The 72,089-nt window shown below is 37.8% G+C and overlaps 1 long non-coding RNA gene and 2 pseudogenes across 2 annotated transcripts; 1 reads left to right on the forward strand and 2 right to left on the reverse strand.

Moving 5' to 3' along the window:
- The first annotated feature begins 4,063 nt into the window (after nucleotides 1-4,063).
- Nucleotides 4,064-5,292, forward strand: LOC114401530. The gene is made up of 2 exons (XR_003664292.1): nucleotides 4,064-4,931; nucleotides 5,027-5,292. It is a non-coding gene; the product is annotated as an uncharacterized LOC114401530 (long non-coding RNA).
- Nucleotides 5,293-12,654: 7,362 nt separating this feature from the next.
- LOC114402850 lies at nucleotides 12,655-14,743 on the reverse strand (annotated as a pseudogene).
- A 373-nt stretch (nucleotides 14,744-15,116) lies between these two features.
- Nucleotides 15,117-35,975, reverse strand: LOC114402849 (annotated as a pseudogene). The gene is made up of 20 exons (XR_003664536.1): nucleotides 35,760-35,975; nucleotides 34,524-34,830; nucleotides 33,555-33,689; nucleotides 32,838-32,969; nucleotides 25,088-25,171; nucleotides 24,909-25,007; nucleotides 24,698-24,789; nucleotides 21,191-21,263; nucleotides 20,953-21,105; nucleotides 20,691-20,810; nucleotides 20,520-20,573; nucleotides 18,917-19,000; nucleotides 18,709-18,783; nucleotides 18,494-18,625; nucleotides 18,288-18,413; nucleotides 18,103-18,210; nucleotides 17,734-17,796; nucleotides 16,992-17,066; nucleotides 15,666-15,856; nucleotides 15,117-15,569 (listed from the first exon to the last, which is right to left on the reverse strand). The product of XR_003664536.1 is annotated as a gamma-tubulin complex component 2-like (transcript).
- Nucleotides 35,976-72,089: the final 36,114 nt, after the last annotated feature.

Genomic DNA, 72,089 nt, shown 5'->3' on the forward strand with positions numbered 1-72,089 from the left:
GCGGATGCTCGCTAAGCCAACAGATTGGCTTAGCGAGAATGTGAAAACAACCTTTTCCAAAGCTTGCCTAATTAACCTGAAATTGAGAGAAAATGATTATTAAACACACAAAATGAAAATACTGAGTATTTATTACCTATACTTAACAGAAAATACTTATAACATTACAAAATAACCATAAATTGGGAGAGTTTGATACAATTTATACAAGTTTTATACACAAAAGTTAGTCGTTTTCACCAACTAACATCATGCTGCCCCAACACACACCCCATTGACTCATCTAACACAGTCATATACAGGATAAAGGGTCTTCCAGGCATCGGTGGCACGAGTACAGGAGGATTCATGAGGCACCGTTTAATCCTTTCGAACGCCACTTGACAACCATCGTCCCATTGGATGGACTGATTCTTACGCCATAACTTGAAGAGAGGCTCACAAGTGGCGGTCAGTTGTGATATGAACCTCGTTATGTAGTTCAAACGTCCCAGGAAGCCTCGGACCTGCTTCTCGGTGTGCGGCTCGGGCATTTCGAGGATGGCCTTTACCTTGTCTGGGTCTACCTCTATTCCTTTCTAACTCACGATAAAACCGAGCAGCTTTCTGGATTTGACCCTGAAAGTGCACTTTGCGGGATTCAACCTCAATCGGTATTTACGCAGCCACTTGAACAACTTTCGCAAATTGAGAAGGTGTTCCTCCTCGGTCTTTGATTTAGCGATCATGTCATCCACATAGACTTCGATCTCTTTATGCATCATGTCATGGAATAACGCCACCATAGCCCGCTGGTAGGTTTCCCTAGCATTCTTGAGCCTAAAGGACATCACCTTGTAGCAGAAAGTTTCCCATATGGTGACGAAGGTTGTCTTTTCCAGATCCTCCGATGCCATCTTTATTTGATTATAGCCCGAGAAACCATCCATAAAAGAAAATAGGGCAAAATTGGTCGTGCTATCTATAAGGATATCGATGTGCGGCAAGGGAAAGTTATCCCTTGGACTGGCTCGATTTAGATCCTGATAGTCCACTCACATTCGCACCTTTCCTTCCTTCTTAGGGACTGGCACGATGTTGGCAACCCATTCCGGGTATCGAGATACGACCAAGAAGCCAGCGTCGAATTGCTTCTTCACTTATTCTTTTATCTTCAGGGACATCTCGGGCTTCATCCTCCTCAACTTCTACTTTATCGGGGAGCACTCGGGATTTAGAGGTAATCTGTGTTGTACGATGTCGAAACTTAAATCAGGCATATCTTGGTAGGACCAAGCAAAGATGTCTTGGTAGTCTCGTAATAAAGCTACCAATTCATCTCGGACGTCTGAGGACATACCAGTGCCAACCGTGACTTCCTTTCTTTCTTCGCCAACACCTAAGTTTACAACTTTTGTTTCCTCTTGGTGTGGCTTCACTTCCCTTTCTTCTTACTCGACCATTCTTTTCAACTTGGGAGGAAGCCGATTACGGTCGTAATTTGGTAGCGTCTAGACCTCGTTTTTCTCTTCTTTCTTCTTCTTCTCTTCAAATTTCACTAGAAACTCTCAATGTTTGAAAGTTGAACCCTTTCTTCAACCCCCCTCGCGCCTATTTATAGGAAATGAGGGGACTTGGTTGATCTACAGCTCGCCTAGGCGAGCTGTTGCTTCAACCTGAAGTAACCTTGCTCGCCCAGGAGAGCCCAGCTCGCCCAAGCGAGCTGGTTACTTCACCCCTAAGCTATTTGGGGGCCTAGGCGAGCCAGGGGTCAAAAAAAGCCTTAAAATGACCCTTTTGCCCTACCATTTGGGTATTTTCTACATTCCTTACCGAAATGTCGAATAATCTTTCATCTTGCGTCGCAATTGGTGTCGAACAGCTCAATTCGACTAGCAAGAATCAAAACATTATCGAATGATAGTCGCCGGACAAAATTAGGATCTAACAACTATCACATGGTGAAACCTACTATATAATCAATCTAAAATATTCAAAAGTAAAACCATATTATTAATAAACAAATTACAAAGCAACAAATGTTATAAATTTCAAATGACTAACTCTTATTTGTACTAGTTAAATCCAAATTTGAGTAGCAACTTTCGATTAACAGGTATAAAACAATAATGTAATATGTTAAATAGTTGGCTCTAAACATCATCGGAAGTGATCAAAAGATAGAACCACTCCGACCTCAAAGATGATTTTTTAAGTAAGATAAGGAGAATGATAATATAAGAGTTATGTGTGTGTGTGTGTGTGTGCGCGTGCGCACGCGCGCGCACTCGCGCGTGTGTGTGTGTGTGTGTGTTGATCCATGATCAATTCTATGTAAGTAGCATGCATTACAATTTTAATTGACTTTAGAGTATAGGATTTGGATTTGGGGTTAGGATATAGGGTATAGAAGAGTAATAGGATTTATATATATTGATCCATGATCAATTTTATAGAAGTAACATGGCATTACAATTTTTAATTGACTTCACTATAAGATGTAGGATATAAAAGAGTAATAGGATTTATATATGTTGATCCATGATGAATTTTATAAAAGTAGTATGACATTATAATTTTTAATTGACTTCACTATAAGTTATAGAGTTTATGGTTTAGATTTAGGGTATATGTTTACTAGTATTTATGATTTAGATATAATATTCAATATTATCAACCAATAATATCTTATAAAAAAATATCAAGCCTAAAAGAGAGTATGGAGTGTATCTATTTGATCCTATTAAAATATATAAAAAAAAATCGTGATGGAAAAGCTAAAAGAAAGTATGGGGTGTATCTATTAAAAGACTTGATCCTTCCTATGCTCATGTCAAGTCTATCATCAATATTTTGCCATTATCAATGTCTTATTCACTTTCCCAGTTCAACTCTTCTTCATCTCCAGGTAGAAAATTCTCCTCCTCGTTAAAATCTTCCTCAATTCCTATCCCTAATACAGTTTTCCAGCATTTACTCTACCAAAATCCGACTCTTGCTCTCCCCATTAATTGTGTTCATCCAATCAAAACTGGTTTGCATTAGCTCAGTGTCCTTGCTCTTTACTCCTCTTCAATATTTTCTTCACTATATAACTTTGTCAATCTTTTCCCAAATTCTCACATCTCAATCAGATTATTCTTTTCATATTCTCAGTGTAATTTTCCAAACAAAACAATGGCTTCTCCAAACCCAAAATATGTTCAATCTTTAAAGAAACACAACACCGCCTACCCGACCAAATGCAACACAATCTAAAAGCCATAGAGTCTTATGAGGCTAAAAGGAAACTGGATTATGTTTCCTTAACTTCTGGTTCTGATTTACTACAACAAAAGAGGAAAAAAGGGACAGTGGAAATCTGTTTCAATGTCGTTGATAGAGACGAGGTAGACAAAGAAATTGCCCGGATGTTCTATGCCTCTCCACTTCCATTTTCACTGGTCAAAAATCCATATTTTCGCCAGTTTGTGCATAAATTGGCAAATAGTTAGTTGGCAGGATATGTTCCTCCAACATGCAACAGGCTGGGAACTACTTTACTTGAGCAAGAGAAAATGCATGTGAATACTCTACTCCAGCCTTTTCAGGATTCTTGGAAAAAGAAGGGAGTGTCCCTGTGCTCGGATGGATGAACGAACAGCAGAAGAGGCCTCTTATCAACGTCATGGCTGCATCTGCTGGAGGATCTATGTTTCTCAAATCTTTTGACACTAGTGGAATCATAAAAGATGCAGACTATGTTTCTAGTCTTTTTCAAGATGTTATTGATAATGAAGGGGCTCACAATGTGGTTCAAATCATCACTGATAATGTGGGGAACTTCAAAGCTGCGGATTTGAGCATTAAGGCCAAATATCCCCACATTTTCTGGATGCCTTATGTGGTGCACACAGTGAACTTGGCACTCAAAGCAATATGCGAACCACCCAACAATTCAAGCCAATACAACGAGTGTAAGTGGATCTCTGTCTTAATGTCGACTTGTGATGTCATTATTAATTTTGTTTTTCATCATGGCAAAGCTCTTGCGATTTTTCAAAAATATTCAACTCACATGTTGTTAAGGTAGCGGAAACACGCTTTGCCTCTCATGTTATAATTGCAGAAAGATTCTTACAAGTGAAAAATGCTCTAGAAAAATATGGTTTTAGATGTTCAATGGAAAATTTTTAGGAAGACAAATTTAGAGAGTAAGGATGACAAAGTTAAAGAATATGTAATTCTTGATAGATGGTGGGATAAATTAGAATACTTCTTGAGTTTTACAACCCCCATTTATGATATGATAGGGAAAGATGATATTGATACTCCTTGTTTGCATTTGATATATGATATGTGGGACTCTATGATTGAAGAAGTGAGGGAGAAAGTTTTTGAGCATGAGGGTCAAGATGTAGTTACAGGTCAGTCCGCTTTTTTTTTTTATGTTCTTCAAGGTGTTTTGGAAGCAAGGTGGAACAAAAGCAATACTCCCCTTCACTGTATGGCACATGCACTAGTTCTGAAGTGGAATGGTTCCCAGGGTTGCACCTAATGAAGATCAAGAAGTATCTCTCAATAGAGATGAATGTTTCACAAAGATGTTCACAAATTCTGATGATCTTAAAAAAGTGTATGCTGAATATGGACAGTTCTCGGGGCTTTGGGCTTTTTTAGTGAAACACATGTAATGGAAGCTAGGGCGCATGAAGAGCCCTTGAGTTGGTGGGCCAATTATGGTTCATTGACACCAACATTGCAAGCTCTAGCATATAAGTTTCTTTCATAGCCTGCATCTTCCTCCTGGTGTGAAAGAAACTGGAGTTCTTTCCCTAGTATCCAAAGTCTCAAGAGAAATAAACTAGCTTCAAGTAGGACTGAGGACCTCGTCTATGTTCACACCAACCTACACATGCTGTCTAGAAAGAAGGAAGAGTACAAGGTTGGTCCATCAAGCTATTGGGATTTTGGTAAGTTTTTAATATTTCAAACTTATTTTCTATGAATTAATTTCAATTTTTTATTCAATTTTTGGCTAATTGATTTTCTGTCATTGTTTTTTTAGGTGGAGATGTACTTCTTGTGGATGATGACTATGCTGACACTTTTATGAATCTATTTGTTGATTACCCGGATATTGAAGGTGTGCTTTTCAAGGATAAAGAAGAGCAAGTGAACTGACGTGGTGGCTGGTGCTGGTTGATAAATCTGCTAGTTGAAGATGCTGCTGACCTAAAGATTATGTTTTTGCTTTTTTGTTAGTTCAGTTTATGTTAGTCAATATTTGGAATTGGCAACTCTAATTTATAAAGGTTTCAAATTGTGTTGGAATTTGGGATACAGAAAAGTCCGTGCTTTTCTGATTCAGAAACAACTATAAAGCTGGTAACGAAGGAGATGGCTTGGTCTCACCATTATGGGAATGAGGTGCTTCTTATTCGAAAGTTGCTGGAAAAATGATTGGGATAGTTCATTGGAGCACATTCTGCGAGGGGGGAATCAAAGTGCAGATGCACTTGTGAAGTTGGGAGCTGATTCTGATGTTGGCATGGTCACCTTCAACGAGCCTCCGGAGAGTTTGATCAGTGTTCTATTGGGATCATGTTTCCCCGAGTTTAATAGTCTTTTATTTCCGCTTTACCTGCCTTTTGTTTCTTCTTTGGTATGTAAGAAAAAAAAACTAAATAAGTCAAGTGACGGCAAAAAAATTGATACCAAAATTACGACTAAAAAAAAAATTGAAAGAATTAAATTAAAACATACATATATTACAAAAACTAAACATATTTAAGCATTTCCTTTATATGCAAATGGTGAGAACTGAATCAACTTTGAAAACACAGCTCAAATATCGCTTAGAATGTGTTTGGATAAAAAAATTTAACTGAGAAAAGTAATTTATCAGAGAATTTAAATTTTTTTAATCTAAAATTCATTGTTTGAATATTTTTTTATGAAGAATTTAAATTTTTGAAATTTTAAAACAGAATTTTAAACAACTAAAAATGTGAAATTTTAATTTCCTTCTAAAAGTTGAGAAATTGAAATTCTCTTCTTGATAGAAGAACCTTCCAAAATGTTGGTATATTTTCCTTTATAACCTTCGTTCTCTATTCCACCTGAAAGTTTCCGAAATTTTGTTCTCGAACTCATAACTCTTCCCTCACACCGATGATCCTCTTTTTCAAACAATACCAGCTCGCAGAGCGTTGATTGGGTGCAAGCGTAGGGAGACACGTAAAACTGCACCTGCCAGTTAAGGGAGCAACTGTCGCTCCCTATCATGCGGTGGAGGTGCTCACCAGCACGAAGGATCTGGGCTATGCCTTGCGCCATTGACAGAATGTTGTGATCAGGTATGGTGGTGTACATCGTCGTGTCCTGATTTCCCAATATTCTTCTCTTTGGAAGCAAACAAACCATATCTTCTCCTCTCTTTACATTCATGTTCTTTCACCCTCACAATTTTAATTTTTTTTATCCAAATACAAAATTTTAAAAATAAAATTTCAATTGAAGTATTTAAAATTCTTAGAATTTAAAATTTCTCAAAATTTTAAATTTCCTTATCCAAACACACTCTTAATTTCTTATAAATTATAACATTTATTTCATTATTTACATTATTTTTTTATTAAAAAGGGGGAATAAAGCCCAAAATTACATAACTTGTAGAGTTCTGCTAGGTGCACCTAGCACTTGAGGTGAAAAGCCCGTAATACCCCTGGGTTAATTTTTTAAAAAAACACATGACTCTCTCTCTCCCACGACTCTGTCTCTCCATTTCAGTTTCTTCTTCCTCACACACACAATTACCTTCTTCTTCTTCCTCAGAGCGTTTCATTCTTCTTCTTCCTCAAAGCCATTTTCGTATTTTGTTGGTGACCTCTCGGACCTCTCTCTCTCTCCCGCTAACTCTAGTTTACCATTTTCGTATTCAGCCACGAACCATTGTTGCCGTGAAGAGGAGCTTGTTGTGAAGAGGTTGTGAGGTGCATTGAGGAGGTTTCCGTGAAGAGCTACGCCACCGTCCACCGTCGAGGGAGCGTCGTCAGCGTCGACCGTCGAGGTAAGCACCACTGTCCTCTATTTTCGCCATTGTTGTCGGAGTAGGGAAGCTTCGAGTAGGGTACAGATCAAGTGATCTGGAAGATGCTTACGGATCAGTTGATCTGTAAACTACTCAGACATAGTTTACGGATCAAGTGATCCGTAAGCATGTTCCGGATCAAGTTGATCCGGAAAATGCTTATGGATCACTTGATCCGTAAATAGTCACAGCTTCATTTTAAAAATTGCCAAATATTTGATACATTGTGAGTTCTTTTTGAAATTAGGAATTTTGGTTATTAGGATGACCTCTGAATGTATGGTAAATATTTGATAAATAGTGTCATTTAGGAGAATATGAATTGTTTCAATTTGATTTAATGCAAATATGTAATTTCCTTTTATGTATTACTTTGGTAGAAGATTAAATATTGCCTATAATTTGGATCATTCTTATTAGATTGTTGTCACAATTTGTTTTGACCTTAGTCACAATTTGGTTGTAAAAAATGAGATGTTGACATATAGATAAATAGTATAGATTGATTAGCATGAATTATGATTATATATAGATGTATCCTCTTTCAGGGAATTATCCAAATAGTATATATTGATTAGCATGAATTATGATTATATTGAGATGTTGACAATTTTCTTTATTTAAAAAATTCCAAAAGATACCTAGTGCTTGTCAGAAATTATCCAAATATTTCAAACCATATATTGCTACTAAAACTAGTCTCATTATTACAAAGATAAAAATCACAACTAGAGAGAGCTGAAGTCAAGTAGGGCAACTTCTTAGCAGATGTTATACCAAACTCAAGCCTTGTTTGATTCTGCAACTGTCTGCAGCAAGACATGGCAAACTTCAATTCGTGAGAAAGTTCCAGAGTGTGAGAAGCAGCCCAAAAATTCATACCAAACATTTTCCTATAGATGTTAACTTATGTACCTCTTCATTGTTGCCCTTGCCTCTAGTGAAGAACGTATAACCGCTATAGAAGAGTACACCCTATCCAGTCAAGGAAACAATCACGAACTGCAACAACAGAAGGCTTGGTAAAATTTCAATGTTTTAGCATGACCAAATATCAGAGAAACATGTACAAGAAGCCATGACGTGACCAAAATATTCACAAATGGCAGTGGCATCATTCAACTCAACCATCTACCTGCTTAGCTAGTAGTTTCAATAGTAGATCAACTTTCTGACCCTGACTTGATATATACTAGTTTCTGTGAGTGTGTCAGTATGACGAATTATATCACAAGTGCGTGTGCTTGCGTGCATGTTGTTCTTCAAGAGTTACTAAGGTAAATTCCCTTGGATTTCAATGTCAACATAAACTTGTACAGGGCTATAATGTTGCCAATGCGATAATGACTCGGTAGTCAGCATCAAACTTCATTATCTCCCTCAAAAACCCTTTCATCTCCAACTTCAGCATCGTCCCCATCCATCTCTCTGACTAGTAACTCATTACATTCATCAATATCACAGAGGTTAATTGCATCAACTTCATCCTTATGGTTTGCTTAAGGGTTGGTTACCAAGTCATGCAATCTTTTATGTTCAAACCTATTCCTTTTCTCAATATAATCTTTAACATTGAGATAAATAACTAAGAAATAATTATAAGAAAGATTTGGAATTGATTATTGACTTTAAAAAAAGCAAATTACTTCCTCATAGACACTTCATTTACATTCACAATTGAATGCACTACAAATAAAGCTTTAGATATTTATAGCTAGCTTTTGCAAATTGGGAATTGAGCTACAAAGCCAAAGAAAATGTATTAAACAGTATTTAAGCAAGTGACTTAAAAAATAAAAGTTTAAAAGCTGTATAAGCTTTGTTTGTTACTCGGTGAAATAGTTTTCCTCATTAATATGGCAATATCACTCCCCAAACATATCATCCACAATTTTAATATTGTGCAACATCAACATGATCTTCTGCTCCACCTAGATATCCCACCAACTTATTGATGCATGTACATAATTCCCTTATAACCTCACTATCAAATTGCATCTGAGGATTGTCATTGAACTCTGCATTCAAAAATTGGACAACCACATGTAATGGGTGATGAAGTTGGATATTCCATCTTCGTTCAATGATTTCAAACACACAAGTGTGTATGCTTATTGATTTCGTCAACATATGAGAGTTTTTAAAATCCTAAAGTGACTTAACCATGCTTTCAATGATTTTAATCAGTCACTCAACCATGCTTTCAATGATTTTAATCATTCTCATTTGTCATTTGGCTTTGGTGGGTTTGTGAGACTCACGCATGAAATTTGAGAGAATGAAATCAGTGATGGATTTTGCAGTACTCATTTGCAGATCATGGTTAGGACTAGAGGATTAGGTCGTGCCTTAGGTCACGTTACTGGCAGAGGTGTGGGTCGAGGAGATCGTGATGATTCCGGTGATGCTCCACAGCGTCAAAGGCCTACCGCATCCGCACGAAGGCAGCGAGTTCCTGTGACTACGGCGCACGATGAGCCAGTGGTCCCTGCACCAGATGTAGAGGCTGACATATTTTCGGATGACCCGATGACACCAGCTGATGTAGAGGACACTGGGGCAAACATTCCTGCAGACACAGGCGTGCAGGCTGCGGAGGATGAGCATGAGGGATTTCCGGGTGGTCCGAGTGACCTATCCGTGTTGACCCAGTATGCAGATCACGTTGCTTGCAGCATATGGATGGGAGAGGTATTTATAATATTTATTTTTAGTTACTTGTTAATTATACTTTATGATTGAAATTAGTTTTCCTTTAAATGATGATTTTAACGAATATTGCGTTCCTTTATACTTCAATCCAGGAGCATCCTGAGTTGAAGTTATCCTATCACGAGAGGAAGGTGCATAGTTTAGGTAGGCCTGTCCCTGCCATTGAGGGACTAGTTTTTGGGACAGGACTAAGTCCTCTGATCGCGTGTTCGGTAGACACCGGCGATCGGGGACTGTTGTCCTCGTTTGTCGAGCGGTGGCACCGGGAGACGTCTAGTTTCCATCTCCCTGTGGGAGAGCTCACGATCACGCTGGACGACGTCTCCTCGATTCTACATCTGCCCGTGGATGATGCGGTTCAGATGCTAGTGGACTTATTGATGGTCTTTGCAGAGGCTGCCAGAGTTGAGACAAGGCAGTGTCGTGGGCCGTACGTACACCTGCAATGAGTATGTGATATATACGAGCGCCGATGCCAGGCAGGTCATTGGACAGCTGCGGCTCGCGCATATCTTCTTCATCTTCTGGGTTGCACTCCGTTTGCTAACAAGAGTGCAACCAATGTGCATGTTGTGTATTTGGAGGCCCTTCGTGACCTCAGTCAGACCGGGAGGTACGCCTGGGGAGTGGTTGCTCTGGTGCATATGTACGACCAGCTAAACGATGCCTCTATCAACAGCAGCCGACAACTTGGCGGTTACATCACATTGTTGCAAGTAACAAACATGTTTTTCTTTCGTTGAGGTTCAACAATTTTCAACTTTAAATTTTGTTAGACTTTCATTATTAATGTTTATCATTTTGATGTTACCTCTGTAGTGCTGGATTTACGAGCACTTTCCCTCAGTCGCGGAGTCCACTACTGATCAGGACTACGACGAGGATTCCTCGCGTGCATGTAGGTGGATTGTGACAAAGAAGACCGTGAAGAGCATACGTACAATGGTGTACAGAGAGCGCCTGGACCGACTCCGAATTCCGGATGTCTTTTGGATCCCGTATGGGGAGCACCGACCGGTCCGGGACTTCCATTTGATTTCATGCTATTTCGGTCTCCTGTGCTGGGGGCTTGTTGCTGTTTATTACCGACCAGAGAGGGTCGTTCGACAGTTTGGATACACATAGGCCATTCTGGCTCCGCCTGTCGATTCATGGGTGTCGTATGATGATATACACGACAGGTGGATGCACTACTCGGATCATATCGTTCCAGCAGGTGAGGTGTACGTTGTGCCAGGTCAGTGTGCCAGTGACTACATGGACTGGTTCTTCCGCATCTCGCATCCTTTCATGACACTAGGCCACGCATCAGATCCTCCGCATCTCCCAATTCAAAACGATCAGTCATTATAAATTACATGTTCAATCATCATTTATCTCAGCATAGTCTCTCTTGAACATCACAAAGCTCTTGTAATGTTGCATTCTGCTAATATATGGATTTGACCACGACTTCGCCTACGGATGACAATTGCTAGACCATAACAATGCTACAGGCGGTAAGGGACAACGTTCTTTTAAATAAACCTGTTGTACATGCGAAAAAAGTGTTAACTCAATCCTACAAAACTCATTGCATAAATATATATAAAAAAAAAACACTTCATATCTACAATGTACCTCAACAAAATGATTGTCATACACATGACCGATACAAATTATACGATGCAATGAAGAATTTGTCAGCGGTTGACTTCTATGAGGAAAGAATGTCATGTTTTGTTGTTTAGACAATGATACAACGATTACGTTATACCTTGATGCAATGACATGTCTCATGTCGGTTATATCCATTCACTTATCCGTTGTCACCTGAATGAAACAAATATACACGTCAAACTTAATTTCAAAGTAAAGTCTTAAAAATCAAATACATAAATTACATACCTTAGTTAACCCATCAACAAGTAGTGACATCCTTAATTCCTCAAATCTCTTTGTGCCACCAAAGAGCTTGATATAGTCTTCTGAGAATTTGGCAAGTTCTTTAAGCAGATGGTTGCGGACCACCCACCAAGAGTCTTGACCCATACCTAATAAACTGGCAACCGACCGATATCCACAATTACCGTCAGCTTTGACATCAACAATCTTATCAATGAAGTCGTGCATAAATGGCTGAAACTGGTCCAACATGGGCATCATTGTTCTTCGATTCGATTGCTCAGAGGATGATGCACTACGCCTCACCGACGAATTGCTATTTTGCATAGATTCAAAGGCATCTACATACTCCAAGTAAGATGGATCGCGCTTTGTTGACCTTGGGTTCCTGCTCATAGCTTTCTTCGATGCCCCCTTTGTGTTAACCTTTGTTGGAGGAGGACACATCGAATTCTAATCAGGGTATGCAATTTCCCAAAGTTTAGTCCTTAGAGTAAACTTTCCACAAACATCAAGTTCTTCAAATCTTTTGGATATTGTTTCCATTACGTCCTTGATGTCCACCTCAGGCTCATATAGCCCTTGGTCTGAATAACTAAGTCTCCTCCATAACATATGGATTGAATCCAATGGGATGCAACCACCAACATATTTGGATAACTCACAAGCACAAGGAAGACCAAGCGTGGTTCTCACCACGCAACCACAACTTGAGGGATTCTTGCCAGCATAGTCAACACGTTCTAATTCAGCAGCAATCTGATTTAAAGCATACCTTGAAACCATTCCAAGCAGCCTCCTGTATAAGGTTTTTTTGAACACATGTCCAACGACATGTGTACTTGTTTCAAATGATGCTTTAATCTCCGTGTGCTGCAACATAATCATGTTGTTCATGGCATCCCACACACTGCATAAGTCTCCAATGCTATTTTGTAACAGTCTTTTTAAAGACGAGTGAGCATATTCAACCCTACATTTCAAATACACAAAAAAAAATAAACATATACAATAATACAATTCCATAAATTCGTCAATGTTAATAGAAATAGTTTAGTTTCATATCTGTTTGTTGTTGTGTTTCCTAAGTGCATCACCTTATTAGTCCAGGCGGAAACAAATTTTTCCTTGTGTGGTATTATCCATGTTTCATTGACATAGTCAACAAACATTGGCCAAGGTGCGCAAGCCATTTCGAACTTCTTCAGGCATTCATCAAACTGTTGTTCTAAAGAACAATCAGTCAGAGATCCCCAACAATCCATGACATAATCCCAAGCATTTTTTGCGCAATTAGTAATTTACATTTGACCTTCACATTATTGTTTATGTGAAAGCTGCACAACAAATTTGTGCATTCAGGGAATACATCCTTCACTGCATTCATCAATGTTTGGTCTCTGTCAGTGAAAATAACTCCAGGGAGGGCATCATAATTTAAAAAAAAGTCTCAGAAGCATTGTAAAGCCCTGACCAAATTATTAACACGTTCACCCTCCACATATGCAAAACCGGCAGAGAATGTCATCCCAGTCGGTGTCACCCCAACAAAATCGAGCAGTGGGAGTCTATACCGATTTGTTTTGTAGGTGTTGTCTATCAAAAACACCAAATTACATGCGTTGACTAACTTCACTGAATCAGGGTGACACCAAAAGATATCACGAACCACGTCTTCATCCTTTATTTTGTGCCAATGAATATACTGATCACGTTCAAGAAGCTTCATCAGATGTTGCATTTCAAGATCGCTTTAGCTCAAGAAAGAACGGAATGCACTTCTTGCATTGTATATCTGTTTAATCGTCGTACAACTATTGACATTGTGTTCCTTCAGAGTTAGCAGAATGTTTCTTGACTTCACCATGGATTTCGTCATATCAACAATAAGTGTTTTTTCAGCTTTAGTCAATCTCTCCGCATATGGATGTCCAACTAATGATTTGGCCAATTCATGATTATGTACTCTACAAATCAACTTTACCATCCAGCCTTCTCCTCCAACCACTGGCTTGCAACGAAGCTTGAAGGGACACCCACATTTCCTAGTCCTAGTGTCTCTTCTGATAAATTCTTTTTTCCTACACATATATTCGCCACTCTTTTCACAGTCAATTAACACAAACGTAGTCCTTCCTCTACTACCTGTGTTTGTGTCCGACCTTAAAATCACCGCCACAAATCCATTTTCATGAGCCACGGATCGAACCCACCGTAAAACATCCTCTCGGCACTTAAACACCTACAAAGAAATCCACATAATTTAAGTTTTCTACCAGTATTCATTTTATTAAATTTGTGACAAACATTAACATTATAACCTGAGAAGTGTTGAACGCATCCGAACAATCAACATGTGGTTCATTCGCACCACATGCTTCTGCATTTTCATAATCCACATCCACTCGTTCAGACATTATTTCATACATCCACTCATCTTCGTTCATCTAACCAAATCAAACAAAAAATGATCATACAAAAAAATTAGTAATTTAAAAGAAAAAAAAGAAACTAAATTCAAAAAACTGCAAATCCCAAAAATAAGTCTCTTACGGATCAACTTGATCCAGAAGTTGGTGTGCCAATGTTACGGATCAAGTTGATCCGTAAGCCTCTTACATATCAACTTGATCCAGAAGTGATCCGTATGTCCGCGACAAACGCACCACCTTCTGCATACCTCGTTTGCCACCGCCAACCACTGCAATGCCCAACGTTGGTACCTTCACCTTCACCGCACCTAACCGTTCTCAACAAACCCATGAACCAGAGACAATGTCGCACGAAAAAGAGAAAACGAGAGAAGCACAACCAACAAAAATGGAGTAAACTGTATTTCTAAAAAAAATCACATTTTTAAGGAAGAAAGAAGCTAGGGGCATTTTGACCATTTAAAAACATTGTTGAGTGCATCAACAAAAATGTTGGATGCACCTAGCAACACTCTAACTTGTATTAGTCTACTAACAAGCCCCGTACTAATAATCTTTCAAAAGCAAGAACCAACAATTAGAGGGAGGCAAATTCAGAATTTACAAATCCAGAGGATAAAATAATGTTATATCTTCTAAAATCCTATTATAAATCTTATTTTATTAAAATTAAATGAGAAATTAAAATGTTTAAACGTTTGATATTTTTACAATTATTTTTTTAATTTAAACTATTCAAATCACAAAAATATTGTAAATAATTTCAACAAATTCTTGAAAACCTTTATATAGTTTCTTTTGTAACACTTATTTTACAACACAATTATAGTTCTTGTCACCATATTTTCGGCATTATTGGCTTATTACTTCTTTTTGTGTGTAATAACAATATTTCCCAACCAACAGCAAAAACCTAATTTCTTTCTAAACATAATTATAAAAAATGAATTGTCTTCTAACTAAGACCTTTTCATAGCACAAATTCAACCCTAGACCTAATTTCTTTCTAAACATAATTATAAAAAATGAATTGTGTTTACTGAAAGTATATTTTTATCTTAGAATGTTACCTTTGCCGGTACAGTATTTACAATAAATAACTAATGACTCCTAGTTATCTACCAAGCTGAAAACCACAGGACACGACTATATCATCAAATAATTGTTTCCTTCGAAGGCCAAATAATTGCTAAGCAAATTTTAGCAAAAACGTACCAGAAAACACTCAAGAAAAAAAAAATAACATTATTCTCAAACATCGGTACAAACGCAACCTTTTGAGAACGTCAATAACACCTATACTTGAAAATCACAATACCTTGTACACAATTGCTTAAATCCAAGTTAAAACCCATCATAAACCATTTTTTTCATTTTTAACACCAAGAAGCCATTGTGCTAGATGAGACAGATATGGCTCTGCCTGGGAGTTACTACTCAAGATTGATCCAAGACTCTGAAGCTCGGTATTAAACTCTTTCTCAAATTTGCTGCAATTATTTTGATCAGAATGTTCACATGACATAAAATAATTAGTATAAAATAAATAATACGTTCAACAAATGTAATATTGTTTTTGGACTTACAGAACAGAATCAGTGACTGCCACATTTCTGGTGGTTGACTTCAGGACCTGACCTGATTTCCCTTTGGCTTTATTCAAGCCAATTGATTCATCAATAGGTTCTTCTGGGTTATGTAATTCAATAGAAGAAGAAATAAGCCATTGAGTTGCTGCTGCATATTGTAGGCACATGGATTTAAGCCTCTCCACCTTCTGCATTTGAGAAACATCAATCATGAAAAGTCACAAACCTTTCCAATTAACAAAAAACACATCAACCTTCACTTACTTTGACCATAAAATGAAGAGTCACCTCATCAAGTGAATAAAATAAGCAGAAACCATTTCTGATTTATCAAACTCCACATTCATAAAATAGTAAATTTATTATTAGTGTATTATACACACGTATCACAAGGTAAATAGCCAATGAAAAATTTGATGTTAATGGACATCCATCATTTGCCATCTACATTCCCAGACATGCTAGTAATAGTATATGAAGCGCTAAATATAGCTTGTATTATTGTATACAACGTGAAAAAGGATGGATTAGAAGTTTAGGTTTTTTTGGTAAACAAAGTATCCTGGAATTTAAAAATTGTAGCGTAGTAAGATTACTAACATATTAATGCAAACCCCTTTCCTTTAGTTTTTACTACAAATTAAAATTATAATTGCTTTTCATAATCTTGATTCTTGTGTTTGATTCAAAAACCAAAGATATTAAGGTTTCATAGCCTGAACCAGACAATGAGCTGAAAATCTTGTTCAGTCACCTGGTTGAATCAGTTTAGTTATTCATTGAACCATATGGCATTATATTGATATTTTTTTCTCCAACCCAAACAAAAAATTTACTATAGCAATCATCCACGACATGTTTCTCCAATATATGTGCTAACCAAGTACAGTTTTATTGTATTACCTATTACAAACTTGAGAAACAAATGTTGCATGATAAAGGGAATTTTGGTAGATGCCCACCAAAATATGAGCTAACCAAACAAAAAATGTGGGTTTCATCTCTCATGTTTCAATTTTTTTATTTACAACTTAATTATGGCTTCTGACCACCAAAATATATTTGGGTTACGCTTTTGGTTATAAACTGAATTTTAGTTGATCAAGGCCCTCCTCCCATGTTGGCAATCAAAATATGTAAGTGGATATGCTTTTCCTATATACATGTAGTTTTCTATTAAGATGCTTTTAGTTAAGATATATTTTTCACTTCAAAATCTCCTTGGGGAAAAGTGATACGTTTTAACAGTAATTGGATAACCATTAGAGTGAAAAACAGAAAATAATATGAAAACGGTAAAACAAACAACAAACAGAAACTAACCTTCAGCAACTCAGGTAAAAGAAGTAAACACTCTCTCAAACATTTATCAAGGAAAAAATCATGTTGTTGTATAACCTGTTTCAGACAGAAAATATCAGACTTTATCGAGCATCCACCACCCCACCCAGCTGAAAAAAAAAAGACAAAGAAATACACATTATTTTTATATGCATAGCATATAATTTCTAACTGTGTAATAATTAATAACTTTGCATCAGACAGGAACCTTGGAATAACTACATCACCAAAGTTAGCAACTGTAGTTGGAGAGCTCAAGGCCTTACAAACTCCACACCAGAATTCAATAATTCCATACTTTGCCAATTGGATCCTAACATTCCACCACACTTCACAGCCCTAGTAGACAGGGATGGCTATGCTGTATGCACTAGCTCATTGACTACTCCTAGATGAGCACTGCAATATCGGGACCACCACTCATGCCACTGATTTACAACATAAGTGATATGCTGGCCATTGTAATTGAAGACCCCTAGGTCTTATGAACTCCACCAAAATCCCATACTTCCAATGTGGGACTGAAAGCCCATAACCCAATTTGATCTTAACTATGTAAATGGGCAAAGATACATACTTCATTTTAACAAAATCTTAGACTTATATATAAAAAAAAAAAAAGCCAACAACTTGATAGTGCAAAAGGCTATTAATAAATTCAAGCACCAGTTTTGTACATAAATGATATTCATCAGCTTTGAAATGTAAGACCACAATAACTTACCTCATCTATGCTATTTGCCGACTGAAGTCTGTTATACATCAGATGCCAATTGGGTTCAATAACCTAAAAAACAAGGTATAAATAGTCACAAACCAAAAAACTGCCTAACTGCTTTAGACACCGAATTAACAATAAGAAGAGAAGACCACAACACACTTGTACCCAATTCTATAAATGTCAACAACCCAGCTAAAAGTTATTCTTTTGCAATTCAAAATCATGATTTGAATACAAATATAGATTCCATAACTTCAATTTAAAAGCATGCAGACTTATGTTAATTACATACAATGGAAAAAGGAAAGTTTCTGTCAAATTGAAAGATGCCCAAAAGAGTAGCATAAAAGTAGAAAGAAAAATTAAGCTTGCCTCAAATGTCAGATAGTGCAAAAGGCTATTAATAAATTTAAGCATGCTCCGGCAAAGGAGAGATGATCTGGATATAGCAGTTTCACGTGTATTGAGAGCACGAACTCCCTACAATATAGAACCAAAATGATACGAAAGGAGATGAATACAACCGACAAGTCAAGTAAGGGCAGTCATAGCCATACTTGATGCACTTGCCAAGCTCCACATAACTGACGGTCAACATGTTTACAATGGAAAAGAAATCGAAAAAGTAATTGGTACTTTGTAAGGGCTTTACGTGATAACACTATAGACAGTGGCCAGTGAACCTGAAACCAGAACCAAAAATAGAAGAATGAATGATGCAAACACAAGGAAGACTCAGAAAAACTTATAGAGAAGAAAAGACCTTGTAACTAAGTGAAAATGTTTCGAGGCCAGTGATGCTAACAGGCTCCTCCAGAACATTGTTGCCAGAATTTCTCTGAGTAACTTCAAGATCATTAAATGTGCCCAACCTTCTAATCAGAGAAGATCTTTCCTGAAAGTGAAATGTTTGCCAAATGTGTGAACTGAATTTTACAGCTCTAAAAGAGTTTCTTACAAGCTGAATTAGTTACTTGCCACAACACAGGTTAAGCCTTCATGAAAAGGATCTGCTGCAGCTGCTGTAGTACGCAATGCAAGGTCTAGAAGAGACTAAAAAACAGAGAGGAAAAGCACATAATTAGAATCCAGGTCCCTTTCAAAATTAAAATAGGCAATTGTCAATTTAAATTTACTACGAGAATAAAAATTTTATGGTAAATTCAAGGATATTTCATTACTATACCTGCAGCTTCTCAACTGAGACTTCATCAGGCTTTTTAGCCAGTTCATCTCGTGCAATATCCATAAAATGTACTAAGAAATCACCCTGTGTAATCATGTATTATATTATAATACTATGAGAATAAGCCAAGAAAAAGGGTGTTTCTTAAGTGTACATATTATCATTGTGAATTGATTTCAGCAAGGAAGAAGAAAACCAGTCTCTGATCTGTACAATTACAGGTAAGCCCCTAAATTAGTCTTTGGAGTAAGTCACTTTAGCCCGACTTTTAAGATTCTTATTTAGTGAAAAATGAGATACAAAAGGACTAAGGAGAGTGCCCTTTTAAAAAATTAGGGAATAAATTTTAACAAGGGACAAAAGTGGCTAAAGTGATTGACAGATACAATCTTAGGGACTAATTTGCGGGTTTACTCACACAATTACATTGCCTATGTATGTCAAATCAGCTGAACATTTTCTTCCAATGAATAAATCATCTAACACCCAAAACTCAGAAAGTTCAAAACAAAGACTCCTATTTTGCAAAAGCTTTTTTTTCAGCATACAAGCACTTGCATAGAATACAAATACATAAGGGGGAGTTTAATTTCAGAAAATGTTTCCTGTTTTCATTTTAATTAAAAAAATGTTACATCATAACATATAACTGCCTAATTCCAATTTAATATAAAAAGATTGTGCAACAACTTCCCAATTCAAAACTTGGCCTATCATGTGCTCATGCAACAAATGGTCTTATGATCATTGGAAATCATAGTAACTTTTCTTGGAACGATTTCCAAAATAGACAAGCATTATAATGCTTCTGAATGCTTTTCCACTGTATTTTTCCTTCTTTTCAATTGACTTGTTAGTTACAAGAAACCACTTTTATAAATGGCAGTGCCTACAGTAGTTATTATTAACATAATTATAATGTCATCTTCAATTGTTCCATAAAGCCCTAAGAATATTTAACCTGATAACTTTAGGTACTGTCAAGTGTGTGTGTGTGTGTGCACGCTTGATTCTTGATTATCCCGGTTAGTTTGTTCCTAGTTTCCTACAGTCCTCCTTTTCCATCTTGTAACTTCTAGCCAACAAAAATTATCAAATAATAATGGCATCCCCTCAAAAGTTCAAATCCATCTAATTACTGAATTTCATGAGGGGATGTCATTATTAATCTCATGAAGCACGAGGAACAAACATTTGAGGGGATGCCATTATTATTGTTTGTTTAGGAAAATTAAGTACAAGGAACAAACATTACATCTGGCATTTAGAACTGTGGTTATCATTCTGTTGTATTCAAAACTTATGCATTCAAAGTACAAATAGCCCAGTTATGCTTAGGGTGCATTTGGTTTGTTTTTTTTTTTTTTCCATTTTCAATTAATACTTCGTGTTTATAATTGCAATTTTGCAAAAATGGCACTTTATTTTATACTTTCAAGAATTTGTGAAGGAAAATAAGTTAAAACAAAGTATCATGTTTATAATTATTTGTGGAAATATATCAACTGAAAATAAAATTGAAAGAACACTTAATATCCCCTGTTGTTTTGCCAGGATAGCTAATTAGTGTCTTTGAAATTAACAAAGATGATCATGATCATACCTGATCAAGAAGAAGGTAGTGTTTTATAGAACGCAGCCTTCCTGTAAGATCATACTAAACAAAAACATAATTTACCATCAGAACTTGGATGTTCTAACAATAACTATAGCTATAGCAAAAGTATTAGAATATAAGCTGAGAAACTTATCACCTTATTTATATTAAACTCACCTTTTCCTTAATGAGATTCAAGAGTTCACTGCTTGCAAAGTTATAAGCAGCCTTAATACATTCAAGATAATGATGATTTGAGCCAAAACTCATTAGTTTTGAATTTTCTGATGGAGGGGCCTAAAGTAAAAAATAATTAATTTAGTGAAGCAATCACTTTTAAAACAATAATATATTTAATAAGCAACATACTTGACGGCTGAGGAAAAAAGAAATTTATTTTGCATAGTACATGCAAAGTACAAACATAACAGTGACAAACCCGAACAGTATGCCCACATTCTCTCATGACATTTAGATATTTTCTTGTTGTCAAAATTGCTCCTGCAATATTTGCAAGGAAACTAGGAATTCCATCTTTGAGGCTGTAACGTTGTTGCCAATACTTAGCTTCATAATCTTGAGTGAGACTCTCCTATAGAGAAATTTAAATTGAGACAGTATGAAAAAACAAGTTTTGATATTTTGGGCTGTTCTAAGTGATAAAGATTTTGATCTACCTTTTGAAGAGATTTGTCCTCTGCGATGAAAAATTCACCATAAGGATCATCTATTACACCTTCGTAAACCCATCTTCAGTATTGTTCAATTCCCAAATGAACAAGAAAGTGAAATGGAAAACAGAGTAAAATAAAGCTTAATAACAAGAGCACACAAGACAATGGTAATTTTTTGCGAAGCCCGGATAAAAGGAGAGGGTTGTGTTAGGCTTTCGACAGCCAACGTAAAACTTTGTCGAATCTCTATGACATGGATCAATTACGTAATAATGTGAATGCTAGGTCGTTGCCCGAAAGCAACGCGCTGTATGGCTCGAGTACAGTGTCAAAAGAGCAAGGGCCGCTGCATCGCCGCCCGGATGTAGTGAAAAGTAAGCAAGGGTTCCCACATTTTCGTGAACGGGTGTGGGTAAAGAAGCTAGTTCATGACAGGAGGATTCGCTTTGGTACATGGAATATAGGCACACTTACTGAAAAATCTATGGAAATAGTGGATGTTATGGTGAGGAGGAAGATCAATTTTATGTGCCTACAAGAAACTAAGTGGACAGGTGAAAAAGCGAAAAAATTAGACAACTCGGGATTTAAGCTGTGGTATACGGAAAAAATCAGATCAAGAAATGGGGTAGGGATTATTGTGGACAAGGAGTGGAAGAAGGATGTCGTAGATGTAAGAAGAGTAGGAGATCGTATCATAGCCTTAAAATTGGTAGTGGGACAGGACACCTTTAATGTTATTAGTGGGTACGCACCTCAGGTTGGATTAGCAGAACACTTTAAGGTAAAATTTTGGGAGGATCTAGAAGGGGTACTTCAGGATATACCCCAAGGAGAGAAAGTTTTCCTAGGAGGGGATCTCAATGGACATGTAGGTAGCGTGGATAGAGGTTTTGAGGGGGTGCATGGGGGTTTTGGCCTAGGGGAGATGAATGGGGAGGGTAAATCCATCTTGGAGTTTTCGGAGGCTTTGGATCTTTCTATAGCCAATACATGGTTTAAGAAAAGAGAGGAACATCTTATCACTTACAAAAGTGGAGGGACATGTTCTCAGATAGATTTCTTCCTTATCAGGAAGTCTAATAGGAAGTATTGCTTGAACTGTAAAGTTATCCCGGGAGAGAGCTTGACTACCCAACATAGAGTTTTGGTTATGGATGTAAGAATTAGAGATAGGGCAAAGAGAAGAAGTCCTATGGTAGCACCAAGGATCAAATGGTGGCACTTGAAGGGTGAGAAACAAGGAATCTTCCAACAAAAGATATGGGAGGGATGGTGTGGACAATCACAAGGAAGTGCAAATGATATGTGGAACAAGACGTCCCAAGAGATTATTAAAGTGGCTAAAGAGACGTTGGGTGAATCCAGAGGTTTTGGACCTAGGGGTAAAGAATCGGGGTGGTGGAATGAAAGTGTTCAGAGCAAAATTAGAGTAAAAAAGGAGTGTTTCAAGGAGTGGTCTAGATGTAGAAATTCTGAAACTTGGGATAAGTATAAGATAGCTAGAAATGAAACCAAAAAGGCGGTGAGTGAGGCAAGAGCACAAGCTTTTGACGGACTATACCAAGCTCTAGGAACCAGGGACGGAGAAAGATCTATATATAGGCTTGCTAAGGGTAGAGAGAGGAAGACTAGAGATTTGGATCACGTAAAGTGTGTTAAGGATGAAGAAGGCAAAGTCTTAGTGCATGAAAAAGATATCAAGGAAAGGTGGAAGGTGTATTTCCACAACTTATTTAATGATGGATATGGATATGACTCTAGCAGTCTAGACACAAGAGAAGAGGACCGGAACTATAAGTATTATCGTCGGATTCAGAAACAGGAAGTAAAGGAAGCGTTGAAAAGAATGAGTAACGGTAAGGCGGTGGGGCCAGACAACATACCTATTGAAGTGTGGAAAACTCTTGGAGATAGAGGTCTTGAGTGGCTCACCAAACTCTTTAATGAAATTATGAGGTCAAAACGCATGCCGGAGGAATGGAGGAGAAGCACGTTAGTGCCAATCTATAAGAACAAGGGGGATATACAAAACTGTGCAAATTATAGGGGAATCAAGCTCATGAGTCATACCATGAAATTATGGGAAAGAGTGATCGAACGGAGATTAAGAAAGGAGACTCAAGTTACTGAGAATCAATTTGATTTCATGCCGGGAAGGTCGACCATGGAAGCGATTTATTTATTACGGCGGGTGATGGAGCAATATCGCATGGACCAACAAGACTTGCACTTGATTTTTATTGACTTGGAGAAAGCGTATGATAGAGTGCCTAGAGAGATTTTGTGGAAAGCTCTAGAGAAGAAAGGGGTTAGGGTGGCATATATTCGAACTATCCAAGATATGTATGATAGGGTATCGACTAGTGTTAGGACACAGGGTGGAGAGTCAGACGATTTTCCCATCACAATTGGTTTGCATCAAGGGTCAACCCTTAGCCCCTACCTTTTTACCTTAATTCTGGATGTCCTCACGGAACAAATCCAAGAGATAGCGCCGAGATGCATGCTTTTTGCAGATGACATAGTCCTCCTTGGAGAGTCGAGGGAGGAGTTGAATGAGAGGTTGGAAACTTGGAGACGAGCTCTAGAAACACATGGCTTTCGCCTAAGCAGAAGCAAATCGGAGTATATGGAATGTAAGTTCAACAAAAGTAGTAGGGTATCTAACTCAGAGGTGAAAATAGGAGACCATATTATCCCTCAAGTCACACGGTTTAAATATCTTGGGTCTGTAATACAGGATGATGGAGAAATTGAAGGGGATGTGAATCATCGCATTCAAGCAGGATGGATGAAATGGAGAAAAGCATCGGGGGTGTTATGTGATGCAAAGGTACCGATCAAGCTAAAGGGAAAGTTTTATCGGACTGCGGTAAGACCGGCGATTTTGTACGGAACAGAATGTTGGGCGGTCAAGAGCCAACATGAGACTAAAGTAGGTGTAGTGGAGATGAGGATGTTGCGGTGGATGTGTGGTAAGACTCGACAGGATAAAATTAGAAACGGAGCTATTAGAGAGAGGGTTGGAGTAGCGCCTATTGTAGAGAAGATGGTGGAAAATAGACTTAGGTGGTTTGGGCATGTAGAGAGAAGACCGGTAGACTCTGTAGTGAGGAGAGTAGACCAGATGGAGAGAAGGCAAACAATTCGAGGCAGAGGAAGACCCAAAAAGACTATAAGAGAGGTTATCAAGAAGGATCTCGAACTTAATGATTTGGATAGAAGTATGGTACTTGATAGAACATTATGGCGGAAGTTGATCCATGTAGCCGACCCCACCTAGTGGGATAAGGCGTTGTTGTTGTTGTTGTTGTTTTTTTGCACCAAGGGCCTTCTTTAAACATCTCCCTCCCTCCCTCCCACCTCAATCCATCTATATAATTTTACTTGTATCATTTGTGAAAAATGATACAAGTAAAATTATAAATACAATCAGAATTGATAAATTTGTAATTAAAGAAAACAACCTATTTATTTGCTAGTCAAGAATGAAGAGCAAGGAGCGACCTTTCTAATATGCTCATGTAAGCACTACTTGCACATTGTGTCATTTTCTCCAGTATCATCCTGACAGCATTGTCTCCAGCCATAGCCTTTGCCTAGATACAACAGAACCCCCAGTGGAGAGAGTAAAGTGCTTAAAAAAACTGACTTGTTAAACTAAATGAAAAGTTGAAATATACACAGAACGGTAGCAATTGCAAGGGAATTTCATTACCTGGCTCTACAGTAAGTTAAGAACAGCAGAACCAGAAATATTGTTGACTGAAGCCTTCTGTATGACAGTGGATAATGCCTGCATTGACCTCATCACGGGCTGAAAAATATCATTGAAAGCACCATTAGAAAGAAATTGGCAAATATTTACATTTAACTCCAGTCAAGACAAATCGGTACCTGACAGTAGAACCACAATCCTTGAAGGGAAAGCCTTCCAAGCCGAAATTGGTGTTCGAGTTGTGCCACCAAAGCCTGGTAATCCTGGTAAAGATAACCCCATGATGATAAAAGTAGGTTCTTATTCAAATAGTGTATTTTGATCAAAGCAATATGATATGTGCAGAAATGCAAAAGAGGCAAAGATCAATATTGTTACTTTATGGGTCCGTTTGATGTGAACTAGGGTACAACACAAGGAGAACAGCACAGGATAACTTCTCAAGTTACAGGAAAACTTTTTATTTTGTACATTGTTTGATAAACTATGCACAGAACAAATATAATAAAATGAAATTTACCCAAATATCTTTTTTAATTTGTATGTCAGATGATCATTCACAATTCACAAAGCTCTGGCACAAAATTCCAACATAAAAGGCATAAGAATACAGAACAGCATCGTATTCAACAGAATCAACCTAAAAATCATCACTTACAGACTTACCTTAAGCAAGACTAGTTAGCCCATCAGACACAATAACAGTTTTACAGTAGAATTTATGGCCCAGTCTGACTGCTTCAAAAGAAAGTAATTTATGGTAGCCAATAAACAGTAACTTCCATCTGGTCACTGGTCTACTCAACCCCAACCCCACCCCATTTTTTTGTTTTGACCATTGCCCTTTTGCTTGTTAATCAATTTCATCTTACTATTTTTTGTTTTGTAATGAGGAACAGGCAAGCATTCCCAATAATTTGCTTTGGTCAAGCATAACTGACATTCATTTTGGTCATTATGAGATCCTCTATTGGGAGGGCAGGCCCTGGTGCAACGATAAGTCATATAATTTGGTTTAGGGCCTAAATCAACCCCACAAAACCGGCTTGTAAGGTGAGGACTATCCAAGCCTTATAAGGACTAAATTGGTTATATCTATAGTAATGCAGGATCTCAACACACCCTCATGCCTAGAACTAAACATTTGGAGCCAGGACAAATGCAGGTGGCCCAATAACAACACCCCTTCATGCCTAGGTTTTCACATTTAGGGCATAGACAAATACAGGTTGCTCAAACACAAATCCAGGATAGGCGCTAATAAACATAGATTTTGGGCTTAGGGCTTAACTCAACCCCAAAAATCCATCTTGTAAGGTAAGGACTACACTGGTCATATATCTAGTTGATGTGGGATCTCAACATTAAGGTTGTTGCCTTGTGAGAGTTGAAGGTCATGGATTCAAATTTAGGAAGCAACCTTGCCCCATGCTGGAATAAGGCGGAGTACATCTACCCTTTCAAGACCCCACTAGGTGGGAGCCTCATGCATTGAGACACCTTTTTTTTTTGTAATCATTTATTGAATTTCAAACATAAATGATTAAACGTGTCCTATTGACACCTCAATCTAAATGTCAAATGAAAATGCTCAACCATACAGAAATAGACACCTCAATACAAGAAATATTCAAAACATAGCCCAATTGGCTGTTTCCAGCTACAAAAGTGAATGCATATATATAAAGCAGTGTTGTCAATAGCAGTTCGCGGAAAATTGCAAAAAGCTAAAAATCCGCTATAGAATCTAGTAGATAGCATTGCGGCCAAATAGCAGAAGCGACATAGCGGTTGAAATAGAATATATATAACGATTAAATATGTATAAAAAAGCATGCTATATGCAAATAAAAATAAGCATGACAAACATTAACATAATATTATCTCAAAAGTTAAATTGTTCAAGACAAAATATGTTCATTCTCTTCTGCCCCTTCCCTAATATAATCAAAAAAAGCTAAAAACAGCTACAAGCTAATTAGCTAAACAAGTCCCAGTGAGGCACATGATCAAAATAAGCTAAAAGCTAATTAGCTAAACAAGTCCCAATAAGGCATATAATCAAAAACAGCTAAAAGCATCAAGAAAACATATATTCATTCCACTCTGTCCCTTCCCCAATATAATCATAATCCTTATTGTCTAATAATTTCACCTTTTGTAACTGTTGAATATCTTTTGGGGTTTCTAAATCAGATTTGTATGCATCATTACTAAATATTTTTTCCTTGTTTTAGAAGTCAGCAGACATAGACTAGACTAGGCTGTCACATAGACTAGGCTAGGCTGTCTTTTCCCCCTTTCTCTCTCTTATGCTTTGTACTCTATAAATTGTAAGCTGAAACATGAATATCAAGAGTCATGTGAGTGAAATTTCCTCACACTTAAATTCAAGTTGGCATCAGAGCGGGTTCCGGCCATCACCGTCGCCGCCGCCGCCACCGTCCGCTACCTCCGGCCACCGTCCGCCACCTCCGGCCACCGTCCGCCGCCGCACTCCGGCCGCCGAAATCTCGCCAGAATTTTTTTTTGGGTCAAAATGACTACTTCTGGTCCTGTTTTTTCATTTTCTGGAACCCCAACCATTGCAACTGCCAAGCTCAACTGGAAAAATTATTTATCGTGGTCTGCTTCAGTTGAGTTGTGGTTTCTTGGTCAAGGGTACCATGACCACCTAGAGAAAAACGTCAATGTTGTTCCAAACGACAAGAAACCTGAATGGGAGAAGGTAGATTATCAACTATGTGTTGTTCTGTGGCAATCGGTCGAGTCAGATGTTTTGGAAATTCTCAGATCTTTTAAAACATGTCATCTTTTTTGGAAGAAGGCCCAAGAGATCTTCGCCAACGATATTCAAAGCCTATTTGATGCGACTGTGAAAGTTACAGCTCTCAAGCAATCTAACCATGTCATGATTGCACATATGGGTAAAGCTCGGGCAGCAGTAGAAGAGTTGAGAAGGTTTCTTGTGGCTGATTCGTTGGAAGAGGTGAATAGGAAACTGGACAAGTTCTACATGGTCCTTATCTTGAGGAGTCTACACTCAGATTTTGATCATGTACGTGATCAGGTCCTAGCTGGAGATCAAGTCCCATCGATGGATTCTCTCATTACTAGGCTTCTCCGTGTACCTCATGCGTTGAAGGATGAAAATCTCACTGATGCTATGGAAACATCAGCCATGGTGGTACCTCGTGGGAGAGGGGGAGGCCGTAACAGTAGAGGAGGCCGCAATGGAAGAAGTGGACGTCCGCAATGCACATATTGTAAGAGGATGGGCCACACTCAAGAAAATTGTTACTCTTTGCATGGCTTCCCTGACAAAGTGGCACAGGTATCCAAGTCAGAAAAATCTGAGTCTAAGTTTTCTGATGAGGAATACCAAGAGTATTTGAAGCTCAAGTCCGAGAAATCCAGCAATCAAGCATCATCTTCATCAGTACCATGTTTCTCAACAGCATGTGTTTCTCAATCAATCGGAAGTCCTAGCCCTTGGATACTTGACTCAGGTGCCTCTGATCATATCTCTGGTAACAAGTCCTCCTTTTCATCTATTTTCTTTCCAAAGATTCCTCACCTTGTTACTGTAGTCAATGGGTCCAAAGTTACGTCTCAAGGAAGTGGTCAAGTATCATTATCTCCTTCATTGAAATTAAATTCTGTATTATTTGTTCCTCAGTGTCCATATAATCTAATCTCATTAAGTCAGTTGACTTGCTCATTAAATTGTTCAGTAACCTTTACCGCTAATTCCTTTGTTATTCAGGAACATGGGACGGGTCGACTGATTGGAGAAGGACGTGAATCACGAGGACTGTATTATTTAGAATCCAGCTCTCCGATATCCTGTTTTGCATCCTCAAAACCCAAACTTTTGCATGATCGTCTGGGTCACCCAAGTTTATCCAAGCTGAAAATAATGGTTCCTAGTCTTAAAAGCCTTCAAGTCTTAGACTGTGAGTCTTGTCAACTAGGAAAACATGTTAGGTCATCATTTCCTCAAACTGTACAAAGATGTGATTTGGCTTTTTCTACCATTCATTCTGATATTTGGGGACCAAGTCGTGTTACATCTTTTGATTTTCGATATTTTGTAACCTTCATTGATGAATTCTCCAGATGTACTTGGGTTTATTTTATGAAAGATAGATCTGAACTTTTGCCCATATTTAAGTCATTTTGCAATGAGATTGAAAATCAATTTGGAAAAACAATCAAGATTTTCAGAAGTGATAATGCAAAAGAATATTTCTCTCATGATCTTTCCTCTTTTTTATCCTCAAAAGGTATCCTACGCCAGTCCACATGTCCTCATACACCTCAACAAAATGGCATAGCTGAAAGAAAAAATCGTCACCTTCTTGAAACTGCTTGTTCCCTAATGTTAAATTCTAATGTTCCTACACATCACTGGGGAGACGCAGTACTTACTGCGTGCTTCTTAATTAATAGGATGCCTTCTTCTTCTCTTGAAAACCAAATTCCTCACTCAATTATCTTTCCTCATGACCCATTGTTTCATGTCTCTCCTACAGTGTTTGGTTGTACTTGTTTTGTCCATGATCTTTCCCCTGGTTTAGACAAACTTTCAGCTAAGTCAGTAAAATGTGTCTTTTTGGGTTATTCTCGTCTTCAAAAGGGTTACAAATGCTACTCTCCAATCACAAGACGATATTATATGTCTACAGATGTAACCTTCTTTGAAGACACACCTTTCTTCTCATCCTCTGTAGATCATTCTTCTTCTCTCCAGGAAGTACTGCCAATTCCTTGTCCTCTAGGTAACTCCGACCAAAATGTCAATGAAGTTCCATCTTCTCTACCAAATTAAATTGAAGTTGTCTCTCCACCTCTGCTTACATATCATCACAGAACACGGCCAGCTGATTCTACAGTACCTGAAGCCTCCCCTCGTGATTCTCATCCTTCTCCAACTAGTCCTCCAACCATGGATCCTACTTCCTCACCTGTCTCTCATCACTCTGAGTCAGCCTGGCCCATTGCCATCCGAAAAGGTACTCGATCCACTCGCAACCCTCATTCTATTTATAATTTTTTGAGTTACCATCGCTTGTCTCCTTCATATTCTTCCTTTGTTTTCTCTTTATCCTCACACCATGTTCCTTCTAATGTTCATGAGGCACTTAGTCATCCTGGATGGCGACAGGCTATGATTGATGAAATGCAGGCCCTTGAAAATAATGGTACTTGGGAACTTGTTCCTCTTCCACCTGGCAAGAAGACTATGGGTTGTAGATGGGTCTATGCAGTTAAAGTTGGGCCTAATGGTGAGGTTGATCGGCTTAAGGCTCGATTGGTAGCTAAAGGCTATACTCAGATTTATGGCCTTGATTATTGTGACACCTTTTCTCCTGTGGCTAAAATCACCACTGTTCGTTTGTTTCTTGCTATGGCAGCCATGCATCATTGGCCTCTTCATCAGCTTGACATTAAGAATGCTTTCCTCCATGGTGATCTTGAGGAAGAGATTTATATGGAGCAACCTCTTGGGTTTGTTGCTCAGGGGGAGTATGGTCTTGTTTGTAAGCTGCGTCGATCTCTCTATGGGTTGAAGCAATCCCCTTGGGCTTGGTTTGGTAAATTCAGTCATATTGTTCAACTTTTTGGGTTGAAACGAAGTGAGGCTGATCATTCTGCTTTTTATTGTCATTCATCCCCTGGGAAATGTGTTTATTTGATAGTATATGTTGATGATATAGTGATTACAGGGAATGATGCTACTAAGATTGTTCAGCTAAAGGAGCACTTATTCAGTCATTTCCAGACCAAAGACCTGGGATATTTGAAGTACTTCCTTGGTATTGAGGTGGCTCAGTCAGGAGATGGTGTTGTGATCTCTCAGAGGAAGTATGCCCTTGACATTTTGGAGGAAACAGGCATGCAAAATTGTAGACCTGTTGATAGCCCTATGGATCCAAATCTGAAGCTCCTGACAGATCAGAGTGAAATGTGTCCTGATCCCGAGAGATATAGAAGACTTGTGGGAAAACTCATTTATCTCACCATTACAAGACCTGATATTTCCTTTGTTGTTGGAGTGGTGAGCCAATTTATGCAAAATCCTCGTGTTGATCATTGGAATGCTGTTATGCGTATTCTTAGATACATTAAGAGAGCTCTAGGACAAGGATTACTTTATGAAGACAAAGGTAATACACAAGTATCTGGGTATTGTGATGCAGATTGGGCTGGTTGTCCTATGGATAGGAGATCCACATCCGGATATTGTGTTTCCATTGGAGGGAATGCTATCTCTTGGAAGAGCAAAAAGCAAACTGTTGTTGTCCGGTCCAGTGCAGAGGCTGAATATAGATCTATGGTCATGGCTACATGTGAACTTATGTGGATCAAACAACTACTTCAAGAATTGAGATTCTGTGAAGTTGGGCAGATGAAGTTATATTGTGATAACCAAGCCGCTCTCCATATTGCTTCAAATCCAGTCTTTCATGAGAGAACCAAACACATAGAAATTGACTGTCATTTCATTCGGGAGAAGCTATTGTCCAAAGAAATTATCACTGAGTTCATTAGCTCTAATGATCAGCCAGCAGATATTTTGACTAAGTCATTGCGAGGACCTAGGATTCAGTCTATTTGTTCCAAGCTTGGTGCATATGATCTATATGCTCCCAGCTTGAGGGGGAGTGTTGAATATCTTTTGGGGTTTCTAAATCAGATTTGTATGCATCATTACTAAATATTTTTTCCTTGTTTTAGAAGTCAGCAGACATAGACTAGACTAGGCTGTCACATAGACTAGGCTAGGCTGTCTTTTCCCCCTTTCTCTCTCTTATGCTTTGTACTCTATAAATTGTAAGCTGAAACATGAATATCAAGAGTCATGTGAGTGAAATTTCCTCACACTTAAATTCAAGTGTAACCTTGCCACAGAAATTGCACACACAACTATTTCCTTGTCCTTGAGTGCAATATTTCTATCTAGGATCGGTGCTAGGAGGATTTGATGATTCCTCATTTGCCATACTGAGATTTTTTTTAAAAATCAGAATAATAAGAAGGTCTGGTATAAGACATATGACATGGACGAAGAAGAAGGGGGAGTATTAAACAAAAGAAAGAAAAAAAAGTTGTTACCTGTAAAAAAACAAAGGTACTGGATGAAGAAGGCTGGAAAGTTTTGGTAGGGAAGGGTTTACGTGGCAACTATGAATCAGAGGAGGGAAGGGTTGAAGGGCTTACATTGTGACTAAGAATTGGAGGAGGAAAGGGTTTACACGGTGACTATAGAATGATCCTGAAAACTGCAAAGTTGCGTGAAGTAGGAGTGGAAATACTAAGAGGTTCTAGAATGGTCTGGAAAACTGAAAAGTTGCATGAAGTAGAAGTCAAATGCTACTGTTGGGCCTATTAGAAGAACACCCAAGTCCATAAGTGAAAAGTAAAAAGAATAGAGTAAAAGCATAAAATTTGACTCTGATGTTTTAAAAACCAATAGAGTAAAATTTTAAAAACCCACATGACTACTGCATGTGAGTTTTAACAAAGCCAAAAACCTTGTCCACGAGCCCAAAATAACTCTGAAGTGCTGTGCAGACACAACTCGAATCCGCAGTCTGCACCTGACCCAGTTTCCTTTCTTTCAAAATGAACCAATGAACCTTAAATGCTGTTGATGCAATTTCTCTCCAGATTCAACCTTGTCGGAAAGCGACAACGCAACAGCCGTGGTGCAATGAGATTCTGCAACATGTAAGGCACCTACCATTGTGATTTTCGTGGAGTCCACAACGCGACGCTGTCGCGATTGCGTTTTACCTAAAACCCGCTACATTATAGTGTGATAGCACCACGATAGCTGCTATCTGACAACACTGATGTAAAGAAACAAACAACCATTTCATGCAGAATGTAAGACCAACTGACTCACTATTCAGGAAAACCTACGAGAAGAAGTGCCCTCAGTGCAGCAGAAAAGGCATGATTAACCAGGCCACTCTGGAACTCAGACCTTGACTCCACAAACTGGTTGATCAACAGAAAGCTCTTGCAAAGAGGGAATATCCGTTTTGCCAACTCCTGCAACACAAAAACTGTATCATTCTTTGCCATTAGATTATCCATAATCTGAACTCATACTATTTTCAAATAGTTCCATTACGCATTCCCCTTATGCTGTTCCAAAATCATGTTTTGGGGGCACTTTTACAGTTCCAGGACAAAATTTCAAACAATGGCAGAGACTTGAAAACATAGTTGGGAAAAAAAAAACTGTATTTGAACTTCTGCTTAAATCATGGTATAATTTCAGTAAAAAAAAACATTGCATTATTTGAATTAGAAGATGCATGCTTCACATTTCATAACAAAGTCTACGAAATTTAAATAATATTTACAAACACTGAAGGAAAATTCTAGACAAGTAATATAAAACTTTCACCTTGATGTGAAGCAATAGGTTAGGATACTGTACAGATTGAACACCCTATAAATTTGTAAAAAAAGCATTTTTGTTTCCAATTTGGCTTGGTTTGCAGTTTGCAACCTGTATATCCTATCATAAACTATGGTAATAAAGCAAACTGTGGAGGTTTAGTACCTCTAATTTTATAATTGCTAAATTGCAGCTTAAAATATGGTCACAAACATTATGATAAATCTCACCTGTAGGGCCAAATCCATTGACGGATCAACCAGGAAAGTAATATCATCACTCTTTCCACAAATTGTTTTGATTAAGATGTAACGTCCTTCAATGCCAACCATGGCGGAGAGCACATCATCAATAACAATAAGCTCCTACATTTCAGGAGAAAACAAACAAATAGCTGAAACTACTAAAGCATGAAACTCTAAGCTGACAATGAATGCAGATATCAACAGTACTTCAAAACACAAACTTCAACAAAGCAGAATACACATACACATATAATCATACACAAAAGGGGACACGTAAAAATACAATCCTAGAACTTTACCAAGTAAAATCTGGCATCACTTAATTTGTATACACAAATAGCTTCTCAGTCAAAAGTTCACTCATCAATTTCATCATAAGCTTTTAAGAGCACAAAATAAACTAATCTAGACAAACACGTTATATAAGCCACAAATGCAGAATAAAACCTTTGGTAATTCATTTCCAATACCTTCACTAGCCATCTCACTTACCACAAAAATAAAAAAGAACAATTAATTAAATTCCATAATTCGGCTTTCCAAAACTAACATTCTCTGGATTCCTAGCACCACGACACACATTCCTCATCAAAAAAATGATATACACATATTTCCAGTAGAAGTTCTTTTAATTTTTTTTTTAATTTTCCCCTTACATAGGTCAAAATTGTATGCAGCAAAAGCCAATTACCATAATTAACAACCAGAAACACGCAACCAATTCACGCAATAAACACATTCTGAGAGAACAAAACCAGTCAGCTAGAGCCAAAACCTAAACAGAAATTCACAACGAATCACCAAAACTGAGAGAGAAACACACATACACAGAAAAAGAGTAAAGTAGTGGATCGAACAATGCTTCTTTTGAAAAGTGAATTTGAGGCAATTTAGTTACGAAAATCAAAACATGAGTAATTAAATAGCAGAAAAAGGAGAAGAGAAGAGAGATACCTGAACCGATGGAGAGTAACAGCCTATTGCCTTTTCAAAGTTGGCAATGGCAGTTTGGTTCATTTTGGAAGAGAAAGTGCAGGTCGAAGAGAGCAAAGAGAAGAAACCAATGTTGTGAAAATCGGCCTGGTCACTGAGCGGGTCGAGACAGTGGATCAGTGGTCCAACCAGTGGATCACTAATTGGCCCAATATATACTAAAAAATTTATATAAAAAAAAAAAAAAAAAAAATATATATATATATATATATATATATATATATATATACAGCTTCAAACAGATGACATCTTCAAGTATAGCTGCAAACTTTAACAGTCAAAGAAACAATTATCAAAAACCAAGCACCAAAGTATTTGGCTACTAGTAGCTTAATAGAAATGCATAAAGAAGCAACTAAAACATTCAAAAACATATACTGTATTTTAATTTAATTTATTAGTGTTAAATTTAGAGACTACATTGTTGAAGGGTTTCTGATACACATTAGATTGATGAAGTGCAGAGTTAAGTTCTCGGCAACTCAATACACCCAGACACATACACAAATATATAACAGCTGACTTACAAAGGTAGAAGAAAGGTTACAGCCTAGGCACCTACAGCCTACATAGAGTAGGTAAATACAACCAGAAAAAACAGCTTAATAAAAGCTAAGCGATATATAATAAAACAAATAGGTTTAAATACATTTTTGGTTCCTGCAATTTAATACTTTTTAATTTTTGTCCCTAGAAATTTTTTATTTCATTTTAGTCTTTGCAAAATGTGTTTGTTTTGTTTTTTTCCTTAAAGTATTTTAGATAATACTTTGAACAGTAAAAAAGTGTTTTAAACAATAAAAAAAGGGATATATAAAGCACTTAAAGGACGAAAACACAACAAACATATTTTGTAAGGACTAAAATAAAGAAAAAAAAAATTGCAGAAACAGAAATGAAAAAATCTAAATTGCAGGGACCAAAAATGTAGTTAAACCAAACAACTATTCTAACAATTAGAATTCCTAAAACTATTGATTTAGTCCTATGTGCAACAGCAACAACAATTCAGTAGTGTTATTAATTAAAGTGCTTGGTCAACAGAGAAACTAAAATTCTGAATGCTACTTCAAAGATAAACAAATGAATGTCTCTCTCACACGCAATAGAAAATGGACGAACGGCATGGGTTGCAGCAACCAGAAAAGTAAAAAGACAAGAAATTGAAACAAAAAAAAAACATGAGTATTTAATCACCTGAAAATGTAGCAAAAAAAAGCACCTGAGAATCAAAGATGAAGAGACCAGGGCGCGAGTGCGACGTAGTTGCTTCGAGTGGACGGAATTGCTCTGTGGCTCAGTGCAATGGGACGAACCGAGAGAACTCGAAAGTTAGGGTTTGTGTTTGCTTCGAATTCGAAGATGAGACAGAGAGAGAGTTCGGATCCTCTCCATTTCTGAACAAAATGGACATCTCCATTTGTTTTATTAACACATGACACGTGCTTTATAAAAGAATGAAGGGCTGAGATTTAACTCCGTTGACAACTCAAGACTCATGTCACGTCACTGACTGTACTTTCTTTTTCTTCCGCAAGCAACAAGGAATACTCTCTATGACCGCACTTTTTATTTTAAAAAGAAAAGATTTAAATATAATTTTCATAATGTAATATATCTTTTTTTTGTTTATTTTAAAAAAATGTATAAAAAATTATAATTTGAATTAACATATCAGGATATGCTTGCAATATTTATAAAAGAAAAAGTATTTTTAAAGAAAGTGTTTAGTTACAGTAAATATCTCAAAAGTTAAATATTAATTGTCGTAATTAGAATCACAACGAGGATAACGTCGAATAAATTTAAAATGGAGTCATCATCAATAATTTGGTGTTAGGAAAAAAATATTAAAAAATCCTTTTAAAAATCATATTTGAAACCAAAAATAGGTTCATAAGTTGATTAATTATGTGTAGGTAAGGTATTAACTGATGTCTGTTAAAAAATAATATCTAAAATTAATTATACAAAATTATATAACTTTTAAAAATATTTATTTTACCTCAAAATGAAAATATTTTTATTACTATGTTTTTATTTTTTATTTACGAGAAAATATCTTTGCATAAGCGAGCAATTAGCTAATCATTAAACCTTCACTATTAAATAACGGTAAAGATATAATTTTTATTCATTAACATATTGATTGTGCATACTCAAAATAATAAAAAAAAAATCTATACAATGAATTTTAGATAGCAAATGAGTATTCCATAAACTTTATGATTTATGTAACATTAAAGTAGAATTATTACTCAATTAATTTCATAAATCAAGCTAAAAGCTTATTTTTCAATAAAAAGTGAAACATCATTTTTATTCTGAAAACACTTGCACATTTAAGCTTTACATTGCACATAAAATTGCAACAGTAAAAATAACGGCATTACATATAACCTGAGAACATATGCCACAAAGTAAAAAATAATGTTCACCAAAAAAAAAAGTAAGAAATAAAAAAAAATGGTAATTACGTGAGCCATCACAAAGCAAAAGGTCATGTGCGTAATATTAAAATATTAATGAAAGAAGAAATACAGCTAGGATCATGAAAAAGGGGGGAAAAGCAATAAAGGAGAAAAGAAAACTAACTAGAAAAATGAATAAACATGTAGGTGAATCCAAACGTGAATAGTAAAGCAACTAAAAAATTAAGAAAACTTGAAAATAATGAAAAGGAAATCGAGGAAAAATAGAAGGAAAAAAAAAGGTAAGCCAAAAGCATCAACAAATAAAGACAACAATATGCAATGCTACACTTTCATATATACAGAATGGATGAACTGTTAGATGTATATTGGAAAACTTGTAGTATTCATTCTACGATCAACTACAAAGCTTTAAACAACTTAATGAGTAGGATGGTCTGGAACATGCTTTCCCTCGATGGGTCTTTTGCTGGAGTTCTTGGTAAGGTATATATGTGAATAGAGATGCCAAAGAGAAAGCGAGAATTAAGATTGAGAAATTCACGAGGAAAAATAGTTTCAACCTCTTATGTTTGAAGATGTGTGTCTTGTTGAAAGAACAAGAAATCTGAACACCTCTCTGGTCAACCATCGAAGGTTGATAAGTCGGTGCTTAAGTTGCAATATGAAAAGGTTCACTTATTGATTCTCTTGTCTTTGTCTAATGAAGTTCTTTATGAAGTTTTTGAAGAACAATCCGCTTTTGGTTTATGACTTAAGCTAGAGAAACTCTTGACTAAATCAATATGTAACAAGTGTTTCAAAAACAACGTTTATTTGGCCTTCAAATGAGAGAATGTATTCCACTAAAAGAACATCTTCATGAGTTAAACTTTGTTTTGATGGAGCTCTGTGACATTAATGTCAAGATAGAAGATGAAGATTTGACAATGATTCTGTTATGTAAAATTTTAAGGGTTTCCTATATTAATAATTATAGAAAATCAACAGGATCTTGAAACCTATGATTCTCACGAATAATAGATAAACAAGGCATATCTTTCTTTATAGTGAGACTTCTCTCCATTGTATTTTGATTTCTTGGAAGATGAGAAGATAAAAACAAGAGTTTCGCTTCCTTAACTAGTCTTTCTGTCTCTCTCTCCGTTCGTAATGGCTAGGGATTAGAGAGAACATTTTTTCGTCAGGAAAGAGACCTTGTTTCATATTAATGAGTATTAACCCCTTTTATAACCACTACTTCCATCAAGTAAAAGTTACCTTTAGAAACTTCTCCTATTTAACCTAATTACAATTTAGTCCCTAATTATTAGTTATTTATTTATTAGTCCTTATATAAGTCACATGTCTCTCACATGAGATATTAATTCTAGCATTCTATCACTTGGCTCATGTGACATTAATAAATATTATAGACTAAATAAATAAATAGATTAAACTAACATAATGCGCATTAAAATGACTAAACCATTTTATACATTGGGTACATCATAATTTCATGATTAAGAATATGAACCAATTCGAGTCATGGCCGTTATACATCATTTAATTGACATAGTCCCTTCCATGTACTACAAATTAGTCTTCTCCTTAATATGATTATTAGTTAGGAGTACATAATCGATCCAACATAATGTTTTTATTCAAGACAAAACCTGTTAACATTACTCTAATACAAATATGCATGCAAACATAGAGAACAGGTAATCATAAACATATCATAAATGAGTTAAGAGTGTCACTAAAAAGCATAAGGTAAATTACACTTAATGATCATCAATAACAATAATGCCCATATTTTCAATATGTTCTATAAATTTCTTGGGTGGTAATCCATTTGTCAAAGGGTCTACTATCATAAAGTTTGTGCTAATATGTTCTATTTGACACTCTTTGTTTCTGAACTTCTTCCTTCATGATACATTTTCAACGGCCTAGCAATATTGTCAACAATTACAAGCTTTGAAATAAAGTTCCACAACCAATTAGTTTGATTTGTAGCCTCAAAACATGCTATAAATTCAGCTTTCATGGTAGATGCAACAACAATTGATGCATACAGAATCGCTTCCATTTGTTTTCGTTCCATATCATTTCTAGGACATTGTGTGAGACTAAATTTGTCTCTTTTCTAAATTGGAATAGGTGATGAATACCTTTCCATCATGAATCTCTCTAGTACTTTTAGGTTTCCTTATGATTGTGTCTATTGTGAATTTGAGTTTTGGTGATTGAATTGCTGGTTGAAATTTTGATCCTAAGTGAATATTGAACTCCTAAAACCATGGTAAGCAAGCCTAGTGAGTTCAACATACATAGGAAGGTTGAAAGTAAGCCCAAGGCAATCAATATACCATGCTTAAAAAATTCAAAGTTTGAAATCGCTGGTGTTGGCAGCTTGAACATACAAACTTGTAAAAATTATTGGGAATTAGTCATTGAGAATTTTGAGATGAAATTTTTACTAAAATTTCTAGACATCTGGAAAAAAATTATAAAAAAATAAACAAGTGATTTGGATAAAAATAAAAAATACGAAAAATCACACAATTTGGTAGAAAAATCAGTATCCAGGAAAAAAAAGTGAAAGGGAAGTGTGCTTGTTGTTTTGGCTCAAAATTTGTTCTATAATTGGTGCCTATTTTATACTAATCTTAGTTCTGAAATTTCAATTGAAAATTTGTGTGAAAACAAGTGCCAAAACTAGAGCTTTGTTGAGTTTTTTTTTATAGTTTTTTTTACTCTACTATAAAACCATTCTAAGTTTCTCTTTGAGTCCTAGCTTGCTTCTATGTCCTTTTCATTGCTTTAACTATTGAGGACCTTTTTGTAATTGGTAATTTATTTGTAATTGGACACTTGTATGTTTACCTTCATTACTTTCAAATTTTGTAATAAAAAGGCCTTTTATTTGAAGTAAGTTGGGAGCCTCCGATAGGTCACCCTACTTCCATTTGTGTGTAATAATTTTAGGCAATTTTCCCTTAGGATAGTGAGTGCTTTGTTGGGAACCTTAAATGAGGTCATCCAAACACTCTTTGGATCCACCTAATTTACATCTCTTGCACTTTAATTTTTTGCTTATTTACATAGCTTATTTTCTTTACTAGTCTAGCCTAGTTTATCTTGTTATTGCATAATACTTTCTTCTTGCTTATCACGTTTATCTTGAGTTCTTTTAAACCCTAGCTTTTACCTTTTGCAAACCCCCAACAAGGAAGAACCACAACTTAGGAACCAACATGCGTCATCATTCATCTGGTGTTAATGGTGCAGGTACTAGTCATAAGGAACCTCTATCTAGAATCTTAGATGAGTTGAGTTCCCTCAAGTTATGGAAAGAAAAACTAGAAAGAAAAGAAAAAGGAAAAGAAAGGGTAGAAATAAATCAAGATGAAAGAGAACAAATAAGGGAAGAAGAAAAAAGGAAAATACTAAAAGAGTTAAGAAAAGAAAAACATGCCTCCTATAGTAGTCATGACTCTTGCAAGAGCCTAAGTGAAGAACTTCGTGACTATTATGAAGGAAGGAATAGGTCACATCTTAGACCTCAATCCCATAGGAGAAAAAAGGAAAGAAAGCCTCAAGAGGCTTACATTAACCTCCCATACTTTCATGGAAAGGACAATGTAGAGACTTACTTAGATTGAGAAATAAGGATAAAGCAACAACTTAAAAGGAAGTCTATTCAAAATCTTATGGCTCTCACTCATATCCAAAGAAAGACCAAGGTCAATGCATCTTAGGGGTGCGCGCCTTCTAGGCCAAAAGATGATAAGGGGAAGACAATAGAAAAGCCCTTTCCTGGAGGTTCTTGATACTTTGGGCTCTTTCCCAGGGTTCTTGATACTATGGGCTCCTTCCTTTGATACCTGTAAAAAGAATAAAAACATATCTATTAGTGGTGTTGGGTATGTTAGAGTAGGGTAAGGTCTGAAAACTCCTTTCCCGAGCATCTTCCCACGAGGGAACATGGTTCCTCACCAACTCAATGAGTGGTGCTACAAGTATAGAAAAATATCGGACAAATCTTTCGTAAAAGTTTGTTAAGTCATGGCAGCCCCAGATTTCCTTATACTTGGTGGATTGGGCCAATAAGGAATGACCTTTATTCTCTTAGGGTACGTGGAAACCCCTTGATCATTATTTAAAAAATTAAGGAAAGTAATGCAATAAAATGTACATTTTTCTGTATTTTCATGTTGATTATTCCTACAAAAAAGTACGACAAACCTAAGGTGTCCCATATGAGCACCTAGGTTTGTATTAAAACAAAAAATAAGAACAAACCTACCTAATGAGTCCTTATGTACACAAATCATGAAGATGTTGGGTGCATGAGTGATTTTACAAAAGAGGGTTGCAACACTCAACACATTCATCATATAACTTATTTTAGGGATTTGGTGCCTAATAATACCTATTTTGGGCACCAACAAAACACAAGGATTTAAGCTCTTACGAACCAAACCCTCATCCAACAACTCCTTTACTTGAAGAATAACCTTAAGCCCAAGAGGTGTGACAGTGCTAACAAATATCATTTTACAAAGGAGAAGATGTGGAGGTTGTCTAAGAGGGGAAGTTTCTTTAATTTTTGTCTTTATTGCAAAATGACTTTCCTTCTTAGCTAACCTCATGGAGGAGACACTTACCTCCTTACACTCCTCCTTATCCATTAAAGGTTGTCCTTCTTCTTGGGGGTAGATTTCTTCACTAGATTCTTCCCCTTTTATTTCTTCACTTTCACTAGAGGAAGGTGAAGAAGTAGATAGCCAAAGAGGTTGTACATCTAATTTAAACTTGAAATATTTTTTTTCTCTTGTGAATGGAATAGAGAAGAAAAAAACTTGTTTGAATATGCAATGGTGTGGGGTCAACACTTGGCTCTATCAAGAAGTAAACAATGGTGAGTCCTACTATAATTGATGGTAGTATATGATCTCGCAAACATTTATAAATTGAGCTCCTTAAAGCATAATGAAGCTAGGAAACAAAAATTTATGGATTAAGCTCTACCATCAATATACGAGTTAGGTTATTTAAAGGGGTGTTTAGTTGCCGCCTACAGGCCAAGAAAAAAATTGCATCTGAGGTCATAATTTTTTATACGCTTAATGTCACTTTTGATCCATTATGTTTTGCGATTGTTTACTTTGGTTCATTAAGTTTTAAAATTTTTACTCTAGTCCTTTATGTTTTCAAAATGTATCATTTTGGTCCTTTTTCGTTTGAAAAGTTAGTGTTATGTTTACTTTTAAATTTAAAAAAAGATCAAAATGATACATTTCAAAAACTTCAAGGACCATGATGAAACTTTTAAAACTTAATGTAATAAAGCCAAACAATTGTGAAACATAATGGACCAAAAATGACATAGTGGCGGCTTAAAATCGCCACTATCTTTATTTTATATTTTAAAAATTGATAACTAAAAAAATCACCATCTCTTCCAACCTCTTCTAGATTAGAAAAGGTAAAAAATGCGGCACCACATAGATCGAACGATGTTAACACATAATTTCGCAAGAACCACTAAAAATTTGTATACTCCTACTGGAAAACCAAAACCTTTCATACAACTATGTTATTGGAAACAAAAGTAAGGAAGATCAAAGCAAGAGTTGTATTCAATGAAAAACAAAAACATGACCCTAATTCGTCAATTAACCCAAGTATGAATGACGAAGTCACAATATGGCTCTTTATGAGGTCTACGAGCAAAGACCTCCATTGTCGTGCACGATTGGTGTTGGATCAAGTGGCCTCAGAATAATTAAGAAGAGGGGGATGAATTAATTATTCCTAAACCTTTACTAATTAAAAAATTACTCTTCTAAGGCTTTTACTAAATTGTAAAGAGAATGAGGAGTAGAAGAGAAACTTAACAGAAAGTAAAAGCGGAAATTAAATGCACAGCAGAAAGTAAAAGAGTAGGGAAGAATGAGACAAACACACAAGAGTTTTTATACTGGTTCGACAACAACCCGTGCCTACATCCAGTCCCCAAGCGACCTGCGGTCCTTGAGATTTCTTTCAACCTTGTAAAAATCCTTTTACAAGCAAAGATCCACAAGGGATGTACCCTCCCTTGTTCTCTTTGAAACCCTAGTGGATGTACCCTCCACTAGAACTGATCCACAAGAGATGTACCCTCTCTTGTTCTCAGTCAAACCCAAGTAGATGTACCCTCTACTTGTACCACAAAGGATGTAGCCTCCAATGTGTTGAGACAAAGATCTCAGGCGGTTAAACCTTTGATACTTTGTGAATGGGGATACAAAAGAATTCTCAGGCGGTTAGTTCTTTGAACACTTTTGTATAAGGGAAAGGGAAGAATCAAAAGAATTCTCAGACTGTGTCATTTTGAATTCTTTGACAAGGGAGAAGGGAGACACAAAAGAATTCAGGCGGTTAGTCCTCCTTCGTTCTTTTGGAAAAGGGAGAAGAGAGACACAAAAAGAATTTAGGCGGTTAGTCCTTGGCGAATTCTTTTTGGCAAAGGGAGAAGAGAATAAAAAAATCAATAGCACAAGTTTTCAAGGTTTAGAAAATTAGAAACTTTGGAAAGCTTTTGGTACAAAGAGGAAGAAGAAGTTCAAAGAGATTCAAGGCTTGTAAAGGATTGTATAAGATTGATTGGAAAACTGTATTGAAAAGCAAATCAAAGCCTTGCTTTTATAGACTTTTCATGTCTGGCCAAGAGGACCATTTAGAAGAGTTACAACTTTTAGAAAAACTTAAAACCAATTTGAAAAAGTCAAAAACCTTTTTGAAGAGTTACATCTTTTTTATTTATTCAGAAACAATCACTGGTAATCGATTACCAAATTAGTGTAATCGATTACACAAAGCTTTTATGTGAAAGGATGTGACTCTTTACATTTGAATTTGAATTTGAATTTCAACGTTCAAAGGTACTGGTAATCGATTACCAAAACATTGTAATCGATTACAGCTTTTTGAAATTAATTGGAACGTTGTAAATTCAATTTGAAAACTTTTTCAAAACAATTTTGCTACAGGTAATCGATTACAATAATGTGGTAATCGATTACCAGAGAGTAAAAACTCTTTGGTAAACATGTTTTGAGAAAAATTCATGTGCTACTCAGTTTTTGAAAAACCTTTTCATACTTATCTTGATTAAGCTTTTTCTTGATTCTTGAATAGCCTTTTCTTGATTCTTGAATCTTGAGTCTTGAATTGTTCTTGATTCTTTCTTGAACATCTTGAACTGATCCTTGTTCTTGATTCCTTCTTGAACATCTTGAACTCTTCCTTTGATTGTCCTTTGAGCTTTTTGTCATCACCTTTGTCATCATCTTTTGTTATCATCATTGTTATCATCAAAACACCTTTGAATCACTTTTGATTCACCATGAAGCTTTGCTTCTACAATTGGGTCGAACAAGTAGAGAATTTCCCATTCAACATCTACAACTAGGTCGGGTGAAGATGAGCAGTGCAGAAAGTGGTTGAACGATGTGTTTCATTGGAAGATGATTCTGACTGGTCTTATTAGTCAAATCTCATCCACAATCGGACTTTGTTGGTCTTCTTCGCCTTCAACAACGCACTACTATCAGAGACAGTGATGAGACAGTTGTTGTCGTTAGGTGAGGCAACAATTTTGGCCACATAAGGTGGTTGTGGCATAGACGAAAGTATGGATGGGGTAACAATCTTTTTGGGTTGATGATGAGAGACAAAGCGATAGAAGGAGAATAAGCCCTAACCTATTGTGATTGAAAATAATTGATGAATGAAATTATTATCGTTATTAAATGATTAAATTAATGAAGATAATGATGATGATGATGGTAATAATAATAATAATAATAATAATAATAATAATAATAATAATAATAATAATCACCATCATCATCATCATCGTAATGATGATCATGATGATTTGTTGTTCGGGGTTTCAAATCTATCTTTTCTTCATTTATTTATTGTTTTTTTTAAATAAAAAAATAGTGACAATTTTTAGTCTCACTATGTTAACTATTTTTAAATTTAAAACATTGACAGTCACTAACGTTTCTAACAAAAAATTGAAAAAATGACCAAAATGATACATTTCAAAAATATAAAGGACTAGAATGAAACTTTCAAAACATAATGTACCAAAGCAAGATAAGTGTTAAACATAATGGACCAAAAGTGACATTAAAAAATTTTAAAATTTAAAATTTAACAGAATACTAACGTTTCTAATGGGAAATTGAAAAAAAATGACAAAAATGAGACATTTCAAAATCATAAAGGGCCAAAATAAAACTTTTAAAACTTAATGTACCAAAACAAAATAACGGCAAAATATAAACCAAAAGTGACATTAAGCCTAAATTTTGTTATATAAAACACATGATAAATTTCTTCTTACATTGCATGTCCTTTTTAGTTGGGGTCACATATGACAAACGAGATGAAAGAACCAACAAATGTCTTGCACTCGTGTCTTAAAGAATCTAACATAACTGAGTTAGAGCCATAGAGGGGGAATTTCATTAATAGAAAATGAAAGTAAAACATCAAGAAAAATTGACAATATTCACCACTCTCTTGCTATTCTCTAGGACTCAATTAAGATGCTAGGAAATGACACTCCTAAGAAATGGAAAATGTCTTCTAGATGCGCTTATTTTCTTCCATATATTCTCTTTTCAGAATTTTTATATATTTATTGTGATCAAATTGTTCATAAATTAAAGATAGGGGCTATGAATTCAGTATATAATAATTAAGCATCACCAATTAATCTAGAGATATCACCTATTCATTGAAAGAAAATCCTCTTAAACCTTTGCGTAATACTAAACCTTTATGAAATCACCCTAAAACATGGTGCTTAAATTATTTAAATTTTGAAAGGGGATAAAGAGGTTTGAAGTACTTACCAAGCAAGGATGTCTTTAATTTGCAAATTACTTCGTGAATGCAACTATGTTTCCCAAATTGAATTTGCAAAAAAAAAGAAGTTCAGTCAATTAAACATACTTAACATAAGGGAATCCCAGACTTTGACATTAAGTGTCAATGATCTTACCTGCATATGTTTCCTAACTTTGCAATGAATTAATTTTCTCCAAATTTTGCGTTCCACTAATTCTTGCACTTTTAGGGTGATTTCATCCTAGAATGTTACTTGTGAAACTACTATTGTTGATAAAAAAAAAGGCCTTCAATCTCTCTATCTGTGTCCAAATAAAAAAATTAGAATTTTAATTGTTCCCTAATGAATCCATTAGCAAGCAACAAAGAACTCTAAAAATTAAAATTATATAACAATGGGTAAGTTAGAATCAACTCAACAAACACCATTCTAACAACAACAACAAACCATTTTAATTATTCCATAATGAATCCCTTAGCTATAGCAACAAATAACTCTAAAAATTAAAATTATATAGCAATGAGTAAGTTAGAACCAACTCAACAATCACCACTCTAACATCAACACCAAGTTAGCAACATGTCATTTTCATTCTTTTCTCACAATAATCTAACTAGAAACAAAGAACTTTACAAATAAAATTATGTAAGTTATAATAAGCTCAACAAACAACATTGTTATAGCAACCTTTTGTAGTAGTGAGTAAGAAGCAACTCAACAAACACCACTCTAACAACAAACAAGTGCTAGTGTAAATAGAATAAGGTAGTAGCAGGTCAATTTAATTCTTCCCTAATCAATCACCTAGCTAGCAAGAAAGAACTTTACAAATTAAAATTATGTAGCAACACATTTGAGTATGTTCCCAAACGAATCCATACCACACAATGTGTAAGTCAGAACAAACTTAGCAAATAACACTCTAACAACAACCAACTAATAGTGTAAATAGAATAAGGTAGCCACATGTCATTTTAATATCTTCTATAATCAATCTCCTAGCTACCAACAAACAAATTTTGTAAGATATTAAATATTATTAGCAGCAAAAAGTTTCCCTAACATTTTAATATGTACCATAGTTAATCCCCTAGATAGCAAACACTTTCCTAGACTTAACAGACTGAGATCCATGAAAACACAATATAACTTTGTAATCTCTAAGAAAATGTATCTAACTTGTTTTTGTTTTCTGAGTTGAGATCAATATAGTTATTGCCAATCATGTATTGTTGAACAACAAACAAAACTCTATGAAAAAAAAAGGATGAATGAAACAACTTCTAGTGAAAACAAAATAGTAGGGATGTTAAAATAGGTCCAAAAATATAATTAAAAACAAAAATAAGTCTTATTCTAAAAGTTTGCTAAAATAAATGAACTTCACTTCTTCTTCTCTTTACTTCATGAGAGAATTTAGTCTCTTGTCAAACTCTTGAAATCTTTTACTCCTTGCTCAAGTGAATTAGTCCATCCATGTTGAGCCCACCTAAGTCAAACTCTTCCTCCTTCGATAGTCCTCTGTCGTACCTTTCTTCTTGAGAAGAATTCACCCTCGAATTGATGTCAAAGGTACCTACATCACAAAGAGTCAAGTCAGTAACCTTAAAAGTGTTGCTCACACCATAGTCTAGTGGTAAAGCAATTTTATATGCATTATAATTGATGCGCTTTAAAACTTGAAAAGGACTATCTCCCTTTTCTTGAAGTTTAGATTTCCTTTTGGAAGTAAACCGATTATTCCTCAAGTGAATCCAAACCCAATCACCTGGGTTGATAACCATTTTCTTTCTTCCCTTATTGGAATATCCAACATATTGTTCAATCTTTTTCTCAATTTGTGCTTGCCCCTTCTCATGCAAACTTTTAACAAAATTGGCTTTAGAAAGCCCATCCCTATTCATCATAGCAGAAGTGTTAGACAGAGGTAACAAATTAAGAGGGGACAATGGACTAGAACTGTAAACTACCTCAAAAGGAGAATAAGAAGTAGTAGAGCTTATTCCCTATTATAAGAAAATTCAGCATGGGGTAGGCATTGCTTCCTAGCTTTCAAATTCTTACCTACCAAGCACCTTAGAAGTTGAGATAGAGTTCAATTTACCAGAACGATGGGCATAACACATGGACTCAAACTTTATCTAACCCATCCTTTTTCCATCAAGCTTTCCACTTGTCTTTGGCTCTCTTTTGTTTCTTCTAGATTACTTCTATATGCTGGCCTATATGGTAAGGAAGCTCCTGGAATGAGACCAATTTGGTGCTCTATCCCTCTTAAAGGAGGTAACCCATGAGGGGTGTCTTTGGGAAAGACATCCCCAAACTCCTTCAATAATTCTTCCACACCTATAGACAAAGAACTAGCAATAGAAGACAAACAATAATCATGAGGCATTAGTAAATACATAGGTTGCCTAGCTAGCATCACTCTTTTCACCTTTTTTTCTCTCATGAACAAGCTCAATAATTTTCTCTATTGATTTTCATATTTTTTTTTCTTCAGTTTCTCTCTTTTTTATCTCCACTCTTTTCTTTCTTTTCATATTTCTCACTCTTTTTATTAATTTTGTTTTTCTCTTCTTTTCTCTCTTGTTCTCTTTTCACTCTCATCTTTATTTTATCCTCATAAGCGTCACTTGGAGACAAAGGTTTAAAGGTAACCTTTTGCCCTTTATGTACAAATGAAAATTTGTTTGTGATACCATTGTCGACAACATCCCTATCATACTGCCAAGGCCTTCCAAGTAAGAGATGGCTAGCCTCCATAGGGACTACATCAAATAGTATTTGATCAACATATTTTCCAATGGAGAAGCATATTAAAACTTGTCTATCTACAACTAGCTCCCCATTCTTACTCAACCATTGTAGTTTGTAAGGCCTAGGGTGAGAGGAAGTTTTCAAAGAAAGCTTTTCAATCAATCTTTGGCTAGCTACATTAGTGCAACTACCCCCATCAATAATCAAAGAACATATTTTCCCCCATGACCATGCACCTAGTATGAAAAATGTTCTCCCTTTGATTTTCATCTCTATCCTTACACACACTTCCCATTAACCTCCTAATCATCAAACGATCACCTTCCAGGGGTTGTACATCACATTCACTTTCACTCTCACCAGAAGAACTAGAAGAGCTAGAAGAAGATGCACTAGTGATATCCCCATTACCTAACACAACCATAGTGCTTTGGTTAAGACATTGGGAGGCAATATGACCCTTTCCCAAACAATTAAAACATTTAATAGAACTTGCCTTTGAAGAAGTGAGAGTAGGGTTAGAATTATTTTTACCAAGGGCATAACTTTTTTCATGAGATTTGAATGAAGATCCTCCCTCCTTCTTGAATGTCTCCTTATCTTTCCCAGTTGAAGAGTCATAGGAGGACTTCTTGTATGTTTGCTTCCTCTTTAATTGTTGCTCCACCTTGATAGCTTTATGAATGAGATCCTCCAAAGAGGCATAGTGGTGCAACTCTATAATATCTTGGATCTCCCTATTGAGACCATGCAAAAACCTTGCCATGGTGGCCTCTTGAGACTCCTCAATTTGAGCCCTGATCAAGGAAATCTCGATCCCTTTGTAATACTCATCCACACTCCTATTTCCTTGAATTAGTCTTTGGAGCTTGCTGTGAAGGTTTCTCCCATAATAGGACGACACAAATCTATCTCTTAAAACTCTCTTCATGTCTTGCAAAGTATTAATCAATGTCGCAACCTACCCTTCGGCGGGAGGGCGAGGCGAAGCTCACGGGTGCGTCTTCCATAGGAGGAAAATGCGCGGAGTCGCCACCAATGTTTATTGAAAGGAAAACGTTAGAAAAACCAAAGGAAACCGGTCATGAAGAATATTTCAGATTCGGGAGTTATCTTTACGTTTGAGGAAGATATTAGCACCTCTCATGTTTGTCCCAAAGGACAACAGCCTTAGATTATAATTGAGTGAAATTATGTATCTAAACTTTTATTTCTTTTTTATTTTTGAGGTCGACAAAAGTGGGGCTCTTGCTCCTACGTACCCTCCATTGAAGAGGAAATCAGACCTACGTAGTTCTTTCAAAAGGGGCGAATCAAGTGATTCTTTTTTACTTGGAAGGTGGTCATTTAAGGCGTTGGACCTTAAAATGATCCATTTTACTTGGTGTGAAAATCTGAGGCGTTGGACCTCTAACCATCTCATGAGGTCGACAAAAGCGGGGCTTTTGCTCCTACGTATCCTCCATCGAAGAGGAAATCAAACCTACGTAGTTCTCGCAAAAGACAGTAAAGTGATGTGTTGATTTTATGCTTTTGAACGGTCCATGTTAACCGATAAAAGCAAAGAGGATCGTTTAAGGCGTTGGACCTTAAAACGGTTTTCTGTGATTTTTTTGCGAACAAAGCTTGATTTGTGAGTTGATTTTAGCCTTAGTTTCACTTTGGTTATTAGTCAATTCATTCAAGGAAACTTCCAAAGAAAAAAACGTCCGATCGATTTTTTTGATTATTTTATTTAAAGATATTTTGATTATTTTATTATTATTTTGCCTTTTTTGGTTTAACCGAGGTTACAGCGTGAACGATCAGTTAGATTTTGTTTTAACAGTGATTAAACGAGATTACAACGCAAATGATCGGTTGAAATTCATTTTATCATTTATTAGGCGAGAAAACGGCTTAAACGATCGGTCAACGCTCATTAAAAATGGACGAAAAGAAACCGAAAGTGAACGAAATAAAGATGAAAGAAAAAAAAACAAGAAATGAATTGAAAGTCTCAGATTTGGAAACTTACCCGTTGAAGAACGAAGAACGGATGAAGAACGGTGAAGAACGAAGGAAAATCTGCACGGATTTGCTTACGGAAACCTCTCGGGAAGCGTTACGGAAACACTTCGGCTTCGATTTTCTTCACGGAAACAATTTTTTCCACCCAAAACAGCTGAAATACATAGCCAGGGGGCTGAGGGATACTTAGAACAACCCCCTTCAGCCTATTTATAGGAAAAAAAAGGGAGGAGGTTGCAGCCCAGCTTGCCCAGGCGAGCTGGGTTGCTTCCTCCAGAAGCAATCCAGTTTCGAAAAACAGTCTGGAAGGCCCAATTCAAAATTTCAAAATTGCTATTTGCATCCCCCCATTTTGATAAGTTCACCCCCCTTCTTTCGTAATTTACAGAAAAGTTATGGAAGCCTTACGGAAGCCTATAGGACTTGATTTTCTTCTTTTTTCTCTTCCTTCTCACCAATATTAAGTGAAAGACGCTTATTTAGGGTTATGGGAATTTTACGGAAGCATTACGGGTGTCCCGAAAGCCCCGGAAGCCCATTTTTTAACAAAATGGGGGAGGTGGTTGCCACCTAGCTCGCCCAAGCGAGCTCAGCTCGCCCAGGCGAGCTAGGTTGCTTCCACCTTAAGCAAGAAATTGCCCAAATTTGAAAATTACTATTTGCACCCCCATTTTACTAAATACACCCCCTTGCCCCCCTTTTTTGCTGATTCTTTTTCCGTAACGTTACGGAACCTCACAAATTACGTAACGATACTTGTTTTCTTTCTGTAATGTCATGAAACTTTACGGATTACACAACCATCCCCTCTTTGGCTTCTTGAATGTTACGGAACTTTACGGATTGTGCAATAATGTTTCCTTTCGACTCCCGACATGTCGCGAAACTTCATGGATTGCTTAATGATGGGTGTCAAGTTCCTCGAAGCGGTCAAGCAAAGGTTGCATGCCATCAAAAAATGGTCCCCAAACGAAATTAGGGTATGACAGTTGCCCCTCTTTACTTACCTTTTATCAGAGATAGGAGGAAAGTAAAGATAAAACACTGATTTCGTTCGTCTTAGCCCTTCTCTGTAATTAATCTATGATGACTCCCGAAGGCCATCCTTTGCCCATCATGGGGATTTAATTGATCTTAATCACAATAGGTCCAACCCAAAACGATTTGAAATAATTGACTCCCATCTCTCCTTCTTCTTTCTCTGCACAACACAAAACAAAACAAACAAACAAAAAAAACATAATATATACGTATACACATGTTTGGTGAAGGAACCGATTGGGAAAATAACAAAAACCGTATTTTCCCCTCACCAGAGGCTCCGTACTTGATAACGGAGGATGTATGAACAGCGCGAGGCGATCAATTCATGGGGCTCCGAATAAGATTTGATGGTGGAGGATGCACGAACAACGCTAGGCAATCAATTCGTGGGGCTCCAGACTCGATGGTGGAGGATGCATGAACGACAATCAATTCATGAGGCTCCGAATAAGATTTGATGGTGGAGGATGCACGAACAGCGCTAGGCAATCAATTCGTGGGGCTCCGGACTCGATGGTGGAGGATGCATGAATGGCAATCAATTCGTGGGGCTCTGGACTCGATGGTGGAGGATGCATGAATGACAATCAATTCATGGGGCTCCGAATAAGACTTGATGGTGGAGGATGTACGAACAGTGCTAGGCAATCAATTTGTGGGGCTCCGGACTCGATGGTGGAGGATGCATGAATGGCAATCAATTCATGGGGCGCCGAATAAGACTTGATGGTGGAGGATGCACGAACAGCGCTAGGCAATCAATTCGTGGGGCTCCGGACTCGATGGTGGAGGATGCATGAATGACAATCAATTCATGGGGCTTCGAATAAGACTTGATGGTGGAGGATGCACGAACAGCGCTAGGCAATCAATTCGTGGGGCTTCGAACTCGATGGTGGAGGATGCATGAATGGCAATCAATTCATGGGGCTCCGAATAAGACTTGATGTTGGAGGATGCACGAACAGCTCTAGGCAATCAATTCGTGGGGCTCCGGATTCGATGGTGGAGGATGCATGAATGACAATCAATTCATGGGGCTTCGAATAAGATTTGATGGTGGAGGATGCACAAACAGTGCTAGGCAATCAATTCGTGGGGCTCCGGACTCGATGGTGGAGGATGCATGAATGGCAATCAATTCATGGGGCTCAGAATAAGGCTTGATGGTGGAGGATGCACGAACAGCGCTAGGCAATCAATTCGTGGGGCTCCGGACTCGATGGTGGAGGATGCATGAATGGCAATCAATTCATGGGGCTCCGAATAAGACTTGATGGTGGAGGATACACGAACAACGCTAGGCAATTAATTTGTGGGGCTCTAGACTCGATGGTGGAGGATGCATGAATGACAATCAATTCATGGGGCTCTGAATAAGATTTGATGGTGGAGGATGCACGAACAGCGGTAGGCAATCAATTCGTGGGGCTCCGGACTCGATGGTGGAGGATGCATGAATGACAATCAATTCATGTGGCTTCGAATAAGATTTGATTTTAGGATCGAATGGTCCACCGGGTTCCTTCACCTAAAAGGCGAACATGCTTTAGCAAGGAAAAAATAAATCATTCTCGATAGCACCATATTTTAGAGAAACAATATGCTTATGCCAAAATAGTTTTCCTTATAACCGAAAATGAAGGGTAGGATGTCAACGTTTAGCTTTTAAATAAACATTCAAGGGAAACGTCGGGTCAAACTGAAACTGGGAATAAAATCACTCATGGTGTATAAAAAACTCACACAGGTAAGTGTTTTACCCTAATTCCAAACCATAGCTGCACAATGACTTTATTTTGCACATGATTTCCTATCGAACCAAAAGATTACACGCGCGATCACGGATCAATAGGATTTTCTCGAGGGTAGTGTTTTTGGAGAGGAAGCTGGGTGTTTCGGTCTTTTCCTCTTTGTTTATGCGAGGCGGGACATCGCCATTCGGGAGCGACCTTGAATGGCAATCCCAAAGGAAGAACCACTTCAAAAATGGGTTTTCCCTTTGCCGGCGGTCATTTACCTCGCCGAAAATTTATCTGGTCCAAAGATCTTATGTTCTCTTTCCTGGTTTCCTTTGTTGATCGGGAATTATTTTTTTTTCCTTTGATCTTTTCCTTTTTACTTCCGATCTTTGATTGAGAATTCTTTTTTTCCTTTTTTTTTCTTTCTTTTCATTTCTTCCTTTTCTTTCTTTTCATTTCTTTTCCCTTTTTTTTTTCTTCCGATCTTTGATTGGGAATTCGGGTTTTAGCATTCGTTATTCGCTCTCCCTTGAGGAGATTCTGTTGTCCTCTTCTTCGGGGGGAAGGATGAGGATTCTCTTCATGGGCCAAGGTTCAAGGTAGCTTAAGGTTGTGTCTCAACATGGTCTTTTCACCGCGCGTGCCCGATTTTGATATTTGGGGCAAAACAAATTCATGTGTCAGGGTGTCAGTTTCGGGTTAAACTCCCATATTATTTCCACGAGGCATGCGTAACAATGATGATTTGGAAACAACGCACAAAATTAGTCATGCATACAGCTAGGTGGGTACTCAAGCATCCAGTTTATGGCATTATGATACTAAGGCTTGGGATTTACGCAAGTAGACCCAACGTTTCCAAATTATGTTCTTTCATTGGTTCAACGAATCCATCCATTCTTATCTCGGTTATTTTGGAAAATAAACTCTTAGCGTCAATTTCTTGTTTCCAAAAAATATGTTTGCTCACTACGAATGATTTGTGCTTCCTATGACCATAACATGCTGACCTTCGAGGTCTTTCTTTCTCTTTTCTTTTTGTTTCATTTTTTCTTATGCATGTTTGCAAAAAACTATACATCCATCGCTATTTATGAGAAAAGCTTTTTTCCTCTGTACACCTACATTCCTATACGAAAAAAAATTTTCTCTATATACACACACATTGAAAAACTCTTTCTCTCTATACCGACATGGTCAATATAAAATCTATATTCCTTTTCAAAGATTTCTTTTCCCCTTTTCAATATACACTCGTTGTTTTATATAAAAAAATTCCTTTATATACACTCATTGCTTATATATAAGAATTTCTTTTCACACATTGTTTATATACAAAAACTCTTTTCACACATGGTTTATATACAAAAACTCTTTTCACACATTGTTTATATACACAAAATTCTTTTCTTTTCTTTATATACAGATATGACATTTTGTTCACAACGCCTCTTCCTTTTTCTATTCTTGGCGTTATCACGACGTTTGTTCGTTTTATTTTAGGATGACGTTCCTAAATGAAAACTCTACACGGTTCTGGAATCAACAAATATTATCAACAATGACGAAATAAGCACTAACGCAACAATCCAAACAAAATGTATGCACAAAACAAATGACAATCGAAAAAACAACAAAAACAAACGTTAGTCCCTCAAGTCATAGAAACAAGATAACATACAAATGATAAATGATGAAACATAAAAATGAAAAGAATACGAATCTGGGGATCCCACGGTCATGTGGCTCCCCATGCCACTAGACTCTTGGGTCACGGTAACAAAAAGTGGGGTGGTCGACAAAAGCAGGGCTTTTGCTCCTACGTATCCTCAATTTGTGATGAGAAACTCAGACCTACGTAGTTCTTTGATAACTGTGAGACTAAAAATAGCCTCGGTATTTTCTTCACTAAAATGCGAACATGCTTTAGTAAAGAGACAAAACTTCCAACTGATCAGAGCAACATATGCTTTTTGGATGAAAAACAATGTGTCTATTGGGGAAGGAGAGTATGTTGATGAAATTTTCTCATAACCGTAAATGAGATTTTGGATGTTAGCATTTCGTTTCTAAATGACCATTTAGAGGAAGCACTCGGTTCAACAAAAATAGAAAAAAATCACTCAAAGTGTATCAATCTCACACAGGTAAGTGTTTTATCCTAATTTCGAACCATAGATATGTCATGACTTGATTTTGCAAATCATTTCCTATCAAATTAAAGATTACATGCGTGATCATGGATCAATAAGACTTTTTCTTGGGAATGGTTTGTTTTTTTGGTGGGAAATTTGGCTTTGAGTGTTTTTGGCCTTTTCCTTTTCTGTTTTTGTTTAGTGTGAGGTGAACAAGCCACCGACGCACAGGATTTTGGTTGGCAATCAAAGGGAGAGGACCACTTTAGGTCGTGGTTTCCCTTCTTTTTTTATTTACTTGGTGACAATTATGTTTTGTTCAGATATTGTCTGGTCCAAAGGCCTTTCTGCGTATTTCTTCTGTTTTCTTTCGATCCTTGATCGAGAATTTTCTTTCTTTTTTTGCTTTCTCCCACTCTTTGATTGGGAATTTTCTTTCTTTTTTGCTTTCTCCCACTCTTCGATTGGGAATTTTCTTCCTTTTTTGCTTTCTCCCTTTCTTTGATTGGGAATTTTCTTTTTTGTTTTCTTCCGAGGGCAAGGATTGACATTCTCACCCTGGGTCAAGGTTTATGGTAAGTTGGGATTTTGGCTCAAGGCTTGTAGAACGGCTGGACATGATATATGTCAGGGTTTGGCCAGCGGTTCGGGGATAAAGGGGATGCCCCACATTATTTCCATAATGCACATGCAACAATGATGATTAGGAAGTTTTATGCAGAACTGGTCATGCATGCACCCATGTGGACACTCAAGCATCAAGTTTTTATGGTCATGTGACACTAGGGCTCAAGATTCATTTTCCCTATTTAAGTCAACCCAGTGTTTCCAAAATATGTTATTTTATCAATTCATGCATTCATCCGAGTCCATTTTGGGTGTTCGGGAAAATTTTCACAGCATTCACCCTTCAGGTGTATTACACACATTTTCTTTCAAAAATTGGTTATGATCAGTGATTTTTTTTTTCAAAGAAAAGCTGGAAGTTATCTCTTCTCAAAAGCATGTTGGCTTTTCAATTGAAAGATATATTTTTTGTTCTCTTTTTGTTTTGTTTTTTTATGAGGTATTTTGCTACCTAAACATGTGTATATTTTTGTGAGGCATTTTTGCTACATACATGCATATCCAAGGTATCTTGCTACCTAAACATACATATATATATATATATATATATATATATATATATATATATATATATATATATATATATATATTGTGAGGTATGACTACCTTCCGAGCTTATGCTTGTTTTATTTAAATTCCTAGGATTATGAATAACTAGGTGTGTCCTACTATGACTGGAGAAATAAAGGTGATCAAATAACAAGCAGAGATTTAAAAGGTACTAGGTTGCCTCCTAGTAGCGCTTCTTTAACGTCTTGAGCTGGACGCCTTATGACTTGTCGATCACGGACCTAGTACTTTGCTTACCTTTGGCTTTGGACTTGGTCGCCTATTGGTCGGCCATGTGTCGTAGGCAACACTCTAACCTTTTTGTGGATGAGCTGAGGTGAACTCTAGAGGTGGTGGCGGTGCGTCTGTTGCCCGCTGCCGGCCATCCCCAGGTTGCTGTGGTGTTTCGTCCCGCGCCTGCCTGGGGGCGCAATACTTCTTGATGAAAGCTCGATTAGTAGGGGGCCTGATGACCTTGCTGGGGGCGACATGCACTCCATAGAACCGACAGAGGCCCGTAATCAGAGCTGGCAACTCTAAGACTCTGTTGGACTCCTTCGGGTCCACTGGGTGTCTTGCGGGCACGATCCCTGCAGACAATAGATGACATCAGAAATCAGTTGAGAGAAGTGCATACTTACCTATGTCACGATGGTATGACCTTGCTGGGGGGACGGGCACCCTGTAGGACTGATAGAGGCCCGTAACCCGAGCTGGAAACCCCAGGGCCCTGTTGGGCTCCTCCGGGTCCACTGGGTGTCTTCTGGGCGCGACCCCTGCAAATAATAGATGACATCAGAAATCAGTTGAGCGATGTCCATACTTACCTATGTCACGATGGTATGACCTTGCTGGGGGGACGGGCACCATGTAGGACTGACAGAGGCCCGTAACCCAAGTTGGAAACCCCAGGGCCCTGTTGGGCTCCTCCGGGTCCACTGTGTGTCTTGTGGGCGCAACCCCTGCAAATAATAGATGACATCAGAAATCAGTTGAGCGATGTGCATACTTACCTATGTCGGGATGACACAGACCAATCGATACTTTCACAGAGGGAGATCGGCATTGCGGTTGCTGGGCAGAATGTTGCTAAGTAGCAACGCCATCTATATATGTGTAAGAGTGGTCATGTTGGCGTGCATGATCCGCACTCGTCTCTTTGTAGTGGCACGGGTGAAATCTTGCCCCGGTATGCACAGTAGCTACGCAATAGCCTTCTCCTCTGGTTGTGCTCGCATAGTTGGTCGCCCTCCAATATCATGGGGTGGCCAAAGAACTGATAAAAGGAAACTAGTGGCCCCTTAACCAGGAGCGCAAGTCTCGGTTAAGCATTAAGGGTAGAGGACCTTAAATTCTCTTAAGGTGCGAATGTGGAGCCCACTGAAGGCGAGAGCGCGTAGCCCTCTGAAGGCGAGGACATGTAGTCCTCTGAAGGCGAGGACGTCTAGTCCTCTGACGGCGAGGACGTCTAGTCCTCTGAAGGCGAGGGCGTGAAACCCTCTGAAGTTGAGGACGTGTAGTCCTCTGAAAGGTGAGGACGTGTAGTCCTCTGAAAGTGAGGACATGCAGTCCTCTAAAGGTGAGGACGTGTAGTCCTCCGAAGGTGAGGACATGCAGTCCTCTGAAAGTGAGGACGTGTAGTCCTCTGAAGGTGAGGACGCGTAGTTCTCTAAAAGTGAGGACATGTAGTCCTCTGAAGGTGAGGACGTGTAGTCCTCTAAAAGTGAGGACATGTAGTCCTCTGAAAGTGAGGACATGTAGGACTGACAGAGGCCCGTAACCCGAGCTGGAAACCCCAGGGCCCTGTTGGGCTCCTCCGGGTCCACTGTGTGTCTTGTGGGCGCGACCCCTGCAAATAATAGATGACATCAAAAATCAGTTGAGCGATGTGCATACTTACCTATGTCGGGATGGCACAGACCAATCGATACTTTCGTAGAGGGAGATCGGCATTGCGGTCGCTGGGCAGAATGTTGCTAAGTAGCAACGCCATCTATATCTATGTAAGAGTGGTCATGTTGGTGCGCATGATCCGCACTCGTCTCTTTGCAGTGGCACGGGTGAAATCTTGCCCCGGTATGCACAGTAGCTACGCGATAGCCTCCTCCTCTGGTTGTGCTCGCATAGTTGGTCGCCCTTCAATATCAGGGGGTGGCCTAGGAATTGATAAAAGGAAACTACTGGCCCCTTAACCGAGAGCGTAAGTCTCGGTTAAGCATTAAGGGTAGAGGACCTTAAATTCTCTTAAGGTGTGGATGTGGAGCCCACTGAAGGCGAGAACGCGTAGCCCTCTGAAGGCGAGGACATGTAGTCCTCTGAAGTGGAAGACGTGTAGTCCTCTGAAGGCGAGGACGTCTAGTCCTCTGAAGGCGAGGGCGTGAAACCCTCTGAAGTTGAGGACGTGTAGTCCTCTGAAAGGTGAGGACGTGTAGTCCTCTGAAAGTGAGGACATGCAGTCCTCTAAAGGTGAGGACGTGTAGTCCTCCGAAGGTGAGGACATGCAGTCCTCTGAAAGTGAGGACGTGTAGTCTTCTGAATGTGAGGACGTGTAGTCCTCTAAAAGAGAGGACATGTAGTCCTCTAAAGGTGAGGATGTGTAGTCCTCTAAAAGTGAGGACATGTAGTCTTCTGAAAGTGAGGACATGTAGGACTGACAGAGGCCCGTAACCCGAGCTGGAAACCCCAGGACCCTGTTGGGCTCCTCCGGGTCCACTGTGTGTCTTGTGGGTGCGACCCCTGTAAATAATAGATGATATCAGAAATCAGTTGAGTGATAGGCATACTAACCTATGTCGGGATGGCACAAACCAATCGATACTTTCGCAGAGGGAGATCGGCATTGCGGTCGCTGGGCAGAATGTTGCTAAGTAGCAACGTCATCTATATCTGTGTAAGAGTGGTCATGTTGGTGCGCATGATCCGCACTCGTCTCTTTGCAATGGCACGGGTGAAATCTTGCCCCGGTATGCATTGTAGCTACGTGATAGCCTCCTCCTCTGGTTGTGTTCGCATAGTTGGTCGCCCTCCAATATCATGGGGTGGCCCAAGAACTGATAAAAGGAAACTACTGGCCCCTTAACCTGGGGTGCAAGTCTCAGTTAAGCATTAAGGGTAGAGGACCTTAAATTCTCTTAAGGTGCGGATGTGGAGCCCACTGAAGGTGAGAGCGCGTAGGCCTCTGAAGACGAGGACATGTAGTCCTCTAAAGTGGAGGACGTGTAGTCCTCTGAAGGCGAGGACGTCTAGTCCTCTGAAGGCAAGGGCGTGCAGCCCTCTGAAGTTGAGGACGTGTAGTCCTCTGAAGGTGAGGACGTGTAGTCCTCTGAAAGTGAGGACATGCAATCCTCTAAAGGTGAGGACGTGTAGCCCTCCGAAGGTGAGGACATGTAGTCCTCTGAAAGTGAGGACGTGTAGTCCTCTGAAGGTGAGGATGTGTAGTCCTCTGAAAGTGAGGACATGTAGTCCTCTGAAGGTGAGGACCTGTAGTCCTCTGAAAGTGAGGACATGTAGTCCTCTGAAAGTAAGGACATATAGGACTGACAGAGGCCCGTAACCCGAGCTGGAAACCGCAGGGCCCTGTTGGGCTCCTCCGGGTCCACTGTGTGTCTTGTGAGCGCGACCCCTCCAAATAATAGATGACATCAGAAATCAGTTGAACGATGTGCATACTTACCTATATCGGGATGGCACAGACCAATCGATACTTTCGCAGAGGGAGATCGGCATTGCGGTCGCTGGGCAGAATGTTGCTAAGTAGCAACGTCATCTATATCTGTGTAAGAGTGGTCATGTTGGTGCGCATGATCCGCACTCGTCTCTTTGCAGAGGCACGTGTAGTCCTCTGAAAGCGAGGACATGTAGTCCTCTGAAGTGGAGGACGTGTAGTCCTTTGAAGGTGAAGACGTCTAGTCCTCTGACTACGAGGACGTCTAGTCCTCTGAAGGCGAAGGCGTGCAGCCCTCTGAAGTTGAGGACGTGTAGTCCTCCGAAGGTGAGGACATGTAGTCCTTTGAAAGTGAGGACGTCTAGTCCTCTGAAGGTGAGGACGTGTAGTCCTCTGAAAGTGAGAAGATGTAGTCCTCTAAAGGTGAGGACATGTAGTCCTCTTAAGGTGAGGACATGTAGTCCTCTGAAGGCGAGGGCGTGTACACAAGGGTCCACCCTTATGAGAAAGCAAGAGATTGACTCATCGAGAGGGCCGATCATCCCAAATTCTAAAGATTGGACATTAGATGTAGGAAATCTGTGCAGTTAACATGATTTTTAGGGATGCAGATGCATGCAACCTTTGTTGTGAAATTTGGTAAATGCGGACCTCATATGAAACAATGCAATGCAATGGAAAGTTGTACAATGTTCATGACATTCTTTCCCTATTTTGTGATTTTGATTTTGATTTAATTTTTTTTTTTGGAAAACACAGATTGGCTGTCCTTTTGAAAGAGGCGATAATTCATGCAACCTTATCCTATCTTTGCAAATCTCTCTGGGAACTCCCTCAGAGTGTTTGTTCTGTTTGATTTAGTCACTTGACCATTTTGGAGTGACAACAATGGATCCGTTTGACGTTTAATCAATCCATTGAAATTCCAGGGTTTGTCCCCCCCTTTTTTTTATTTAAAAACATTGACGGGTGAGAACTTTTGATCTGCCCCTATGTTCACTTGAGGCTCATGCACGATGCCCCTCATTGTCCTAGTGTAAGGCTTTGAGGTACCAATTGTTATCTTTTGTCATGACCTTGTAGCTGGGAACCTATTGGGTGAGAACTTCTAATCTGCCCCTAGGTTCGCGTGAGGTTTTTGCATGGTGCCTTTCATTGCCCCAGTATAAGGCTTTGAGGTACCAATCGTTGTCTTTCGTCATGACCTTGTAGCAAGGAACCTATTGGGTGAGAACTTCTAATTTGCCCCTAGTTTCATTTGAGGTTTATGCATGGTGCCTTTCATTGCCCCAGTGTAGGGCTTTGAGGTATCCATTTTTATCTTTCGTCATGACCTTGTAGTTGGGAACCCATTGGGTGAGAACTTCTAATCTGCCCTTAGGTTCGCTTGAGGTTTATGCATGGTGCCTTTCATTGCCCCAGTGTAGGGCTCTAAGGTATCCATCGTTGTTTTGTTTTCACAACCTTGTAGCAAGGGAGAATGAAAGAAGCGGTTGATTCTTGCAAAAAGAATTTTCCAAGGACGAGAAATAGTTGAAGGATTTTTTTCAGTTGATGGATTAAGTCAAATGACTCCTATTCTTGATAACTCACTTCTCTCTAAAAAAAGACAAACTTTCCAGAATGATAAAATGAGGTCACACGAGCGTCTATATTTTTACTTGAAAACACAACCAATCAAATGTTTTTTTTTCCTTTTATTTTGAACTTTTTTTTTGCTTTTACTCGTCGTTTTACGGCACCCCCACCAAATGTGTGGCACGAGTAATTTCTGATTGAACGGTCTTGGAAGTCCAAACTCAGGAGCACAGGTCGCTTGAGCAAACAGACCAATGGCTTGCACCCATATTTCGGTGAAAGTTGAATAAGCAAAGATGTGTTTGTGAGAGGATGAGGGACAAAGATATCAAATTTATCCATTTTATTTAGCATTGTAACTGTGGTTTACAATAATGGTATAAACTTGAAAATCCTGATGAGTCATTAGAGACATCTAACAACAGCTTTCAAAATTGCCCCATGTGTGGCATCTCTTGTCAATGTCAGGATTTACACGCAATTCTCCTCAAATTTCAGCCAACCCGCATCAATTAGACCTTGCACCTTACGCTTCAGGGCCCTACAATGCTCAATGGAACGCCCCGGGGCTTCTCCATGATAAGCACACGTTGCGTTCAAGTTGTATTCTCGGAGAAATGGAGGTTGATGAACCTTGGCTGGGGTTATGGCTACCATTGAATTATCAAGTAGATATGGGAGCAAGTCAGCATAGGACATTGAAATTGGGGTGAATTCTACAGGCTTTTTCGCTGCAAAATTCATTTCTTGGTTGGCGTTTTGGTTTGTGCTAAAGGTGGTGTTCGTCATTGGAAGTGTGGTAGATAGGCTTTGTGGTTGATTTAGGGATGGCCTTTGTGGATAACTGGGTGGTGGGTAAGGAGAAGGTTTGTTATTTGTTGTGTAATGACATTGTTGGGTTGGTGGGAAACTTGGTTGTATAGGAATGGTAGTCATAGCATGGGTTTCTCCCTCATTCTCACCCTCTTCACTTGCCCCAGTTTTTTTTGCATTTATCAAAGCATGATGATCAGATTTGCCTCTTTTTAGACCTACTTCGATCATTTCGCCAGCGAAGACCAAATCCGCAAAGCTTTGAAGGTGTGTAGCCCACCATCTTTTCATAGTAGAATACTGGTAATGTGTCTACCATCACGATTATCATCTCCCTTTCCATCATTGGGGGTGCCACTTGGGCTGCCAGATCCCTCCGCCTTTGGGTGTATTCTTTGAAATATTCGTGCCCCTTTTTGCACATGTTCTATAGTTTCATCCGATATGGAGCCATATCGGAAATGTACTGATACTGCCTAACGAAGGCAACCATTAGATCCTTCCAAGAATGGACTCGGGAAGGTTCCAAGTTAGTGTACCAAGTAACAGCTACCCTAGTAAGACTTTCTTGGAAGAAATGTATCAGCAGTTCCTCATCTTTTGTGTATGCCCTCATCTTCCGACAATACATCTTTAGATGGTTCTTGGGGTAAGTAGTCCCCTTGTACTTGTCAAAGTCCGACACCTTGAACTTGGGAGGGGTGATGATATTGGGTACTAGGAACAACTCTTCTAGGTTAGCAAAGGCATAATCTTCGCCTCCTTCAATGTCCCTGAGCCTTTCCCCTAGATGATCCAACTCTCCCATTTCTACCATAGCATGAGGATTTTTACCCGGTGTGGAATGCAAGGGGTGTGGTTGCGGGTGATACTGATGGCCCTCCAAAGTGTTTTGCAGGGGTATACCACCAACTGCTTGCCCTTCAGTGGCATATCCGAGGCAAGGCTTGAAGTCGGCTAGATTGTGGTGGGGAATTTCATGTGTCTCCCCCATGGGTTGAGAGACATGCATATGATGAGGTTGTCGGCTCTCAATGAGCATGGGAGTGGAGTTAATGACATCCTCATTGGGAGTGTATGCCACATTGGGTGGTGTATAGTTGGGAGGCAAGCCATATGGCGGGAAGGCGTGCTCATTTTGAATTTGCACATCATGGGGCCGTCCGAACTTCCCAAATATTTGCCTACCATATCTGAAGTTGGATGATTCATTGGTTGAGATCAGATGGGGGCATCGGATTCACCTTAGCAATAGCGCTGGTAGCGGCAATTGCAACCACATCGGCTTCCATTATCTTCTTCATGCTCATCATGGCCTCCATCATTGTGGTCATTTGCTCTTTCATGGCCTCCATGTCGGCCTTCATCTACTCTTGCACCTCCTCTACTTCACCCATTACTCTAGCTCTAGCACGGGTTCGGTAAGGGCACCGTAAAGCATGTTCTTTTCTTTTTGATAACAATGATTAAGTTTTTTTTAAGGAAAGAATGCAATGAGCAATGCAACCAATGAAAAGCATAGATGTATGCGAATGATGCACAGTTAAAGTATTGCGAATTTTTACGCAGGACATGGGGTTGAATCAATTTAGATTTTCAATATGGTCCATGACATCTTTATCAAGATGAAACTGGAAGTAACAAGGACATCAACAATCCTAAATGTGTTTGGCAATAGACGAAACAACGATGTAACTCGATCCATCTTTTGCCCCAATTTTTTCAAGATGGTTACTTCCATGCTTCAACTTGACTTAATGAACCTTTTCGTAAAAGCACGAGCTTGGTTCAACCCCATAACCCAGGGAGTGGCAATTTTGATCGCCAATACTTCAACAACATTTCATAGGGATTAAAGATTCGGGAATACGCATGCTATGCATGGAAAATGTAATTATGAAATTGAGATGCCCGAAGAAACATCATTTCCTAGTTAACCATGCATTAGGTACCATGTTCAATCATTTTGTTTTTAAGTGAAACGGGTTTATGATCCCAACATGGTTGGCTCATGGTACCGAATATATGCAACTAAGAATGCATCATGAATTTTCATGCTTCCCTTTTTGTTTTTGTTTTGCAAAGGAAAACGCAAGGATCATGCATGAGCGAACATGAAAACAAAAGGTATGCAATTTGTAGAACAAAAAGTATGTTGAACGCATATGCATGATGATGCAATGACTCATGCAAAATGTGATGCTGGAATATGATAACGAACAAATGTAGGAACGATATGTTCATTATGATGCCATGAAGAGATGCTTATGCGATGCATGATATGAATGCATTTATGGACACGAGGGCCCGGAAAATTATCTCTTCTTACTTGTGCATTTGGGGGTGCAGTGCCCCATGTGTGCAGTTTAAGAAGGTGATATGGATCTTCCGGCTTCCCATGACAAAAGACGAGACCAACATACAACGCGTGCGTAACGACATGATGTAGACGCGCAAAAGCATAACACGGGGATGCACATAGTACGAAAATATCCACAAATAATTACAAGCAAAGGCGTACATGACATTTAGGACTACATGCATGGCAGTGTTTAAAATGGCACGCAGCTTGTTTGCTCCGTGCCCCTATTTGGGGACCTATAGGATAATATCTAGGGGTCTCTAATAACTACTCCCAACGATCCATATCTCACATGGCAGTTTTCTAGAGGTATCATCACTCAAGATAATAATATTGCGGCGGTATGAAATACCAGCGACAACACATTTTAAAGAGAGAAAGCTCTAGACGAGGTTTCACTATTATCAAGCAAGTCGGAGACCTAGCATGACCATAGATTCACCTCCACTCCTTAGATTTCCATGAACCCGGGTATAGGGCCCCTTTTTACTCAAACCCGTGGGTGCTTAGAATGCGGTGTAAAAATGTGGAAAAGACAACATTTATTATTTTTACACAGTTCAAGAAAAAATGCACACACAAAGTTTCATAATTCCACACTTTCCTAATATAGGCCTAACTCACAAAAACAGTCCCCAGTGGAGTCGCCAACTGTCGCAACCTACCCTTCGACGGGAGGGCGAGGCGAAGCTCACGGGTGCGTCTTCCATAGGAGGAAAATGCGCGGAGCTGCCATCAACGTTTATTGAAAGGAAAACATTAGAAAAATCAAAGGAAACCGGTCATGAAGAATATTCCAGATTCGGGACTTATCTTTACGTTTGAGGAAGGTATTAGCACCTCTCACGTTTGTCCCAAAGGACAACAGCCTTAGATTAAAATTGTGTGAAATTATGTATCTAAATTTTTATTTCTTTTTTATTTTTGAGGTCGACAAAAGCGGGGCTCTTGCTTCCACGTACCCTCCATTGAAGAGAAAATCAGACCTACGTAGTTTTTTACTTGGAAGGTGGTCTTTTAAGGCATTGGACCTTAAAATGATCCATTTTACTTGGTGAGAAAAGTTGAGGTGTTGGACCTCTAACCATCTCACGAGGTCGACAAAAGCGGGGCTTTTGCTCCTACGTATCCTCCATCGAAGAGGAAATCAGACCTACGCAGTTCTCACAAAAGACAGTAAAGTGATTTGTTGATTTTATGCTTTTGAACGGTCCATGTTAACCGATAAATGCAAAGAGGACCGTTTAAGGCGTTGGACCTTAAAACGGTTTTCAATGATTTTTTTGCGGACAAAGCTTGATTTTTGAGTTGATTTTAGCCTTAGTTTCACTTTGGTTATTAGTCAATTTATTCAAGGAAACTTCCAAAGAAAAAAATGTCCGATCGATTTTTTTGATTATTTTATTTAAATATATTTTGATTATTTTATTATTATTTTGCCTTTTTTGGTTTAACTGAGGTTACAGCATGAACGATCAGTTAGATTTTGTTTTAACAGTGATTAAACGGGATTACAACGCAAATGAGTGGTTGAAATTCATTTTATTATTTATTAGGCGAGAAAACGGCTTAAACGATCGTTCAAAGCTCGTTAAAAACGGAAGGAAAGAAACTGAAAGTGAACGAAATAAAGATGAAAGCCAAAAAAACAAAAAATGAATTGAAAGTCTCAGATTTGCAAACTTACCCGTTGAAGAACGAAGAACGGTGAAGAACGAAGGAAAATCTTCACGGATTTACTTACAGAAACCTCTCGGAAGGGTTACGGAAGCACCTCGGCTTGGATTTTCTTCACGGAAACAATTTTTTCCACCCAAAACAGCTGAAATACATAGCCAGGGGGCTAAGGGATCCTTAGAACAACCCCATTCAGCCTATTTATAGGAAAAAGGGGGAGGAGGTTGCCGCCCAGCTCGCCTGTTGCTTCCTCCAGAAGCAATCTAATTTCGAAAAACAGTCTGGAAGGCCCAATTCAAAATTTCAAAATTGCTATTTGCATCACCCCATTTTGATAAGTTCACCCCCCCTTTTTTCGTAATTTACAGAAAAGTTACGGAAGCCTTACGGAAGCCTATAGGACTTGATTTTCTTCTTTTTCCTCTTCCTTCTCACCAATATTAAGTAAAATATGCTTATTTAGGGTTATGGGAATTTTACGGAAGCATTGCGGGTATCCCGAAAGCCCATTTTTTAACAAAACGGGGGAGGTGGTTGCCACCTAGCTTGCCCAGGCGAGCTAGGTTGCTTCCACCTTAAGCAAGAAATTGCCCAGAAACCTCCAGAAGGGCCCAGATTTGAAAATTACTATTTGCACCTCCCATTTTACTAAATACACCCCTTTGCCCCCTTTTTTGCTGATTCTTTTTCCGTAACGTTACGGAACCTCACGAATTACGTAACAATACTTGTCTTCTTTCCATAATGTCACGAAAATTTATGGATTACGCAACCATCCCCTCTTTGGCTTCTAGAATGTTACGGAACTTTACGAATTACGCAATAATGTTTCCTTTCGACTCCCGACATGTCACGGAACTTCACGGATTGCTTAACGATGGGTGTCAAGTTCCTCGAAGTGGTCAAGCAAAGGTTACATGTCATCAAACAATGGTCCCCGGACGAAATTAGGGTATGACAATCAACGACCTTCTCATCCTCTCAACATCACTCCTCACTTGATTGTTATAGACCTTTGGGAATCACGTTTCGTGCTAAGATTTTTGTTATGCATTTTAGTTAGATGATGATGACCCTTAAAGTATGCAACGCCTAGGTGAGAGATAACTTTAAATCCTTTTTGAGCAAAAGTTGTTTTGAGATGAGAAGAAAGCTAAGATTAAGATGAGACACCCTTAACTAGTAGCCGAACCACAAAGTTATTTTAGGATTCCTTGAATTAACCTTAACCCTTCTTAAAGATGACTCGAGTAAGTTTAAGCTTTCTGGTGAAATTCTTGTAGGGAGTAAACCTTAAGTTTGAACAAGTTTACAAAAGTGAGAAGTGGTCTATTTTGCTTATTCGGTTAGCACCCAGTTAGTATCAGGAAGAAACCTTAGAGTGGAACCGTTACAATTTCTTGAACCTAAGTGAGAGTTATGAGTCAAGTATACGAAAGTGAGAAAGATTGTGTTGAAGGAAGAGGCTTGGACTCGAGGGTAGGCAAATCATGTATTCTCGATAATCATTTGTGGACTAGAATTGGTAGAGCGTGAGAGTCTCAATACTTATATATATATTTTTCTTGAACCATCCCATGTTGGAAAAAAGAGTCGACCATGTGGTCAGTCACATTTTCTTGTGTATGTTTGTTCATTTCAAATTGTCATCAGTGTCTCCTATGATATTACCCTACTCCAAATAGTATGTCATTCACATTCTATTATTGTTGAGAGATGTCACTCTCGTGAGAAGACTTAACTTATGAAATACTATCAATGAGGGAACGATGATCACCATATTTAGTCGTCAAGTGCAGGGGAATCTTGTGGTTGAAGTCACTGAAAGAAGCTTCATCTGGGCACACAACTTGGTATTGAGAACCATATGCGTAATTTTTTTTTCTCAGTCTTTCGGCAATGTTTCGGGGACGAAACTTCTTTTAAGGTGGGTGAAATTGTAACATCCCATTTTTCGTAAATAAATTAAAAATGTTTTTTAGTTAAAAAAATAGAGTTTTAGAAAATGGTGAGATTTTATAATTAAATAAATAAGGAGAAATAACTGTATTAAAATAATGGTTTGAAAAAAAAGTATTTAATTTATTCATTTGATTGGAAATAAAATAGAATTCTTTTTTATATAATAATAAAAATAAATAAATAAAGTAAATAATAGGTTATGAGTACCCTAGCTATAAATAGAGACATATTAGGTCAGTTTTGAGACTGACGATAGGCTCTACGTCTCCTCCTTCTCTCAATTTCGTTTTCTCTTTTCCCCTCCCAACACCTTCTCTTTTTCCCGCATACGCTCAAATCTATTTTAGTAAAAATGATGATCTCAGATTCTTTAACCGTTGGATCGTCGTGATATCTCAGCACCTGGTCGGAAACTAATTTCTGAGCATTTTCACCGTTGGAAATTGCGAAAAAATGTTGGAGCTTAGAGAAATGTCCTTCGCATTGTAGATTTCTCTTTTTCCACAGAGACTCAGAACCTACCTAGTAAATCTATGATCCCGGACTCATTAACCGTTCGATCATCATGAAATTGAGATACTTGGTTCAAGATTCAGTTGTGCACACCTTTACCATTGGGATTTGCAAAGTATTATTCATGGAGAGAGAAAAGTGAATCGCACAAAGACAATACAAAATGAAGGCTTCAATTTCTTCTCATTCTCTCTAACACTTGGAAACCCCAGTAGAACAACCAGAGGAAAAGCTTGAGTAATCATAGGAAACCGCTGTAGATGCCGCTATCACTGCAGAAATACACACGTGAGCCTGCTTAGAGGTAAGAGATGAGTTTATCGCAATTGAGGTTAGAATGAACATGTGTAGGAATACTTAGGGGATCAAATTGGGGTTTATTTTGAGATGATTATTGAATTATAATTTTCCTTTACAATTATAAATATGGATCAATTGATGCCCTAATGCAAATTGGTTGATAAACTTGAGTGCTCTTGGTGTTTTCATATTTTTGACCTATGATTTGATTCATTGATTTTAATATGATTATGTGGAATTGTTTGAGGGATTTTACTCCCCATGTTGTGAGAAACATTTTGTATAAACTGTTACATTGAGATTATGAAATTGTGGTTCAAATTGTGAGCAAGTGACAAATTGAACCTGTGATGGATGGGGAAATACATGTGTATTGAGATGTGTGTATTGAGTTGTTAGTTATGAACTGTGCAATCACACAATTATAAGATCCTTTAAGGGCGACAAGTTTTTGCCCGATGAGTATTGTGATGGGATCCACTGTGCGGACCCGATGAGTTTAATCACAAGCGCGACGAGATAAAATTATTTTGAGAATAATTGAGGAGTTGTGTGTATTGCATAGTTCATAGGTAAAGTGTGTATGATTCATGAGGTTTGATAACATGTTAAATTGAGATTATACCATTGTGATTGAAACCGAGTGTATGTGATAAATTGAGTATGTATTGACCTGTAATATATATGTGCATTGAGATATTGTGTGCATTGAGTTGTGAGCTATGAATTGTACAATCACACAACTATAAGACCCTTTAAGGGTGACGAGTTAATGCACGACGAGTATTGTGATGAGAACCACTGAGGGGACACAACGAGTTTAATCACAAGCGCGACGAGATACAATTATTTTGAGAACAATTGAGGAGTCATGTGTTTTGTACAATTCATAGATAGAGTCTACGTGCTAAAATGTTTTCTGGGTTGGACCTGAATCAGGAGGGAGAGATCCTAATGGACTCTTCGGAGTGTAGACCTTGGGAGTAAATACACCCAGTTTGAGTGTTCCTTTAAGCCTGTGCCGATCCCACATGGTTGGAGTATTCTCACAAAATAGCGTGACCCTGACTGGTCTCCCTATGATTTTAGCTAGTGAGAGTGACCTGACTTACTAGTGCATGGTTTGTCTTGTCATGTACTCCTAGGTGCCCGATAAGATTTTTCCCTGATAGGATACCACATTACATATAGGATTGAGTCTTAGTGTATCTATTGCATAACGCTTGTGTATTGATCAATATTGATTGGTTTAGTGATATTGTGTTTTGATCCTTGAGTACGTGAATGAGGTGAAAATGAATGAGACGTGTTTTGTTGTGATGTGATGTTACACGACAAAGTGGTGGAATGACGTGAGTTATGTTTAAATAAGTTGTATCTCATTTATATGATATGTATATCTATGTTGTCTCGTTTCTCTCTATTAGTTAGGAATGTGATAACTCACTCCTCATGTGCTATTTGTGTTTGGATCCTGTGATGATCTCAAACCTTGTGTTCATGGGAGCAGATGGTTAGGTGGATGACTATGGAGAACCTCATGCTAGAGGACGTGGGAACACAATGCTCTAATATGATGTGACATTGGGGTATAGGTTTTTATGTTAATTGCATGAAGTTTTGGACGACCTTGTTTTGAGCCGAGATGATTTATTATTTATTTGGACAAGTTTTATTATGATGTTAGAAAAGTGAATGTGAGCCTTTTACAATTTTGAAAGGCTTGTATTTAAATGTGTTTTAAAAACTTTTAATTAATTATGATTTCTTATTCCTTTTATTATTAGTACATATATGTGAGGGGTAGAAGGCGTCACAAAGAGAGAGTGTAGAAATATATCGTATATGTAAAAACTAGCCTAATATGTCTTTATTATAGTTAGGATACTTTGAGTCTATTATTTACTCTATTTTTCTTTATTTTATTATTTTATAAAAAGGAAACTCTATTTAACTCCTTTTAAATAAATAAATAAATAACCCATTAAAACATCTCTTTATTTTCTAAAATATATATTTATTTTATTTATTTCAAAACTTATTATTTTAATTAATATAAAAACTTTCCCGTCATTTATTTAATTACAAAAACACCATTATTTTTTTAAATTCTATTTATTTTTAAATAAATCTCTTTATTTATTTTACGAAAAATAAGGTGTTACACTTTCTGTTTTTCATGTAAGGGGATTTCATATTGGCAACTCCATATGGACCATGCGTCATGTACATTGAAACTGCATTTGACAATTTTGGGTACAATTCTAGAGAAGGTAATTCAATAGAGAGAACTTTATCAATATCATTTGCATTCCTCATCTATCTTTGTAATCCAACCATAACAATATATGAGCATTTGGAAGGCCTTTTTTTATATAAAAAAACTCTAATGTATACATACCTTATTATAATAAGCACATAAAGTCAATAAAATAACAACCAATTAGGTGTAGATGC

This window comes from Glycine soja, chromosome 20, assembly GCF_004193775.1.
Source record: "Glycine soja cultivar W05 chromosome 20, ASM419377v2, whole genome shotgun sequence".
NCBI classification, from domain to species: Eukaryota; Viridiplantae; Streptophyta; class Magnoliopsida; order Fabales; family Fabaceae; genus Glycine; species Glycine soja.